A 57,110-nucleotide genomic window follows, 5' to 3' on the forward strand; every position below is an offset into this window, starting at 1 on the left:
GCAAGACTCTGTCTAAAAAACAAAACAAAACAAAGGAAACAATTTAAGCCACTCCTAATCCAGGCATTGAGGCCCCCCCCCCAGGGTCTGAGTCTCTGTGTCAGTCACCCCTAACTAGGTATCTGGGTGATTAGCCTCAGACACTCCCACACTAAGGAACAACACCTGGGACCGGCACAGTGGCTCACGCCTGTAATCCCAGCACTTTGGGAGGCCAGGCGGGCGGATCACCTGAGGTCAGGAGTTCAAGGCCAGCCTGGCCAACATGGTAAAACCTTGTCTCTAGTAAAAATACAAAAATTAGTTGGGCATTGTGGCGGCCGCCTGTAATCCCAGCGACTCGGGAGGCTGAGGCATGAGAATGGCTTGAACCAGGAGGCGGAGGTTGCAGTGAGCCAAGATCTTGCCACTGCTTTCCAGCGTGGGCGACAGAGCAAGACTCTGTCTCAAAAAAAAAAAAAAAAAAAAAGGAACAACACCCCAAACTAGGTACAAAGAACCACAAACCCTGGCAACTAGGTCTTGAGGCCCAGTGAGCCCCAAATTGTATATAAATGTTAGAAATTCATAACTAGTAGCCCTCAAACCAGACATCTAGTTGCCTTCTCTTAACCCCCCAAAGATGGGCTTCTCATACACGAGAGTCACACCCTCTGGAGGCATCTGGCGACACAACATAGCTTGGCACTGGATCTGCCGAGGGACATCTGGGCCCCAGCTGTCACCCCATATTGGTGTTTGGGGTCTCAGATGGTCATCCCAACCTCAACATCTGGGCAGGCAGCATTACACACCCCTAAACTAGACATCTGAATGTTTTGCCACAGCTGCCCACAAACTAAGGCATTTTGGATTTGAGCCCCAAACTTGGGCTCTGAACCACGCCCCCAGGTTCAGAACCCCCTAACTGAACATCATGGTAAGTCACCTCTATTTTGGATTTAGGGCCCCAGCCTTAATCTGTCCCCAAATTAGAATACAGGCCCACAGGCCGGGCGTGGTGGCTCACGCCTGTAATCCTAGCACTTTGGGAGGCCAAGGCAGGTGGATTGCCTGAGCTCAAGAGTTTGAGACCAGCCTGGGCAACACGGTGAAACCCCGTCTGTACTAAAATACAAAATATTAACTGGGTGTAGTGGCGTGCACCTGTAGTCCCAGCTACTCAGGAGGCTGAGGCAGAATTGTTTGAACCAGGGAGGCAGAGGTTGCAGTGAGCCGAGATTGCACCACTGCACTCCAGCCTGGGCGACAGAGCGAGACTCCATCTCCAAAAAAAAAAAAAAAAAAAAAAAGAATACCCACAGTTTCCCTTACACCTAAATTAACCTTCAGGGGCTCAAGGTCAGCAAAACCACAGCGAGTCACTCTCAAAATAGGCATCTGAGCTCCACAGCCAGCCACCCACATACTTTGCATATAGCCTCCCAGTATCAGATGTCCCCAAAACGAGGGCCTGGGGCACCCAGGCTCAGTGACCCCCAAACTAGGCAAGTGAGCTCCAAACCTCAGGCAGCCCTAAGGTAATCAGTAGGACCCCCAAATCAACATGTGGGCTGCCAACCTCGGTCACCGCTAAACCTCAAAACCAGTCACCCTAGACTTAACACCTGAGTCTCTGAACTGACTCGCCCCAAACATGACAGGTGAAATGCCACAGGAAGTCACTTCTAATCCAGACAGTAGGCCCCCACTGTCGTCACTAACGTGGGTGTCAGTAGCCCCTGTCCCCACCCTCAGTAACGAAGCCACACAACTGCGGACGTCTAGAGCCGGGTGTTAGGTGTCCCAAAACAGTAACAAGGGCTCACACACACCCAGAACTGGGCAAGAAAAACTCCAGGTGCCTCAAATTCAGGATCTTGAGCCCTAGCATCCATCTTGTCAAAGTGAGAATCTGAGTCCTCAGTGTTAGTCACCCATAAACAATGCATCTTGACTACCACAACCAACCATTTGCCCCCAAACTAGGTTTTTGTTTTGTTTTGTTTTTTGTTTTTTAAGACAGGGTCTTGCTCTGTCACCCAGGTTGGAGTGCAGTGGTGTAATCATGGCTCGCTGCAACCTCAAATTCTTGGGCTCAAGAGGTCCTCCCTTAACCTCTTGAATAGCTAGGACTGCAGGCAGTTGCCACCGTGCCCAGCTAATTTTTTTGTTTTTTGTTGTAGAGATGGGGTCTCACTATGTTGCCCAGGCTGGTCTTGAACTCCTGCCCTCAAGGGATCCTCCTACCTTGGTGGGACTAGCTGGGACTACAGGTATGTGCCACCATGCCCAGCTAGTTTATTTTTATTTAGTTTATTTATTTATTTATTTATTTATTTGGAGATGGAGTCTCACTCTGTTGCCCAGGCTAGAGTGCAGTGGCGCAATGTTGGTTCACTGCAACCTCCACCTCCTGGGTTCAAGCGATTCTCCTGCCTCAGCCTCCCAAGTAGCTGGGATTACAGGCGCACACCACCACCCCAGCTAATTTTTGTATTTTTAGTAGAGATGGGGTCTCACCATGTTGGCCAGGCTGGTCTCAAACTCCTAACCTCAGGCGATCTACCTGCCTCAGCCTCCCAAAGTGCTGGGATCACAGGCGTGAGCCACTGCACCCGGCCCAGACTAGGCTTTAGACCCACAGGATCCTCTTGTGTCCAGTAAAGGGCAGCTGGGTCTCCAGGGCCAGAAATCCCAAGGTTACGTGTACCCTGGCCATAGCGACCCCTAGGTCAGACATTAGAGCCTCAGTCTCCATCTTCCCCCAGGGGTCTCTATCACTGCCACCCACAGTTGTGGAGGTACCTTGAAAACACTGGCCCTCCATGTCATAGACATGAAGCACCCTTCAAGTGGGTCCTGAGTCCTGGGGCCCTGACCTCTTGACACCTCCATTCCAAATGCCCAGACTCCCAGCTTCAGTGACCTGCACATGAAGCTCCACACCTCTGGCCACACTCACTCAGAGAGCCTACACCTGAGTGCAGGAAACCCTTGACTCAGTTGTCCCAGGAACATTCAGGCATCAGCACTCTCAGGGTCAGCCATGTTTAGAAGGGACCAGCACCCTGGACTCTGCGCCCCAGGCTAGAGGACTGAAATGACAGCTCCTGCCGCCCCAAACCAAAACAGGCACCTCTCAGTCTCATCCCTCCAGCTGCACAACTATGCCCTGAGTCTCAGTTCCCCAAACCAGGCAGTCTCTGCCACCCAGAACCGGGAAACTGTATCCCCATCTCTGTTACCCCAAGGCAGGCCTTGACTTCTGGTCTCATCACCCAAAACTAGATGACTGATCTGAGTCTCTGCCTCCCCCAGATGTACAACTGAACCCCAATCACTGTCAGTCCAAACTGGACAAAAGGACCCCAGTCACTGTCACCCCAAACTAGAAAGCAAGACCAGTAGTCTCTGTCACCCCAAACATGACATGGATAAGTAACGTCTGGCACATCAAAATAGACAACGAGATCTAAACTATCACCACAAATTGGCAAGTGGATGAGCCCAGGAGTTCGAGATCAGTTTAGGCAACATAGTGGGACCCTGTCTCTATCAAAACAAAACAAAACAAATTAGCTGGGCATGGCGGCACGTGCCTGTAGTCCCAGGAGGCCTAGGTGGGATCTGAGCCCAGGGAGGTCAAGGCCACAGTGAGCCATGATCATGCCACCTCACTCCAGCTTGGGCAACAGAGTACGACCCTGCCTCAAAAATAAAATAAAAATAAAATAAAACTAAATAAAATAGGATGGGTGTGGTGGTTCGGGCCTGTAATTCCCGCACTTTGGGAAACCAAGGCAGGCAGGTCACTTGAGGTTAGGATTTTGAGACCAGCCTGATCAACATGGTGAAACCTTTTCTCTGCTAAAAGTACAAAATTAGCCAGGTGTTATGGCGGGTGCCTGTAATCCCAGCTACTTGAGAAGTTGAGGCAGGAGAATCGCTTGAACCCAGAAGGTGGAGGTTGCAGTGAGCTGAGATCGCACCACTGCACTCCAGCCTGGGTGACACAGTTAGACTCTGTCTAAAAAAATAAAATAAGGCCGAACACGGTGGCTCACACCTGTAATCCCAGCACTTTGGGAGGCCGAGGCAGGCGGATCACGAGGTCAGAAGATTGACTCCATTCTGGCCAACATGGTGAAACCCCGTCTCTACTAAAAATACAAAAAATTAGCCGGGCATGGTGGCGGGCGCCTGTAGTCCCAGCTACTTGGGAGGCTGAGGCAGGAGAATCGCTTGAACCCGGGAGGCGGCGGTTGCAATGAGCAGAGATTGCGCCACTGCACTGCAGCCTGAGTGACGGAGCGAGAGTCTGTTTCAAAAAAAATTTATTTTTTTGAGAACTGACCTCATTTTCTTTTTTAAAGACAGGGTCTCCAAGGCTGGAGTGAAGTGTCATGATCCTAGCTCACTGCAGCATCAAACTCTTGGACTCAAGTGATCCTCCCGTCTCAGCCTCCCAAGTATCTGGGACGACAGGCATGCACCACCATGCCCAGCTATTTTTTTTGTAGAGATGGGACCTCATTTACTTTACCCAAGCTGCTTTCAAACTCCTGGCTTCAAGCAATCCTCTCACCTCAGCCTCCCAAACAGATCTCCAATTACTGTTACCCAAAATCAGAAACTGGACCCCAGGCTATGCCACCAAACAAGACAACCAGATTCCCAATCTGTCACTTCCAACCAGCCAGCTGGATCCCAGACTGTCACCAAAATAGACAAGACCTTTGGTCTCTGTCCCCTTGATGAAACACCAAGCCCTCCAATTTCTCCTACCCCAAACCAAACCTCGAATCTCAAGGTTGTTCAGGAGAGACAGAGAAATGGTACCCTAGTGTTTTGGTTTTTATTTTTATTAATTAATTAATGTATTTTTTCTCGAGACAGAGTCTTGCTCTGTCAGGATCTTGAGCCCCAGCATCCATCTTGTCAAAGTGAGAATCTGAGTCCTCAGTGTTAGTCACCCATAAACAATGCATCTTGACTACCACAACCAACCATTTGCCCCCAAACTAGGTTTTATTTTTTGGAGACAGGGTCTTGCTCTGTCACCTAGGCTGGAGTGCAGTGGTGAGATCATGGCTCGCTTCAGCCTCAAACTCCTGGGCTCAAGAGGTCCTCCCTCAGCCTTTTGAATAGCTGGGACTGCAGGCAGTTGCCACCGTGCCCAGCTAATTTTTTTGTTTTTTGTTGTAGAGATGGGGTCTCACTATGTTGCCCAGGCTAGTTTTGAACCCCTGCCCTCAAGGGATCCTCCTGCCTTGGCGGGACTAGCTGGGACTAGAGGTATATGCCACCATGCTAGTTTATTTTTATTTAGTTTATTTATTATTTTTTCTGGAGATGGAGTCTCGCTCTTTCGCCTAGGCTGGAGTGCAATGGCACAATCTCAGATCACTGCAACCTCCACCTCCTGGGTTCAAGTGATTCTCCTGCCTCAGTCTCCCGAGTAGCTGGGATTACAAGCGTGCGCCACCATGCCCGGATATATATATATTTTTTTTCATTTTGAGTAGAGACAGGTTTTACCATGTTGGCCAGGCTGGGATTACAGGCGTGAGCCACCGCGTCTGGCAGGTTTTCATTTTTTTGATGGAGTCTCACTATGTCGCCCAGGCTGATCTTGAACTCCTGGGTTCAAGTGTCTTGGACTTCCAAAGTGCTGGAATTACAGGCATGAACCACCACGTCCTGCCCCAGGACCCTAGTCTTGATCCCCCCAGATGGAAGCTTCTGGTCTTGGCCTTCCAAAATGTTGGAATTACATGAACAACATTGCATGAACCACCACGTCTCACCCTGGGACCCTAATCCTGATCACCCCAGATGGAAGCTTCTGGTCTCAGCATCTCAATAACTCAACACCAGAATTTGAGACCTGTAGCCAGTTGCCTTCAGAATAAGCCTTTGACCTGAGTATCAACCTCCCCCTGACCCGCAGCTCTAGCCTGCTGCCTCCGTGATCTCAGAGCTGGGTCCTTGGGTCCTTGGCATCAGTAGCCTCCAAGCAAAGCATCTCGACCATATTCACTGCAAACCCAGCGATGTAGACTGGACCTAGCATCCACCCACCAACATTGGCACGGACACGCAGTCTCCCCCAGGGAATACTGGCATTGAGGTCAACAAACACCCTCTGCTGCTCCAAAATTGGGATTGGAACCCTGGCCACCTACCCAGGTGACCTGACTTGGCTGGGGGCACTCCAGGTCCCCACCCTGCCTGGTCCCCCAGGAGTCCATCTCTAGCTCCCTCCCTGACAGAAGCACTTGACCGCCCTCTGGTGGCAGATTCTGGAAGTGCACTCCTGTGTGGAGTCAAGACACCTGGGCTCCCCCTGGTCTTTCCATTGTGGGAAGTCTGAAGCCTGGGGGTCTTCCTGCTTCCTTCCACTCACCTCCCACGCAGGTCTGCCACCAAGGCCTGTCCTTCAACCTCCCGAATCACTCTTCCCTGTCCCGCCTCTCCACCCCATTCCCTGCCCCATCTTCCCCAGTTAGGATCACCCTCCCTGGTCTCCCTCCCTCCAGCCCATCCGCCACACAACCTCAGAGGGATAACCCTCTCCTCCCCACCCTTCCCTTCCCCTTCCCTTCCCCTCTCCTCCCTTCTCCGCCCCTCCCCTCCCCTCCTTTCCTCTCCCTTCCCCTCTTTTCCTTTTCTTTTTCCCTTCCCTTTTCCCCTCTCCTTTCCTCTCCTCCTCCTCCTCCTCCTCCTCCTTTTCGCTCTCTCTTTCTTTCTTTTTTCTTTTTTTTTTTTTTTTTGAGACGGAGTCTTGCTGTGTCCCCCAGGCTGGAGTGCAGTGGCGCGCTCTCGGCTCACTGCAAGCTCCGCCTCCCGGGTTCACGCCATTCTCCTGCCTCAGCCTCCCGAGTAGCTGGGACTACAGGCGCCCGCCACGCCCTGCTAATTTTTTGTATTTTTAGTAGAGACGGGGTTTCACCGTGGTCTCAATCTCCTGACCTTGTGATCCGCCCGCCTCGGCCTCCCAAAGTGCTGGGATTACAGGCATGAGCCACCGCGCCCGGCCTCTTTTTTTTCTTTTTGAGACAAGATCTCACTCTGGTTGCCCAGGCTGGAGTGCAGTGGCGTGATCTCTGCTCAATGCAGCCTCTGCCTTCTGTGCTTAGGCGATTCTCCCACCTCAGCCTCCTCAGTAGCTGGGACCACAGGTGTGTGCCACCACGCCCCACTAATTTTTGTATTTTTAGTAGAGACGGGGTTTCGCCATGTTACTCAGGCTCGTCTCAAACTCCTGGGCCAAAGCAATCCTCCAGCCTCAGCCTCCCAAAGTGCTGGGATTACCGGTGTGAGCCACCGCGCCCAGCCTCCAGAGGGATATTTCTAACATTCTCACCAGACCCTGCCTCTTCCCTATTCAATGTCCTTCTATAGTTTCACATTTTAAGGCAAAATCCAAAGACCTTACCATGGCCCACAGGTCCTATGTGATCTGGCCCCCAGTATCCTCCCCAGCATGGTCTCTGGGGCTGACCAGGGGCACCGCCCTGTTATTGAGCAGATCTGACCTCAGGGCCTCTGCACTTGCTGTTCCCTCTGGCTCCAACACTCTTCCCCAAGACAGACCTGCACCAGGGGGCAAGCGGCCCCTCAGTCCCCAGCAAGGCCCTGCACGCTGAGCAGCTCTCCAGTTTGTTTGGCTCTGGAGCGTTTACCCCTCTCTGAGTGTCCTGATTGTTGGTGGTTCTATTTGTGTTTCCTGCACGTCTCCCACTGAATGTGAGCTCCCAGATGGCAGGGCCTTGTCTGTTTCCGGCACTGCCATTTCCCCAGCATCTAAGCAAGCCAGTGTGTCCAATAAAACAGAATATAAGCCATAGAGGTGACTTACAATTTTTTTTTCTCTAGGGAGTCTCCCTCTGTCACCCAGATTGGAGTACAGTGGCACGACCTTGGCTCACTGCAACCTCTGCCCCCCAGGTTCAAGCGATTCTCCCGCCTCAGCCTCCCGAGTAGCTGGGATTATAGGTACACGCCACCATACCGGGCTAATTTTTGTATTTTTAGTAGAGACAGCATTTCTTTTTTTTTTTTTTTTTTTTTTTTTTTTTTTTTGAGACGGAGTCTCGCTCTGTCGCCCAGGCTGGAGTGCAGTGGCGTGATCTCGGCTCACTGCAAGCTCCGCCTCCCGGGTTCACGCCATTCTCCTGCCTCAGCCTCCCAAGTAGCTGGGACTACAGGCGCCCACAACCGCGCCCGGCTAATTTTTTGTATTTTTAGTAGAGACGGGGTTTCACCGTGGTCTCGATCTCCTGACCTTGTGATCCGCCCGCCTCGGCCTCCCAAAGTGCTGGGATTACAGGCGTGAGCCACCGCGCCCGGCTAGAGACAGCATTTCGCCATGTTGGCCAGGCTGGTTTCAAACTCCTGACCTCAGGTGATCCGCCCACCTCGGCCTCCCAGGTTGACGCCATTCTCCCACCGAGTAGCTGGGACTACAGGCGCCTGCCACTACACCTGGCTAATTTTTTGTATTTTTTAGTAGAGACAGGGTTTCACCATGTTAGCCAGGATAGTCTCGATCTCCTGACCTCGTGATCCACCTTGCAAAGTGCTAGGATTACAGGAGTGAGCCATCAAGCCCAGGCTAACTTGCAATTTTCTTTTTTTTTTTTTTTTTTGAGATGGAGTCTCGCTCTGTAGCCCAGGCTGGAGTGCAGTGGCGCGATCTCAGCTCACTGCAAGCTCCACCTCCTGGGTTCACGCCATTCTCCCGCCTCAGCCTCCCGAACAGCTGGGATTACAGGCGCCCACCACACGCCCAGCTAGTTTTTGCATTTTTAGTAGAGATGGGGTTTCACCGTGTTAGCCAGGATGGTCTCGATTTCCTGACCCCATGATCCACCCGTCTCGGCCTCCCAAAGTGCTGGGATTACAGGTGTAAGCCACGGCGCCCGGCCGCAATTTTCTATTTAATCTGCACCCCGCCCCGCCCCCGCCCCCGCCTTTTTTTTGAGATAGGGTCTCGCTCTGTCACCCAGGCTGGAGTGCAGTGGTGGTGCAGTCTCGGCCCACTGTAGCCTTGACCTTCTGGGCTCAAGCAATCCTCCCACCTCTGCCTCCCCAGTAGCTGGGACCACAGGCATGCGCCACCATGCCTGGCTAGTTTTTGTATTTTTTGTAGAGATAGGGTGTTGCCTGGGTGTTGCCATGTTGCCCAGGCTGGTCTTGAAGTTCTGAGCTCATGCAGTCCACCCACCTTGGCTTCCCAGAGTGCTGGGATTATAGGCATGAGCCACCACACCCAGCAACTCTTGTTTGTTTTTTTGAAGAGATGGGGTCTCTCTATGTTGCCCAGGCTGAGTGCAATGGCACAGTCATGGCTCACTGTAGGATTGAACTCCTGGGCTCAAGTGATCCTCCCACCTCAGCCTCCCAAGTAGTTGGGACTACAGGCCCACAGTACCATGCCCAAATAACTGTTCAACTTTTTGGCAGAGATGGAGGTCTCGTTGTGTTATCCAGGCTGGTCTCAAACTCTTGGGCTCATGCAATCCTCCCACCTACGCTTCCCAAGGTGTTAGGATTATACTGGCGTGAGCCATGGTGCCCAGGCTTAATAATGGTTTTTTTGTTTGTTTTGAGCCGGAGTCTTGCTCTGTCGCCCAGGCTGGAGTGCAGTGGCACGATCTCGGCTCACTGCAAGCTCCGCCTCCCGTGTTCACGCCATTCTCCCGCCGAGTAGCTGGGACTACAGGCGCCTGCCACCATGCCCGGCTAACTTTTTGTATTTTTTAGTAGAGACGGGGTTTCACCGTGTTACCCAGGATAGTCTCGATCTCCTGACCTCATGATCCACCTGCCTCAGCCTCCCAAAGTGCTGAGATTACAGGCGTGAGCCACTGTGCCCGGCTCCTTAATCATGTTTTTAAAAGTAAAAAACAAAAGGTGAAATGAATAATAACTTAATCCACTATATCAATAAATTATCCTTCCAACATAATCAACATAAAAATTATTATTATTGAGACAGAGTCTTTCTCTGTTACCCAGGCTGGAGTGCAGTGGCACAATCTTGGCTCACTGCAACCTCTGCCTCCCAGGTTGAAACAATTCTCCTTCCTTAACCTCCCAAGCAGCTGGGATTACAGGCGGGTGCCACCACGCCCGGTTAATTTTCGTCCTTTTTTTTGAGATGGAGTCCTGCTCTGTTGCTTAGGCTGGAGTGCAGTGGCGCAATCTCGGCTCACTGAAACCTCTGCCCCTGGGTTCAAGCAATTCTCTGCCTCAGCCTCCCAAGTAGCTGGGATTACAGTCGACCGCCACCATGCCCGGCCAATTTTTTTTGTATTTTTAGTAGAGACGGGGCTTCACCATCTTGGCCAGGCTGGTCTTAAACTCCTGACCTCATGATCCACCTGTCTCAGTCTCCCAAAGTGCTAGGATTACAGGTGTGAGCCACCGTGCCTGGTCAATTTTTGTACTTTTAGTAGACACAGGGTTTCACCATATTGGCCAGGCTGGTCTAAAACTCCTGGCCTCAAGTGATCTGCCTGCCTCAGCCTCCCAAAAGTGCTGGGATTATAGGTGTGAGCCCCCATGCCCAGCCTATAAAAATTATTAATGAGATATTTTACTCCATTTTCACACTAAATCTTTGAAGTCTGGTGCGCATTTCACACTCATGTGTCAGTTTGGATCAGCTGTGTTTGAGGCAGCCGCGTGTGGCTGGCCACCATATCTGACAGGAGAATTCCAGAACAACATTGGGCATCAGCGGGCCCTGGGTGAGCACCAATGTGCTGCATCAACGATGAGTAGGTGGGTTTCGCTGAGGAGACACGAGGTTGGAGAGGCTGGGGGGCTGCATCCCAGAGGCCTTGGCATTTGCTGGCCCTCTTCTTGGGAAACTCCACCCACAGCTCTTCTTGCGTTTCCTCAGAAAGCCCTCCCGGACCACCCCTATCTAAAGTCATTGGTCAGGCACGGTGGGTCAGGCCTATAATCCTAGCACTTTGGGAGGCCAAGGTGGGTGGATCACCTGAGGTCAGGAGTTCGAGACCAGCCTGGGCAACATAGTGAAACCCCATTTCTAGTAAAAATACAAAAAAATTAGCCAGTCGCGGTGGTGGGCGCCTGTAATCCCAGCTACTCGGGAGGCTGAGGCAGGAGAATCACTTGAACCCAGGAGGCGGAGGTTGCAGTGAGCCGAGATCGCACCATTGCACTCCAGCCTGGGCAACAAGAGCGAAACTCCATCTCAAAAAAATTAAAACATAAAAATGCAAAAATTAGCCAGGCCTGTTGGTGGGCACCTGTAATCCCAGCTACTCGGGAGACTGAGGCAGAACAGCTTGAATCTGGGAGGTGGAGGTTACAGTGAGCCGAGATTGTGCCATTGTACTCCAGCCTGGGAGACACAGACAGACTCCATCTCAAAAAAATAAATAAAAATAAAAAATAAAATCACTTCTCAGGCCCTCTCAGCCACCTCCCTTGTATTCATCTGCCTGGCACTTTCCCTCCCAAGTGTGTTTCTCTTTTGTTACTGCTACCACGTGGCAGTCTTCACCTCATGATGAAAGGCAAACTGGACCCAGCATGGTGGCTCATGCCTGTAATCCCAGCACTTTGAGAGGCTGAGGCAGGAGGATTGCTTCAGCCCAGGAGTTTGAAACCAGGCCAGGCAACTTAGTGACTCTTGTCTAACGAAAACTTTTTAAAAAATTAGCTGGGCGTGGTGGCGTGCACCTGTGGTCCCAGCTGCTCAGGAGGCTGAGGCAGGAGGATCACTTGAGCCCAAGAGGTAGATGTTGCAGTGAGTGGTGGTCACGCCACTGCACTCCATCCTGGGCCATAAAGTGAGACTCTGTCTCAAAAAAGAAAAGGCAAGAAGCAAACTGGGCTGAACATAGTGGCTCACACCAGTACTCCCAGAACTTTGGGAGGCTGCAGGGGGAGAATCACTTGAGCCCAGGAATTTGAGACCAGCCTGGGAAACAAAGCAAAACCCGTCTCACAAAAGCAAACTGTATGTCTTTCATCTTATGCAGAGTAAACCCAGAGCCCTCACCATGGCCCACAAGGCTCCCTGGCCTCCCCCTCTGTCCCTCTCGCTTATCTGCCCCAGCCACACCCACCTCCTGGCTGCCCTTGAGCCTCCCGGCTGCTGCCATCTCCTGGGCTATGCCCCTGTGGCTTCCTCTGCCCCAATTATTCTTCCTCCAAAGGATCTGGGCTGCTCCCTCTCTCAATTTAGGTCTTTGGTGAATGTCACATCAGGGAGGCCTTTTCTGGTCACCCTCTTTAACTTGCAACTCACTCCAGAACTTTCTCTGTGCAGAAAAGAGTTAACCTGGCAGGTTCTACCCCAGACTGCTGTCTTTAGACAGGCCTGGGTGCACAGCTGGTCCTTGGCTGGGAACTTGGGTGTCAGGAGGGGTCTTATCACTTCCTGATAGAGTGGCTCGCTGTGTCTATCTAGGCTGTTTGTGCAGGCCCAGGCCTTCCTTCTGGGAGCCTGGCATTTTGGTATGTGTTGGAGAAAAGGTGCTCTTGTAGCTGCCCCCATGAAACCGAGGGCGCCGAGGCTAGGATCAGAGTATCCCTGGCTGACATTTCACACATGTCACCATGATCCACTGCTGGAGGAATCAGGTGTGGCCTCTGGAAGTGCATGCCTGGTTTCCTGAGTTCACTCCATGTACCTTTTCTTTTGGCTGACTTGGCTCCATATCCTTTGATGAGAGTAAATCAGAGCTATCAGTGCAATTGCATACTGATTCCCAAGTCCTAGAGAACCATCAAACCTGGGGTGCTCTGATTCCCAAGTCCTAGAGAACCATCAAACCTGGGGTGCTCTCTGATTCCCAAGTCCTAGAGAACCATCAAACCTGGGGTGCTCTGATTCCCAAGTCCTAGAGAACCATCAAACCTGGGGTGCTCTGATTCCCAAGTCCTAGAGAACCATCAAACCTGGGGTGCTCTGATTCCCAAGTCCTAGAGAACCATCAAACCTGGGGTGCTCTGATTCCCAAGTCCTAGAGAACCATCAAACCTGGGGTGCTCTGATTCCCAAGTCCTAGAGAACCATCAAACCTGGGGTGCTCTCTGATTCCCGAGTCCTAGAGAACCATCAAACCTGGGGTGCTCTGATTCCCGAGTCCTAGAGAACCATCAAACCTGGGGTGCTCTGATTCCCGAGTCCTAGAGAACCATCAAACCTGGGGTGCTCTCTGATTCCCGAGTCCTAGAAAACCATCAAACCTGGGGTGCTCTGATTCCCAAGTCCTAGAGAACCATCAAACCTGGGGTGCTCTCTGATTCCCAAGTCCTAGAGAACCATCAAACCTGGGGTGCTCTCTGATTCCCGAGTCCTAGAGAACCATCAAACCCGGGGGTGGTCTCGGGGACCCCCGGCACACTGTCCTTCTCAACTCTTTTCTCCTCCTCAGCACTCACCACCATTGGGCATCCCATTAATATTTTACCTGTTTACCTTATCATCTTGCCCACACCCCAGGTTCCACCCCAACCCTGATCTGCACAGTATTCCCAGCTGCACCCATAGAGACCCACAGAAGATGCTAGGGGAGTATTTCCTGAATGACACCCGTAACAGCTTTATTTTCAAAGGCGGGATCCCTCCCCGGGCTTGTGATGGGACGGCGCTATGGGCCCGAGCAGCAGAGCTGTGCAGGAAGGAGTAGGCAGGGGCGGGGCAGCTGGCCCGGGAGGCTGGCAGGTCCCAGAAGACACCTCACACGGGTTCCATCTGCAGCTCCTCCCCGTCCACAGCCTCAATCTGGTGGAAGGCAGCATGGGAGCCGATGACCACCAGGGTGGCTCCTGCAGGAAAGCCGGCAGCTCAGGGCCATGCTCCTGTACCTGGCCCCCACCATCCACCCCAGCTGCTCAGACCCTGTACTCACCCAGCACCCAGAAGACGGCCGAGCCCGCACCAGCCAGCCAGAAGAAGGGGAAGGAGATGCCTCCAGCCAGAGCGTACTGATGCGCTGGGCTCACCTCTCGGCCTGAAAGCAGATGGCATTGGGGCGCTGTTCCGACCCTTCATGCCCTCTCCCAGAGTAACCCCTGCTGCCCCCCAACAATCTGTATAAGCTTCAGGTCCTCGGGATCAAATCCAAACTCCTCATGCCAAGGCCCTCCAGGTCCTGGGGTCACCCTGCTCCCCTGGTGTCCTCACTGCCCTCCAGAACACAGCACACCGTCCTCGCCTGCCTCAGCCCCACGCTCTGCCCTCTGCCCCACATCCTCCAGGAAGTTCCTGGGATCCCAGCTTCCTGCTCCCTAGACTAGGGCTCTCCTGCTGCAACCCTCACGCAGACCAGGGGTCTCAAACTGGTGGCCCAAAGGCCAAATCTGACCTGTGGATGTGTGTTTGTTTTGAGATGTTTTACAAGGATGTGATTTGTGGCTGGCAAAGTGAATGATTTCACATAAAAATACCAACTTCACGCTTCCCATAGAAGTCTCAGGGATGGGGTCTGCATGCTCTGGTGCCTGTGCTGCAGGCGCTCCCTCCCCCTAAGCCCGTCATGCACATAACTTGCAGGCCCCTGAAGAGCCTGGCCTTCAGGTCTACCTGACAGCCCAATCCCAACTCCCTGACCCCACTCCAAACCTTGATTTTCCCCTGGGGGGAATTTCCCCTGGCATTTTGTTCTCCCAGTGGTCCTTGGTACTAGTCTGGGAACCACATGAAACACACTCCTCAGCTTCCCCAAGTTCCAAGTTCTTTCTGGTCACATCCCAGAAAGCAGGAAAAGAAACGGGAACAGATCTAGGCCAGTGTAAGTTCGCCACCTGGTGTCCAGTGTGGGCACCTGCAGCTGATGCTTGCCGCAGAAAGCGGCAAGGGGAGGAGAGAGGGGAGGAGTCATGTGGTTTGAAGAGGAGTAGGTTTAAGGCACAGCAGCCAGGTGGAGCCTAGGTTTGAGGAATAGCAATTTGAGGGGGCTGAGACTCGATGGGAGCATCGGTTGTGTCTGAGATTTTTAAAGGATCAGGTTTGGGAGATCTAGTGTACATCTAGGCTTCGGCGGACTTGGGTTTTGAAGGACTTGGATTTGGGGTCTGAGGTTTGCATTCCAAAAGACCAAGATTCGAGGGACCAAGGATTCATCTGGGCAGGGGGTTTCTCACCAAAAAGCACAAGCTTGGACTGCAAGGTGCGCAGATAGAGAATGTAACAGGCGCCGAAAAAGACAGCCAGAGCCACCAGCAACATAGGGGACGTCACCCTGGAGGAGGAGTGCAGGGAGGCAGCGGTTAGGCAGCTGGGGCTGGTCAGCCAGGGAGCCCTGGCCTTCTCCACCGGCGGGAGGCAAGCTACATTCTGGAGACCAGGGAGGGCCAGGTGACATTCAGTCACACTGCATCCTGGCCAGGGTGATGGTGGGGTAGGGACCTGGCCCTTTGGTGACAAAGTAGGTCTAGCAGAGCCAATCCTTGGGGGCGGGGCCGGCCTGGGCGGTGAGAGGAGGGGCCTGGGCGGTGAGGGGAGGGGCCTGGGCGGTAGGAGGGGGGCCTGGGTGGTGAGAGGAGGGCCCGGGCGCTGAAGGGCGGGGCCTGAGCTGTGAGAGGAGGGGTCCACCCGGTCGGGGCTAGTGCGGGTGCAGGGCCCGGGATGCACTCACACGCAGTACAGGATGAGGCCCAAGAACACGAACACATAGTTGCTCTGGTAGTACTCCACGTTGCGTACGAGGCGCTGGCACAGCTCGCCCAGGTTGCGGGGCCGTGAGAAACGCTGCTGGTCCACGAAGGTGCCCCACGGCCGGATAGTCGCGCGGCGCCGCTCCAGCCACTCCCGGCCTGCACCGGAGGGAATCAGCTTCGGCAGCAGGGTCCTGCGAGGGGTGGGGCCGGGTCAGTGGTGGACCGGGATGGAGCCTCAGACCCCCGCAAAAGAAGGGGTTTAAGGGGGCTTGGACTCCCTCCCGGGACCCCAGATTACTGAATCGCAGGCGGGGAGGGGGGTAGGGGCCCAGACGCCAGGGTCCCATTAGAGGAGACCGGGGCCAGCGCTTGTGCGTCTCGGGGCTGGGACTCCGGGCACTCGAGGGAGGAGGGGGCCAGGGTCCCGGACTCCCGGGCCTCGGGTCCGAGGGCCTAGAGCCGGCTCGCTCACGTGGCGCTCAGCCCTTCCGCCTCGACATCTTTCTGCTGGTCCTTCTGGGCTGCCATGTCTGCGTCGTGAGGGGTAGAGCTGCTGTAACCAGCCCGGTACCCTGCAGACCCCGCCGGCCCCGCCCGAGGCCGGCCCCACCCAGCGGAGTCGACGTGGCGCCGCTCGGGAGCAGCTGGGGACTGTAGTTCTGCCGCCGATCATTGTGGGAGTTGTAGTCCTGACGGTGGCTGGGAGGGTGGGCGCCATGATGGCGGTCTGACTCGCAAGACACCTTGGGAGATATAATCCCAGAAAGTGACGGCGCGCACCTCTGGGCATTGTGGGACCTGTAGTTTCAGGAGGGTGCAGGTGCGCTGTCAGGAAAGAGGGCGTTATGGGAGCTCTAATGGCAGAAGAGGGTGTTGTGTACTCTCCCAGGCAGGGCACAATGGGGACCGTGCAGAGCTGTCGTTCTGACTCTAGAGGGCATAAAAAAACAACTAGAGGGCTTGCTAAAACAGACTCCTGGGCCCCACCCCAGATGTTCTCATTCAGCAAGTCTGGGGTGGAGCCCATAATTCGCATTTCTGAGTTCCCAGGTGATGCTGATGCCGCTGGTCCATGGACCACATTTTGAGTAGAAAGATTTAGAGAGTTTGTGGGAATTGATTCCTTCCTCAAGAGATTGAGGCTAGTGAGTGGGTCATGGTTGCTGGAGGGGTATCTGAGGTTGCCCCCTGCCCCACTTTGTGGAGTCCCAAAGATGAATGAGTTGGGACTAGGGACACCTCCGCACCGCCACCACCCCCCCCCCACCTGCAAACACACACACCTTTGGACAGGAGGGAGTGAAATTGGGAAAGAGAAAAGGTTGGGAAGTTTTGTGGGTTTTTCTGGGATGGAGTCTCACTCTTGTTGCCCAGGCTGGAGTACAATGGCACAATCTCAGCTCACTGCAACCTCTGCCTCCTGAGTTCAAGCGATTTTCCTGCCTCAGCCTCCCAACTAGCTGGGATTACAGGCGTGCACCACTATGCCCAGCTAATTTTTTGTATTTTTAGTAAAGACGGGGTTTCACCATGTTGGCTAGGTTGGTCTCGAACTCCTGACCTTGGGATTCGTCCACCTCAGCCTCCCAATGTGCTGGGATTACAGGCATGAGCCACTGTGCCTGGCCCCAAGTGACTCTTTTAGGCCCAGGTCTTGTCTTCCAAGATCTACGGCACTTCAGGGTTTGTGCTTGGAAGCCTGCTGGAAGGCGTTCCCAGGAGGTGGGGGGAAGATGGCCCTGTCCAAGGGGCTGGTGGTGCAATAGGCAGGGAAGCCCTTTGCAAGGGCCCCACACTGAAGATGGAAGAGTTACACTTTGAAGATCAGATTGGCTAGTTACTATTTATTTCCTCTTTGTCACCCCCAGGCTTTTAGTGGAATCGGGTTTTCTTTTTCATTTTTGAGATGGAGTTTCGCTCTGTTGTTCCAGCTGGAGTGCAGTGGCACAATGTCTGCTCATTGCAACCTCCGCCTCCTGGGTTCAAGCGATTCTCCTGCCTCGGCCTCCTAAGTAGCTGGGATTACAGGTGCGTGCCACCATGCCTGGCTAATTTTTGTATTTTCAGTAGAGACAGGGTTTCATCACGTTGGTCAGGCTGGTCTTGAACTCCGACCTCGTGATTCGCCCACCTAAGCCTCAGCCTCCCAAAGTGCTGGGATTACACGCGTGAGCCATCGCACCTGGCCTGGAATCAGGTTTTCTAACTAGGATTCAAACTTGAAAATCCTACTCCTTTGACTGCGGGGCCGGGTGTGGTGTCTCACACCTGTAATCCCAGCACTTATGGGAGGCCCAGGCGGGCGGATCACTTGAGGTCAGGAGTTCAAGACCAGCCTGGCCAACATGGCGAAAGCCCATCTCCACTAAAAAAAATACACATGCCTGTAATCCCAGCTACTTGGGAGGCTGAGGCAGGAGAATCATTTGAACCCAGGAGGCGGAGGTTGCAGTGAGCCAAGAGCGTGCCACTGCACTTCAACCTGGGCGACAGAGTGAGACCCTATCTCAAAACAAAACGCCAAATGAGGAGTGCACGATTACCCCCGAGCAGGAATAGGGGAGCAGCATCTGAATTCAAAGGGCCAGAGCAGCAGAGGTAGCCCTTGGAAGAACCTCCATGGAAAGACAGAGCTTGGAGAATAGAATTGGGACAGAGCTCCAGCTGCCTCTTCCATGGCCGGCTGTGGGAGATCCAGGATTAACTTTTGATATGAGAGCTATTGGGTTTCCTTATAGGAACTGAATGAAAGCAATTTCATTCCAAAACCCACTGGTCTTTGTTCTGAGCGGAGAACATAGCGGCAGAGGCCTGGAGGTATCGAACAGCATGGGCCATGGTGGGAGATGGGGTGGGGGACAGTGGAGTCTGAGGGGCAAGGACATTGCAGGAGGGGCCCTAGGAGTGGGAGGGTCGGGGGGGGACTTTGAATAAGGGAATTTCAGGAGATGGGGCCTGGACACAGGGGCAATGTGGGAGAGGAGGGCCTGAGGCAGATACATCATGAGAGATGGTGAGAGATGGGGTCCCTGAGAGAAGGGGCCTTTGGCAGATGGGCCCTGAATTAGGGGAGTAGGCGGGTGGTGTGCTGGGAGATGAGGGAACACCCAAGAAGATTGTGAGTTCCAGGCAGGGTGTGGTGGCTCACGCCTGTAATCCCAGCACTTTGGGAGGCCAAGGTGCGCGGATCACTTAAGGCCAGGAGTTCGAGAGCAGCCTGCCCGACATGGTGAAACCCCATCTTTACTAAACATACAAAAAAAAAAAAAATTAGCTGCGCGTGATGGTGCGCGCCTGTAATCCCAGCTACTGGGAAGGCTGAGTCAGGAGAGTCACTTGAACCCAGGAGGCAGAGGTTGCAGTGAGCTGTGACTGTGCCACTGTACTCCAGCCTGGGCGACAGAATGAGACCCTGTCTCAAAAAAAAAAAAAAAAAAAAATGGATCCCTCCAGCCTGAGGCCTCCTCCCTGCCTCCTGGGATCCCCAAGGAAGTGGTGCTGGGAGAGCAGGAAGACCTTAGTGCATTCAGCCAGAAACCTGGGGTCACTGTCCCTGCTGTGTGACCTCAAGGAAGGCCCTCCCCTCTCTGGGCCTCAGTCTCCCCACCTGTCTATGGGAGCGTCTCTTCCCTTGCACCAGATAGATAAAGCAGTATTTGTGGGTTTCCTAGGAGAGGTCTGGGCTCATGTAGCCCCTACCGGGATCAGACTGTACCTTGGGGTCACGAGGGGTGTCCAGCGCACGTGGCCGCTGCCCTCCAACTGCCTTTCCCCCTCAGATTTGGAAGCTTCTCCCTCAGCCATTGTCTTGTGCGGTGGGTGTGTACATGCACTTGCACACTCACCCACTCACACTTGCGCTCAGCATCCCGGCCACCCAGACACTGGCATTGGAAGGCAGGTAGGCCCAGGCCTGGCCCCAGCCCCTCCTCTGACTTGCCTCCCTGGGCTGTGTTAGGAAGACTGCCTCGAGAGAAATGGATTCACTGCCCCACCAAGGTGGCGAAAATGAAGATGAAAAGGACTGACAATTCCCAGTGGAGAGGGGATGTGGAGCAGCTGCTGCTTCCTTACGCTGTTGGACGCAGAATGGCACTCGAACTTTGGAAAAGGTCTGGCAGCGTCCATGAAAGCTAAACATAGTCTATCCCATGAACCAGCGATTCCACTTCCAGGCACGTGCGTACCCAACAGAATGCACATCTGTCATTAAAAGACACAACTAGAGGGCCGGGCGCGGTGGCTCACGCCTGTAATCCCAGCACTTTGGGAGGCCAAGGCGGGCAGATCACAAGGTCAGGAGTTCGAAACCAGCCTGACCAACGTGGTGAAACCCCATCTCTATTAAAAACACAAAAATTAGCTGGGCGTGGTGGTGCGTGCCTATAGTCCCAGCTACTCAGGAGGCTGAGGCAGGGAAATCACTTGAACCCAGGAGGCAGAGATTTCAGTGAGCCGAGATCGTGCCACTGCACTCCAGCCTGGCGACAGAGCAAGATTCTGTCTCAAAAAAAAAAAAAAAAAAAAAAGGCCGGGCGCGGTGGCTCAAGCCTGTAATCCCAGCACTTTGGGAGGCCGAGACGGGCAGATCACGAGGTCAGGAGATCGAGACCATCCTGGCCAACACGGTGAAACCCCGTCTCTACTAAAAAATACAAAAAAAACTAGCCGGGGGCCGGGCGCGGTGGCTCAAGCCTGTAATCCCAGCACTTTGGGAGGCCGAGACGGGCGGATCACGAGGTCAGGAGATCGAGACCGTCCTGGCTAACACGGTGAAACCCCGTCTCTACTAAAAAATACAAAAAACTAGCCAGGCGAGGTGGTGGGCGCCTGTAGTCCCAGCTACTCGGGAGGCTGAGGCAGGAGAATGGCGTGAACCCGGGAGGCGGAGCTTGCAGTGAGCTGAGATCCGGCCACTGCACTCCACCCTGGGCGACAGAGCCAGACTCCATCTCAAAAAAAAAAAAAAAAAAAAAAAAAGACACAACTAGAGGGCTGGATGCGGTGGCTCGTGCCTGTGATCTCAGCACTTTAGGAGGCTGAGGTGGGTGGATCACTTTTTTTTTTTGTTTGTTTGTTTGTTTTGTTTTGTTTTTTGAGACGGAGTCTCACGCTGTTGCCCAGGCTGGAGTGCAGTGGCGCGATCTCGGCTCACTGCAAGCTCCGCCTCCCGGGTTCCCGCCATTCTCCTGCCTCAGCCTCCTGAGTAGCTGGGACTACAGGCGCCCGCCACCGCGCCCGGCTAATTTTTTGTATTCTTAGTAGAGACGGGGTTTCACTGTGGTCTCGATCTCCTGATCTTGTGATCCGCCCGCCTCGGCCTCCCAAAGTGCTGGGATTACAGGCTTGAGCCACCGCGCCCGGCCACTTTTGTTTTTTTTTTGAGACAGAGTTTCATTCTTGCCCAGGCTGGAGTGCAATGGCGCGATCTCAGCTTGCTGGAACCTCCGCTTCCCAGGTTCAAGCAATTCTTCTGCCCCAGCCTCCCAAGTAGCTGGGATTACAGGCATGTGCCACCATGCTCAGCTAATTTTGTATTTTTAGTAGAGACAGGGTTTCTCTATATTGGTCAGGCTGGTCTCGAACTCCCAACCTGAGGTGATCTACCTGCCTCAGCCTCCCAAAGTGCTGTGATTACAGGCATGAACCACCGCACCCAGTCTGTTTTGTTTTTTTCTTTTTAGATGGGGTCTCACTCTGTCACCCAGGCTGAAGTGCAGGGGCGTGACCTCGGCTCACTGCAACCTCCACCTCCCAGGTTCCAGTGATTCTCCTGCCTCAGCCTCCTGAGTAGCTGGGATTACAGGTGCCTGCCACCACACCCGGCTAGTTTTTGCATTTTTAGTAGAGACGGTTTCACCGTGTTGGTGGGTGGATCACTTGAGGTCAGGAGTTCGAGACCAGCCTGGCCAACATGGCAAAACCCAGTCTCTACTAAAAATGCAAAAACTAGCCAGGCGTGGTGGCAGGCACCTGTAGTCCCAGCTACTTGGGAGGCTGAGGCAGGAGAATCGCTTGAACCCAGGAGGTGAAGGCTGCAGTGAGCTGAGATGGTGCTACTGCACTCCAGCCTGGGCGACAAAGCAAGACTCCGTTTCAAAAAAAACAAAAAACAAAAAACGACATGACTAGAATGTTCCTGTCCCTAGCAGCACCAATTGTAATAGCCCCGAACTGGAAACCCCAAAGTCCATCAACAGGAGAATAGACAAGTTGTGTTATGGAATGATAAGGAAGGGGCCACAGATACAGGTGACAATATGGGTGACTCCTATAGACATAATGCTGAGAACAAGGAGCCAGACACAGAGATGACATGCTGTAAGGTTTCGTTTGTATGAAGCTCAAGAACAGGCACAACTGACGTGTGGTGACAGAAACCAGATCAGCTCTTGCCTCTGGAGGGGAGGCGACTGGAGGGCTCCAGTGAACTTTCTGGGTGGAGGGAAAGGTTCTATGCCTTGATCTGGGTGGTAGCTTTGCATATGCAACTTTTTTTTTTTCTTTTTTTTTCCTGAGACGGAGTCTCACTCAACCTCTGCCTCCCGGGTTCAAGCAATTCACCTGCCTCTGCCTCCCGAGTAGCTGGGATTACAGGCATGCACCACCATGCCCAGCAATTTTTTTTTTTTTTTTTTTTTTTTTTTGAGATTGAGTCTGGCTCTGTCGCCCAGGCTGGAGTGCGGTGGCCGGATCTCAGCTCACTGCAAGCTCCGCCTCCCGGGTTCACGCCATTCTCCTGCCTCAGCCTCCCGAGTAGCTGGGACCACAGGCGCCCGCCACTTCGCCCGGCTAGTTTTTTGTATTTTTTTTTTAGTAGAGACGGAGTTTCACCGTGTTAGCCAGGATGGTCTCGATCTCCTGACCTCGTGATCCGCCCGTCTCGGCCTCCCAAAGTGCTGGGATTACAGGCTTGAGCCACCGCGCCCGGCCTATTTTTTATTTTTTTTGAGACAGAGTCTCGCTTTGTCGCCCAGGCTGGAGTGCAGTAGCGTGATCTCGGCTCACTGCAAACTCCGCCTCTCAGGTTCACACCATTCTCCTGCCTCAGCCTCCCAAGTAGCTGGGATTATAGGTGAGTGCCACCATGCCCGGCTATATTTTGTATTTGTAGTAGAGACGGGGTTTCACCATGTTGGCCAGGCTGGTCTCGTACTCCTGACCTCAATTGACCTGCCCTCCTGGGCCTCCCAAAGGGCTGGGATTACAGGCGGGAGCCACGGCACCTGGCCTGCAGATGCAACTTTAAAATCATTGAGCTGTAGCCTTAAGATGTGTGCACTGCACTGTATGAAAGTTTATCTCAATAAAATGAGAGAATAGCGTAGCGACCTAGAACTTTGGACAGCCTTGGTTCAAATCCCAGATGTGTCTCTTCTTAGCTGTGTGCAAATCACTTCTCCTCTCTGTGCATATTTATTTATTTATTTATTTTTATTATTTTTTTTGAGACGGAGTCTGGCTCTGTCGCCCAGGCTGGAGTGCAGTGGCCGGATCTCAGCTCACTGCAAGCTCCGCCTCCCGGGTTCACACCATTCTCCTGCCTCAGCCTCCGGAGTAGCTGGGACTACAGGCCCCCACCACCTCGCCCGGCTAGTTTTTTGTATTTTTTAGTAGAGACGGGGTTTCACCGTGTTAGCCAGGATGGTCTTGATCTCCTGACCTCGTGATCCACCCGTCTCGGCCTCCCAAAGTGCTGGGATTACAGGCTTGAGCCACCGCGCCCGACCTCTCTGTGCATATTTAATGTGCACCTTGTGCAGAGTGCTTAGAAGTGGGCAGAGCACATAGCGGGCACTCAGTGAATCACTGTCATCACCATCATCAGCAGCATTGTGTCCCCTGGGTCCTACTCCTATAGGAGAGGCTCCCAGTCACCATCCCACATCTGCTTCCCCTCCCTTTCCCCTGTTCTGATTCCACAATCCCATCGCCGGGCGAATTCAAGCTGCTCTGAGTTTTGTGGAGTTGAAAACTCGGTGATTAGATGGCTCTGAGATTCGGTGACTTTCAAGCCAGTGCCAGGCTAATTTCCTGAGGTTTTGAGAATCGCCTGGCAACGCGCCCCAGCAGAGGGGATGCCATCCCGGCCACAGTCCCTGTCCAGAAAGCAGGCACGACACACACACTGCTTCTCTCTCCCCACTGATATATTTGATAATTGTCCAGAACCAGAGACAGCATCAGCCGAGGGGCTGAAAGGGAGTAAAAAAGAGCCCAGGGAGGTGGCTGGGGCCGGAGAAATGGATAGAGGGGTGAGGAAAGGGAGAGAAACTGACACAGAAAAGAGAGAGGAGAGAGGCAGGGGGCAGGGGAGAGATGCCAGCCAGAGTAGGGGTGTCAGGAGATAGTGGAGGGGGTGGGGGCCAAGGTGGGGCCATGGGGAGAGAGGGCTCCTCCCCGCAGAATACAAAATGGGGGGGACTGGCAGGGGTGGTCCTGGGCTTGGGGGACAGGGAAGAGACGGGCGATGTGGTGGGGCTGAGGTCAGTAGTAGGTTTCCTTCTCCACCCAACCTGGAGAGACAAAGAAGGAAAGAAAGAGACAGAGTAAGAGATGGAGAGAGATAGGCAAGGTGAGCCACCCAACAGAGAGAGGGACAGAGAGGGAGAGAGACAAGGAAACCACACAGACAGAGACCCGTGAGAAGACAGAGCGGAGGCCTGGAGAGATGGGAAGAGAGAGAAGAGTGGGAACTGGGCGGCAGAGCCATCCAGCAGGGCGAGGGGAGCCTGGGACCAGCCGCCTGAGACCCTGCTGTCCCCCGCCCCCCTTGGCCGCTTTGCCGAGCCCCCTCACCCCCTGGGTTCCTGCGCAGGATGAGTTTGCGGATTTCGTCGTAGACGAAGATGAGGAAACTGTAGGGGAAGGCACAGAACCACCAGCTGGGCCTGTGGAGGGGAGAGCAGGAGGGCTTGAGTGCGGGGCTCTAACGAGAGGCAGAGCTTCAGGGGACAGGAGGGGACGTGGCGGGGACGCGGTGGGGCAGTCTCCCAGGACCCTTCGTGCTCACAGGTGGAGGGTGCCCTGGGTAGGGCTGGGGCCTGGGGTCTGCGGAGTAACCCGTGGTAGGAGCAGCCCATGGGGGAGACTTGGGGGCATCAGAACGGGGACTGCAGTGGGGACACCAGGGGAGGTGGGGCCTGAGGTTCAGACTGAGTCTAAGGGAAGGCTCCGTGGCAGGTGCTGGTGTGGGCAGGGCTGGGGGCAGCGGGGCACTCACTTGAGAGGGTACATGCGCAGGGCCACATCCATGCCAGGGCAGTAGGACAGGAAGGCAGCCAGGGCCGTCTCCTCAAACAGTCCGAAGATCAGGATCTTGTTCCTGGAGGCACAGAAGGGCAGGGCTGGGCCCAGAGAGCACCCACCCTGCACACGCCACCCCGCAGAGACAGGGAGAGGCACAGTGCAGACACCCAGAGACAGCGGGACAGACACACAGACAGAGGCAGAAACACAGGAAGAGAGACGGAGATGGGGAGACATGCCCCGACAGAGAGAGACAAAGAGGCAGAGCAATGGGGACACAGAAAGAGACAGAAAGACAAGGACACAGAGACAGACACAGAGGTGGACAGACACAGAGACAGACACAGACAGGGACAGACACAAAGACAGGGACAGACACAGACACAGAGACAGACACAGAGATCAGGACAGACACAGAGATCAGGACAGACACAGAGATAGGGACAGACAGAGACAGGGACAGACACAAAGACAGGGACAGATACAGACAGACAGGGACAGACAGAGAGAAGCACTGGTATAAAAAGAAAAGGACAGGAGCACCTCCACCACACACAGAGGCTGAGAGAGAATCAAGGACACACAGGATCCCTTGAGAGAAAATCAGTGCAGTGGCAAAACCCAAAATGGGCTGGGCATGGTGGCTCACATTTGTAATCCTAACACTCTGGGAGGCTGGGGCGGGTGGATTGAGACCAGCCTGGGCAACATGGCAAAACTCTACTAAACATACAAAAAATTAGCCGAGCCTGGTGGTGCACACCTGTAATCCCAGTTACTTGGGAGGCTGAGGCACGAGAATCGCTTGAACCCGGGAGGTGGAGGTTGCAGTGAGCCGAGATCGTGCCACTGCACTCCAGCCTGGGCAACAGAGCAAGACTCTGTCTCTAAATAAATAAGCAAACAAATAAATAAATAAATAAATAAATAAAAATTAGCCATATATGATGGTGCACGCCTGTAGTCTCAGCTACTCAGAAGTCTGAGGTGGGAGGCTCACTTGAGCCCAGGAGGTCGAGGCTGCAGTGACCTATGTATGATTGCACCACTGAACTCCAGTCTGGGTGACAGAATGAGACCCTGCCTCAACAAAACAACAAAAATCCAAAGCAAGGACACAAGAGGAAGTACACAGACAGACAGACAGACACTTGGACAGGACGGATGGCTGTACAGCCGCCGTGTGCCCCCAGCCCTCACTTCATGCCCTGCTGGAAGACCGAGTTCCTCCGGGTCTTGCAGATGATCAGATCTGCCCACTGGACGACTACGATGCTCACAAAGAAGGCTGTGTGGCAGGTGAACTCCACCACCTTCCTCTGCTCGTATGTCTGCAGGAGCGGTGACCGGGGCATGGGACATCAGTCAGTGGCACTGCAGCCCTAGCCGCCACCCCGACGTTCTGGTGCTCTTTGACCCACCCCATCCTGCATGGGGTCCCCAGGGCCTCCGGTGTGTCTTCCTTCTGCGGGCTCATGGTCCCAAGGGAGGAGGCAGGAGATGTACAAGAAAGGAGAAAGGTTAATGGTGACCTCACCGTCCACCAGGGGCCAGGAGGATGAGGACCCTGTGGTCCTCCCAAGGATAGACAGCAGCTGGACTTTGAAGGGACAGACAGAGGCAGGGAAGAAGGCCCGGCAGGGCAGACAGCTCAGGCAGTGGGAGACAAGGCTCCAGATGGGCTGGGCAGGGGCATCCAGGAAGCCCCAAGTGCCCAGCAAAGGCCTTGACACTGCCATGGGGGACTGAGGAGCCATCGTAGGAAGTGGCCATGCATGGCTGGGACAGCTCGCCCCGGGCAGGAACACAGCACCCTGCCCCACTCACCCACTGCTGCCCGTAACTGTCCTCCAGGTCGTTGACAGTGCGGTCATCCCAGTTTAGCCGGATGCCCACTAGGTTGCCAGGCAAGAAGCCATTTTCTGCCAGGATCACAAAGTAAGAGAAGAAACCACCGAGAGCCTGGATCATTCCTGGAAGGAGGAGAGAGGAAGCAGAGGAGAGGCTCAGGTCGGGGCCAGCAGCCAGCCCAGGGCACCTCGGAGGGCCCAGCAGCCCCCTTGGAGAGGGAAGTGTGCCCCTCTGGCCCTGTTATCTGGACACCGGTTCCCAGAGGGCGACCTGAGGTCTCACTTGGTGGTGAGGCCCTGAGATGGGTGGGCCACCTGGGACAGGGGCTTTGGAGAGGGGACTCTCCCAGAGGGATAACCCGGAGCCCCTCTCCCACCCGACCCAGGCCACCTAAACATCATGAATTCTTGGGGGATCCCCAGCTTGAGCTCCCAACACAGGAATGACCTCCCTGGGCCTAGGACCACCGCCATGAAGCCACTGCTTGCTGGGACAGCCCCCAAGTGTGGCTGCTTCACACCTCTGGGGCTCTGCACACATCGGCAGCAGAGAGGAGGAGGTGGAGAAGGATGGGGTGCAGACCCCGCCCTCAGATAGCTCACTGGCTGGTCCTGTCCACGTCTGCTCCCCTGAGTCAACGCCAGGGTCCCAAGCACCCACGGTGGGCCAGGCACTGCTCTAGGCCTGGCATTGGGCCGTAAGGAGATGGAGTCCCCAGTGCCTCACCGATCTGCCCATAGGCCATGCTGATGAGTCTCTCATTGACCAACTTGTCCGTCCGTGGGTTCCTGGGCTGTCTCTTCATGATGTCACTTTCAGCGGCCTCGTATGCCAGTGAGATGGCAGGGACCTGGGTGGAAGAGGCCAGGTGAGCCGGGAAGGGGAGGACTCCACCCTTCTGGGCCCCAAGGGTGGCCGCCAGGACTCACCATGTCAGTGCCCAGGTCAATGCAGAGGATGGTGATGGTGCCCAGGGGCAGCGGGATGTTGGCCATGATGAACAGCAGGAAGGGCGTGATCTCTGGGATGTTGCTGGTCAGGGTGTAGGCGATGGACTTCTTCAGGTTGTCGAAGATCAGGCGGCCTGTGGCACGGGCGGGCTCAGAGCAGGCACCCATGCCAGGGAGCTCCACTCCCTCTGCTCCTCCTCCGCCCCCGTCTAGCGTCCTTTTCTACCTCCTAGCCTACCCACCATTTTTTTCTTTTTGGGACAGGGTCTTACTCTGTTGCCCAGGCTGCAGGGCAGTGGCACGATCAGGGCTCACTACAACCTCGACTCCCAGGCTCAAGTGATCCTCCCACCTCAGCCTCCCGTGTAGCTGAAACTACAGGCACGCGCCACCACGTCCAGCTAATTTTTGTATTTTTAGTAGAGACAGGGTCTCTCCACTTTGCCCAGGCTTGTCTCTAATTTCTGGGCCGTGATTCCACCTCAGCCTCCCAAAGTGCTGGGATTACAGGTGCGAATCTCCACACCAGGCCTCTCACCCACCCACCTTTCCACGTAAACATCCAACCACATCACCTTTGTCGAAACATTCTGGAAATAACCACTCTGGAAGATGGTTTGGGAGTTTCTATCAAACAACCCCCACCCCACCGACCCAGTAATCTGACTCTTAGGTTTTATACCCGAGAGACAGGAGGACTGTTTATGCCCAGCAAAAAGCAAGTACAAGAATGTTCATCATAGCACCACTCATCACAGCCAAAACCCAGAGTCAATCTCACGTCCATCAACAGGTGAGGGATGAATAAACCACTGTTGCACTCCAGCCTGGGCAACAGAGTGAGACCTTGTCTCTAAATAAATGAACAAGTAAAAAGATTAGCCCATAACTAAAGAGGTCAATCATTAAGAAAGAACAGGCCAGGCAGGCCGGGCGCGGTGGCTCAAGCCTGTAATCCCAGCACTTTGGGAGGCCGAGACGGGCGGATCACGAGGTCAGGAGATCGAGACCATCCTGGCTAACACGGTGAAACCCCGTCTCTACTAAAAAAAATACAAAAAACTAGCCGGGCGCGGTGGCGGGCGCCTGTAGTCCCAACTGCTCGGGAGGCTGAGGCAGGAGAATGGCGTGAACCCGGGAGGCGGAGCTTGCAATGAGCTGAGATCCGGCCACTGCACTCCAGCCTGGGCGGCAGAGCGAGACTCCGTCTCAAAAAAAAAAAAAAAAAAAAAAAAAAAAAAAAAAAAAACAGGCCAGGCGAGGTGGCTCACGCCTATAATCCCAGCACTTTGGGAGGCTGAGGCGGGTGGATCATGAGGTCAGGAGATCGAGACCATCCTGGCCAACATGGTGAAACCCCATCTCTACCAAAACACAAAATATTAGCTGGGCGTGGTGGCGTGCGCCTGTAGTTCCAGCTATGTGGGAGGCTGAGGCAGAAGAATTGCTTGAAGCTGGGAGGCGGAGGTTGCAGTGAGCTGAGATCATGCCATTGCACTCCAGCCTGGCAACAGAGCAAGACTTTGTCAAAAAAAAAAAAGAAAGGAAGGAAAGGAGGAAGGAAGGAAGGAAGGGAGGGAGGGAAGAAGGAAGGAAGGAAGGAAGGAAGGAAGGAAGGAAGGAAGGAAGGAAGGAAGGAAGGAAGGGAGGGAGGGAGGGAGGGAGGGAGGGAGGGGTAGGCTGCCTGCGGTGTGGCTGCTTTGATTGCTTTGATGGCTCTTGCGTAGCAATAAGAGCCTGAGCCACTCCCACCTGATATTCTCGTTCCCTGCATTGTGCTCTTCTCCACAAACTAGTGGTTTCTCGTCCTAAAATATTTATGGATGAAATGATGACTTAAATGTGCATCAGCATAATCCAGTGTGTGTTCCAGGGGGTGGGGAAGAAACAAGGTGTGCCGTGCGCTGATGGCCGCTGCAGCTGGGAGGGAGGCGCAGGGGCCCACTGTGCCTTTGCTCTACTTTTGGGTATATCTGGAATGCCCTCTGATGGAAGTTATTTTGTTTGTTTGTTTGTTTGTTTGAGACAGGGTCTCGGATCTCTATCTCCCAGGCTGGAGGGCAGTGGCACTATCATGGCTCATGGCAGCCTTGACCACCCAGGCTCAAGCGATCCTCCTGCTTCAGCCCCCCGAGTTGCTGAGACCACAGGTGTGTGCCACCATGCCCTGCTAATTTTTTAAATTTTCTGTAGAGACCAGGTCTTAATTTGTTGTACAGGCAGGTCTTGAACTCTTGGGCTCAAGCAATCCTCCCGCCTTGGTCTCCCAAAATGCTGGGATTACAGGCGTGAGCCCCCGTGCCTGGCCCCTGACGGAAGTTAGACATTTCTTCCCTCCCTTCAGAGAGGCCTTCCATGTCCACCCCATCTGGGCAGGACTCTCATTATTATCTATTGCAGCGACCTGCTTTCTTCTGGGCATATATCACAATTTGTAATTACGTATCTGTTAACTTGTTTAAGGCTGTCTCTACAGCCCCATGAGAACAGGGATGGTGCCTGCTCTGCTCACAGCTGCCTCCCAGCTTCCAGCATGATGCACAAGATTCGGAAGGAGCGGATGGCTGTATCTGAGACAGTGTGTGTATTGTGTATGCATAAGATGCCTTGGGGAGGCCAGGCATGGTGGCTTACACCTGTAATCCCAGCAAATTGGGAGGCCAAGGTGGGAGGAGTGCCTAAGCCCAGGAGTTGAAGTCCTGGCTGGGCAAGGTGGCTTATGCCTGCAATCCCAGCACTTTGGGAGGCCGAGGTGTCGGGATCACTTCAGGTCAGCAGATCAAGACCAGCCTGGCTAATATGGTGAAACCCCATCTCTACTAAAAATACAAAAATTAGCTTGGTGTGGTGGCATGCACCTGTAATTCTAGCTACTCGGGAGGCTGAAGCAGGAGAATCGCTTGAACCCAGGAAGTGGAGGTTACAGTGAGCCTAGATTGTGCGCCTGTACTCCAGCCTGGGTAACAGAGCAAGACTCTGTCTCAAAAAATAAAACACTAGCCTGGGCAACATGGCGAAACCCCATCTCTACAAAACCTTAAAAATCAGCCAGGTGTGGTGGTGCATACCTGTAGTCTCAGCTACTTAGGGGCCTGAGGCAGGAGGATCGATTAAGTCCAGGAGGTGGAGCCTGCAGTGAGCCGTGATTGTGCCACTGCACTTCATCCTGGGCGACAGATTGAGACCCTATCCCTGCCCCCACTCCCCGCAAAAAGATGTCTCTTGGGGGGATAAGAAGATGTTAACCATGGTTTCCTCTGGGACATAGGAAACAAGGGCTAAGGACATTTAACCTGTTACTCTGGGCTCAGCTTTGCTGTTTGAATTCTCTTTTACCATGAACTGCTTTTTACACTAGAGACATTTCAAATAGGAGAGAGAAATTGCAAGAAAATCCACCAAGGCATGAATCGTGATTATTTCTGGATGGCGAGGTTATGGGTAATTTGATTCCAATTTTTTCCTGAATGCCCTTTTGCATTTGTTTATAATTATCATGAATTAATTTGATGATCAGAATAAATCTGAATGTGAACCAGCCCTTCTGTGGCCTCGTCCGGGCCTGTCAGGAGGTGGTGCCTGTGGGCTCTGTGGCCTGGGCTCCCAGTGCCCCCACCTCAGCAGCAACACCAGCCTCAGACCCAGCCCCTCACACCGCCTTGCCTGTGTACAGGTTCCTCTGCCTATGACTCCCTGGCAGTAGTCTATGTGGACGCCACAGCATGGCCCCTGACTTGGCTCAGCCATCCCTGTACACTCTGGGAAGCTCCCTTGACCTGCAGCCCAGGCTGGCAGAGGGGCCCCCTGAGGCCTCCCCCAGGGTCCCTGACTTCCCTCTGGTTTGGCTTGAGAATTTTTTTTTCTTTTTTTTTTTTTTTTTTTTGAGATGGAGTCTTGCTCTGTTGCCCAGGCTGGAGTTCAGTGGCGCAATCTTGGCTCACTGCAAGTTCTGCCTCCTGGGTTCACACCATTCTCTCCTGCCTCAGCCTCCCGAGTAACTGGGATTACAGGCACACGCCACCACGCCTGGCTAATTTTTTGTATTTTTAGTAGAGACGGGGTTTCACCAGGGGTGTTAGCCAGGATGTTCTCGATCTCCTGACCTTGTGATTCACCTGCCTCAGCCTCCCAAAGTGTTGGGATTACAGGTGTGAGCCACTGCGCCCAGCCGATAATATTTTTTAAAAGTCTCCAAGTCAGCTTCACCCACCAGATGGGACCTGGGCTGGATGATGTGGGGACCCTGAAATATGTCAGCTCAGTCCTGCCCAGGGGAGCTTCTGACCCCACAGGGAAGGAAGACAGATAAGGACAGTCTCAAGCTCCTCCAGGGCCAAGGGGGCTGTGGTCTCTGCCACACATCCCCCTGCAGCCCTGGCCAGTTCCCCTTGCTGGTCTCAGGCCTCTGGCAGTGACCCTGGTCTCCAGGGCCAGCCCTGGCCAACTCACCCTCCTCTACCCCCGTGACGATGGAGGCAAAGTTGTCGTCCAACAGGATCATGTCGGCTGCCTGCTTGGAGACATCAGAGCCAGCGATGCCCATGGCCACCCCAATGTCGGCCTTCTTCAGAGCGGGGGAGTCGTTCACACCATCCCCAGTCACAGCCACAATTGCACCCTGGAGGGAGAGAGGGTAAGGATGACACCCAGAGGCCAGGCCCCAGAGTCTCCTCCCTCAGATCCAGAAGCCCAAGACCCCAGCCCCGTCCTCCTTCAGACCCAGGAGTTCAGGTCCCCAACCTCCTCTTCCCCTCAGACCTAGGAGTTCAGGCCCCCAGACCTTCCTCCCTCAGACCTGGTCATCCAGACCCCCAGACCCTCTTCCCTCAGACCCAGGGGTCTAGGCCCCCAGCCTCCTTCTCCCTCAGACCCAGGAGTCCAGGCCCCCAGCCTGTCCTCCCTCAGACCCAAGGGTCCAGACCCCCAGTCCCTCCTCCCTCAGACCCAGGAGTCCAGGCCCCCAACCTGTCCTCCCTCAGACCCAGGGGTCCAAGCCCCCAGCCCCTCCTTCCTCAGACCCAGGAATCCTGGCCCCCAGCCTCTCCTCCCTCAGACCCAAGGGTCCAAGCCCTCAGCCCCTCCTCCCTCAGACCCAGGAGTCCAGGCCCCCAGTCCCTCCTCCCTCAGACCCAAGGGTCCAGACCCCCAGTCCCTGCTCCCTCAGACCCAGGAGTCCAGGCCCCCAGTCCCTCCTCCCTCAGACCCAGGAGTCCAGGCCCCCAGTCCCTCCTCCCTCAGACCCAAGGGTCCAAGCTCCCAGGCCCTCCTCCCTCAGATGGAAGGGTCCAGGCCCCCACCCCCTTCTCCCTCAGACCCAGGAATCCAGGCCCCAAGCCCTCCTCTTTCAGACCCAAGGGTCCAGGTCCCCAGCCACCGCCTCCCTGATACCCAGGAGTCCGGGCCCCCAGCCCCTCCTCCCTGAGACCCAGGAGTCCGGGCCCCCAGCCCCTCCTCCCTCAGACCCAGGAGTCCAGGCCCCAAGCCCCACCTCTTTCAGACCCAGGAGTCCAGGGCCCCAGCTCTCCTCCCTCAGACCCAAGGGTCCAGGCCCCCAGCCCCTCCTCCCTCAGACCCAGGAATCCAGGCCCCGGCCTCAGTGAGGACCCAGGAGTCAAGGCCCCGTCCCTCTCTCTGCGGGAGCGCAGCACACCTGTCTCTGACAGCCCTCCACAATGATGAGCTTCTGCTGGGGGGATGTGCGGGCGAAGACGATCTCGGTGTGATTCTGCAGGATCTCGTCAATTTGCTCGGAGGTGAAGTCCTTGAGGTCAGTGCCGTGGATCACACAGGCCTTGGCATCCCTGGGAAGAGCAGAGAGGGTGATGGCTGAGGTCAGGGTGTGTGAGGAGTGGCACAGTGAGCCCTGAAGCACAGAGAAACAGAGGGGCCAGCTCCACAAATAGGAGAGCCAGAGGACCAGGGGCTGCGGGAAGGGGCCTCTGGGGGAAGCAGGGGAGAAGGGGGCTACTGCAGCAGGGCATGCAGGCAGACCTGAAGAGGGACTTCCAGGCAGTGCATTTATGTATGTATGTATGTATGTATTATTATTATTATTATTATTATTATTTTGTTTTGTTTTGTTTTTGTTTTTTTTGTTTTTTGAGACGGAGTCTTGCTCTGTTGCCCAGGCTGGAGTGCAGTGGCGCGATCTCGGCTCACTGCAAGCTCCGCCTCCTGGGTTTACGCCATTCTCCTGCCTCAGCCTCCTGAGTAGCTGGGACTACAGGCGCCCGCCACCGCGCCCGGCTAGTTTTTTTTTTGTATTTTTAGTAGAGATGGGGTTTCACCGTGGTCTCGATCTCCTGACCTTGTGATCCGCCCGCCTCGGCCTCCCAAAGTGCTGGGATTACAGGCGTGAGCCACCGCGCCCGGCCGTATGTATTATTTTTGAGATGGAGTCTTGCTCTGTCACACAGGCTGAAGCACAGTGGTGCAATCTCAGCTCACTGCAACCTCTGCTTCCTGGGTTCAAGCAATTCTCCCATCTCAGCCTCCCTAGTAGCTGGGATTACAGGTGCCCACCACCATGCCTGGCTAATTTTTTAATTTTTTAGTGGAGTTGGGGTTTTGCCATGTTGGCCAGGCTGCTCTCGAACTCCTGACCTCAAGTGATCCACCTGACTCGGCCTCCGGGGTGCTGGGATTACAGGCATGAACCACTGCGCCCAGACAAGGGGCAGCAGATTCAGAGGAATGGAGATATATGGACAAACGGAAGGGAGGCAGAGTCAGAGATAGGCATGAGGATGGAAAAATTGAAGAAGTCAGAAAAACAGAACAGAAAAGAGAGAGACAAAGAGAGACAGACAGGAAAAAAGAGAGACAGACACAGAAGTACTGGATTCTACTGAATCCTCTGAGATAGGAATTATTAGTAGCCCATTTTAGAGATGGGCCAACTGAAGTTCATGGATGCTAAAGGACTTGCCCAATGTCACACAGTTTGTGAGCAGTAAAAGCTGGGATGCAGGCGGGGCACGGTGGTTCACGCCTGTAATCCCAGCATTTTGGGAGGCCGAGGCAGGTGGATCACCTGAGGTCAGGAGTTCGAGACCAGCCTGGCCAACATAGTGAAACCCCATCTCTACTAAAAGTACAAAAAAAATTAGCCAGGTGTGGTGGAGGGCCCCTGTAATCCCAGTTACTTGGGAGGCTGAGGCTGAGGCACAGAATTGCTTGAACCTGGGAGGCAGAGGTTGCAGTGAGACATGATTGCGCCACTGCACTCCAGTCTGGATGACAGAGTGAGCCTCTGTCTCAGAAAAAAAAAAAAGACTGGGAAGCAAACCTATGCCTGGCTACCTCTGTGGCTGCAATGTCCCCACACCGGACGGAGGGCCGGACCCAGGGCCTGGTCCATGGAGAAGTCCCAGAAAGAACAGGACGGGCAGTGCAGAGGGAAGTTGCGGGGAGGCAGTGCCCCTGTGTCAACACCCTAGAGGGATGTCCAGGGTCCTGGTTGGGATGGGTGGCTCACCGGGGGTTAACCTGGCTGACGGGAATGTTGAGACGGGCGGCGATGTCCTCCACAGTCTCGTTGCCCTCAGAGATGATGCCCACGCCCTTGGCAATGGCCTTGGCCGTGATGGGGTGATCGCCGGTGACCATGATGACCTGCAGGCATTGATTTTTAGGGATGGCCTCCCCCGCCCCATGTCTGGCTTCGCCTTCCCCAGCCACCCCAAGCCACACCTTGATGCCTGCGCTGCGACACTTGCCCACCGCGTCAGGGACGGCTGCCCGGGGCGGGTCGATCATGGACATGAGGCCCACAAAGCAGAGGTTGTCTGTGGTGAAGTTCACGTCATCACAGTCGAAGGCAAAGCCCTTGGGGAACTGCTCCTCAGGCAGGTAATAATGGCAGAAACCTGGCGGCAGGGAAGGGTTGGGGTGTGAGGGTTCCAGCCTCGGGGCCCCTGCCCCATGCCCCTAGATGTCTGCATCGCCCGCATTCCATCTCCCCATCGGCAAGACGGCCGGTCAGCATTCATTTCCTAGGATGCCTTCCCCTCTCATTCATTCATTCATTCATTCACACTACATTCTGGGAGGCCCTGGACTGAGCCAGGCTTTGGGCAGCATCACAACCCTCCTTGCCCTCTAGGGACCCCAGAGCCCGCCCGGCATCCTCGCACCAAGCACGCGCTCGCCCAGGCCGCCGAGCTCGAGGTAGGCGTTCTGGAAGGCCTCTTTCATCTCCTCATCCAGAGGCTGCTCCTTGCCCTGCAGCAGGATGGTGGAGCAGCGGTCCAGGATGCGCTCGGGGGCACCCTTCATCACCAGGAGGTATCTGTTGTCATTGGGGTCCTCGGTCTCATGGATGGAGAGCTGGGGACCGAGCAGAGGGTGGCGTGCCTGAGCCACGCAGACACCAGGAACCTCCCTGCCCCATCCTGTCCCTGGTCCAGAGCCAAGGGTGCCAGGACAGACCCACACAGGGGCTCCCCCAGAGGGGACACTCTCACAGAGACCTCTGCTCATTCCTGTCCGCTTCTGTCTATCTCATGGATATTTCTTTCTCTTTTTTTTTTTTTGGAGATGGAGTCTCACTCTGTTGCCCAGGTTGGAGTGCAGTGGTGCGATCTCAGCTCACTGCAACCTCCGCCTCCTGGGTTCAAGCGATTCTCCTGCCTCAGCCTCCCGAGTAGCTGGGATTACAGGCACCACCACCACACCCAGCTAACTTTTGCATTTTTAGTACAGACGGGATTTTGCCATGTTGGCCAGACTGGTCTTGAACTCCTGGCCTCAAGTGATCTGCCCTCCTCAGCCCCTCAAAGTGGTGGGACAACAGGCATGATCCACCACACCCGTGCTCCTCTCCCCCCACCGTTTTTTGTTTTGTTTTGTTTTGTTTTTTAAAGACAGGGTCTTATTCTGTCACCCAGGCTGGAGAACAGTGGCGAGATCACAGCTCACTGCAGCCTTGACCTCCCGGGCTCATGCGATCCTCCCACTTCAGTCTCCCACGTAGCTGGGACCACAGGTCTGCACCACCATGCCTGGCTAATTTTTTGTAGAGATGTGCTGTCCCTATGTTGCCCACGCTGGTCTCAATTTCCTGAGTTCAAGCAATCCTCCTGCCTCGGTCTCCCAAAGTGCTGGAATTACAGGCGTGAGCCACCACGCCCGGCCATATGCTTCCATTTTTATGAAATGTCCAGAATAGGCAAATCCATACAGACAGAAAGTAGGTTAGTGGTTGCTTAGGGCTGGGAGTGTGGGGGAGGAGGGGGCGGGTGACAGCTGAGCGATGCGGGGTTTCTTTTTGGAGGTGATGAAAATGCTCTAAAATTGACTATGTGGATGACTGCCTATATCTGCAAATATACTAAAACTATTATACATTTAGAGGGACGAGCTACGGTATGTTAATTATATCTTAATAAAGTTATTTTAAAAGCTCTGAGTCAACTCCTGTGTCTCTTTGGCTCAGAAGCCCCTGGAGGCTTGTGTGCTCCTCAGAGTCACAGCCAAGTCCTCTCCATGCCCGTGAGGTCTGACAGGATCTAGCCAGCACCCACCACTCCCACCAAGCTCCCTGGCTCCCAGCCCCTCTGCACTGGCTGGCTGGCTGGCCGGCTGGCGTTCAGATGCGCCAGCACACTCCCGCCTCTGTGCCTTTGCACAGGCTGTGCCTGCTACCCAAGTGCTCTTCCCCCAGACACCTGAAGGGCTCCCTCCCTCAGCACCACAACCGCTATGATTACCTCCTCATGCCTTTGTTATTGCCTGTCTTCTGGAGCCAGAGCGTAAGTCCCAGAGAGTGGGGGACTTCACCGTTTCACTCACTACTGTGTGTACACCCAGCACCCAAAACAGCGCCTAACGTGGTGGCTGCTCAAAAAATGTATACTGAATGGGCCAGGCATGGTGGCTCATGCCTGTAATCCCAGCACTTTGGGAGGCCGAGGTGGGTGGATCACTTGAGGTCTGGGGTTCAAGACCAGCCTGGCCAACATGGTGAAACCCCATCAATACTAAAAATACAAAAATTAGCTGGGCATGGTGGTGCACGCCTCTAATTCCAGCTACTTGGGAGGCTGAGATACGAGAATCACTTGAACCCAGAGGCGGAGGTTGCAGTGAGCTGAGATCACACCACTGCATTCCAGCCTGGGCGACAGAGCGAGACTCCGTCTCAAAAAAAAGTTTGCTGAGGCCGGGCACAGTGGCTGACGCCTGTAATCCCAGCACTTTGGGAGGCTGAGGCGGGCAGATCACGAGGTCAGGAGATCGACACCATCCTGGCTAACACGGTGAAACCTTGTCTCCACTAAAAATACAAAAAATTAGCCGGGCGTTGTGGCGGGCGCCTGTAGTCCCAGCTACTTGGGAGGCTGAGGCAGGAGAATGGTGTGAACCCGGGGGGTGGAGCTTGCAGTGAACCGAGATGGCGCCACTGCACTCCAGCCTGAGCGACAGAGTGAGACTCTGTCTCAAAAAAAAAAAGTTTGCTGAATAATTGAAAGTTGCTGTTCGGCCCCAAGAGGTCTCCTGCTTGTTCCCACTCTCTGCTGTAGGAAAACTTTTTTTCTTTTTTTTTTTTTTTTTGAGTCAGGGTCTTGCTCTGTCACCCAGGCTGGAGTGCAGTGCGTGATGTAGGCTCTCTGCAGCCCCAACCTCCCTGGCTCAGGCAATCCTCCTGCCTCAGACTCCCAAATCACTGAGATCACGGGCACATACCACCACACCTGGCTAACTAAAAAAAAAAAAAAAAGATTCATACAGATGGGGTTTTGCCATCTTGCCCAGGCTGGTCTCAAACTCCTGGCCTCAAGTGATCCTCCTGCCTCAGCCTCCTAAAGTGCTGGTGTTACAGGTGTGAGCCACCACGCTCGGCCTGCAGGAAGATCTTTACTCCTCAGCGTCTCACTCCAACAGAGATCTGGCTCCTACTCCCAGGTTCTCCCCGTTCCTCTCCCCACCAGGTGGGTATTATCATTCCCATTTTACAGATGGGAAAATCAAGGTTCTGTGACACCCCTTTACGGGCATCATAGGGAGCCTGAGGTCCAGGCTGGCTCTCCCGGAAAGCCCAGAGTACCTGGTATTTGTTGGTGGAATTGAAGGGAATCTCAGCCACTTTCTTGTTGCGTTCACGCATCAGCTTCACGGAGCCAGAGGACAGCTCGATGCACTTGAGCAGGGCAGACTCAGAGGCATCCCCGGCCACATCCCTCTGCAGGGAGAGAGAGTCGTCAGAGCAGGGGCAGCGGAGGGCAGGACACAGGCGGGGCTGAGGTGAGGCCAGCAGCTGAGCCCACCTTGAGCACAGGGATGTTGTCCTGACCACCCTTGAAGACGGCGCGATTGCAGAGCCCGGCGATGTGAGACAGGGCCACCCAGGTGTGTGAGCTCTTGTCGAATGAGGTTCCTGGGGGAGGCACGTGTGAGGGCCAGGGGCTCCTGGAGCCAGGCGCCCATGGTCCTCACCCGGGGCCTGCGCTCACCTGACTGGTCCTCAGTGGTGTCAGCCTCGTGGATCTGGTTGTCAAACCACATGTGGGCGACCGTCATGCGGTTCTGAGTGAGGGTCCCTGTCTTGTCCGAGCAGATGGTGGACGTGGAGCCCAGGGTTTCTACAGCCTCCAAGTTCTTCACCAGGCAGTTCTTCCGGGCCATGCGCTTGGCAGTCAGCGTCAGACACACCTGGAGGACGAGCAAGGGCAGGCAAGTTACAGGGACAAGCCCGGCAGGCAGGGTTGGATGAATGACACCAGGGCCATAGCCCAGCAGCCCGGCCCCCGGAGAATCCTGAAGGCCTGGAAAAGAACGAGGCAGCAACGCCACCCTCAAGTTCAGACCAACAGAAACAGGGCAGAGATACCCAAAGACAGGGACAAGAATGCTCATAGCAGCCACATGCATAATAGTGCAAAATGGCCAGGCGCAGTGGCTCACGCCTGTAATCCCAGCACTTTGGGAGGCCGAGGTGCAAGGATTGTGTGAGCCCAGGAGTTTAAGACTAGCCTGGGCAACACAGTGAGACCTCAACTCTAGAGATTTTTTTGTTTTTTCAGTTAGCCAGGCATGGCGGCACGCACCAGTAGTCTTAGCTACTTGGGAAGCTGAGGCAGGAGGATCGCTTGAGCCCAGGAGTTCAAGGCTGCAGTAAGCTACGATGGCATCACTGCACTCCAGCCTTGGCGACAGAGTGAGACTCTGTCTTAAAATATTGTCCAGGCCAGACGGGGTGGCTCAGCCCTGTAATCCCAGCACTTTGGGAGACCGAGGTGGGCACATCACTTTAGATCAGGAGTTTGAGACCAGCCTGGCTAACATGGTGAAACCCTGTCCCTACTAAAAATACAGAAGTTAGCCGGGCATGGTGGTGAACACCTGTAATCCCAGCTACTTGGGAAGCTGAGGCACAAGAATCCCTTGAATCCAGGAGGCGGAGGTTGCAGTGATCCGAGATCGTGACGCTACACACCAGCCTGGGCAATAGAGTGAGACTCTGACTCAAAAAAAAAAAAAAAAAATATTGGCCAGGCACAGTGGCTCACGCTTGTAATCCCAGCACTCTGGGAGGCCGAGGCGGGTGGATCATGAGGTCAGGAGATCGAGACCATCCTGGCTAACAAGGTGAAACCCCGTCTCTACTAAAAAATACAAAAAATTAACCAGGCGTGGTGGTGGGTGCCTGTAGTCCCAGCTACTTGGGAGGCTGAGGCAGGAGAATGGCGTGAACCCGGGAAGCGAAGCTTGCAGTGAGCCGAGATCGTGCCACTGCACTCCAGCCTAGGTGACAGAGCAAAAAAGAAAAGAAAAGAAAAGAAAAATTGTCCAAAACTGCAAACAACTCAGATGTCCACTAACAGCAGAAAAGATAAATTGTGGACAATGGAATGCTATACATTCATACAAACAAATACATTACCGCTGCCTGCACCCGCATGGGTGAAGGTCAAAAACATGTTCAGCCAAAAAGAGCCAGAAATGAGTTCATACTGGCCGGGCGCGGTGGCTCAAGCCTGTAATCCCAGCACTTTGGGAGGCCGAGATGGGCGGATCACGAGGTCAGGAGATCGAGACCATCCTGGCTAACACGGTGAAACCCCGTCTCTACTAAGAAATACAAAAAATAGCCGGGCGAGGTGGCAGCGCCTGTAGTCCCAGCTACTCGGGAGGCTGAGGCCGGAGAATGGCGTGAACCCGGGAGGCGGAGCTTGCAGTGAGCTGAGATCCGGCCACTGTACTCCAGCCTGGGCTACAGAGCGAGACTCCGTCTCAAAAAAAAAAAAAAAGAAAAGAAATGAGTTCATACTGAATTATTCCATTAATACAAAGTTTCAATACAGGCAAAGTTAATCTATGCTGTTAGCAGCCAGATTAGCGGTTACCCTTGGCTTGGGGGTGTAGTGGCTAAATAAGGTCTTGAGGGGGCTTCAGGGAGATGCAATCTCGATGCAGCTGACGTGATTGTGTTCAGTTTGCCCCAAATCATCAGACTATATGTTCACAATATGCTTAATCCTTTGCATATAAAAATCTCTTTGACATAAGGTAGCATTTAACATAGCTAATAAGGAAAACAGTAAACTTGTTTTTTTTGTTGTTTCGTTTTGTTTTTTTGTTTTTGTTTTTGGACACAGTCTCGCTCTGTCGGCCAGGCTGGAGTGCAGTGGCTCAGTCTCAGTTCACTGCAAACTCCGCCTCCCAGGTTCAAACGATTCTCGTGCCTCAGCCTCCTCAGTAGCTGGGATCACAGGCACCCACCACCATGCCTGGCTAATTTTTGTATTTTTAGTAGAGATGGGGTTTTGTCATGTTGGCCAGGCTGGTCTTGAACTCCTGATCTCAAGTGATCCACCCACCTCGGATTCCCAAAGTGCTGGGATTACAGGCGTGAGCCACCCTGTCCAGCCTTGATATGTAAAACTTTGCATAAAACATTAAGTCAAACAATGAAAGAGGAAAATGGTATTTCCAGGATAGTCCCTGGCATGCACCTTGAAGACAGCATTTAGTCAACATGCTCACAGCTGTCAGGGGGACCTCACAGAGAACGGACTTCTGGGGTGAAGCAGGCAGCAAAGAAGCCAGAGGAAAACTTTTAAATTATTATTAGTATTAGTATTAGTATTTTTTTCTTGAGATGGATTCTCCCTCTGATAAACAGGCTGGAGCGCAGTAGTGCAATCATGGCTCACTACAGCCTCAACCTCCTGGGTCAGCCTCCCGAGTAGCTGGGACTACAGGCATGTATCAACACGCCTGGCTAATTTTTAAATTTTATTTTATTTATTTTTTTGGGGGGACAGAGTCTGGCTCTTGTCATCCGGGCTGGAGTACAGTGGCGTGATCTTGGCTCACTGCAACCTCTGACTCCTGGATTCAAGCTATTCTCCTGCCTTAGTCTCCTGAGTAGCTGGGATTACAGGCACCTGCCACCAAGCCCGGCTAATTTTTTTTCTTTTTTTTCTTTTTTTGAGACGGAGCCTCGCTCTGTCACCCAGGCTGGAGTGCAGTGGCACGATCTCGGCCCACTGCAAGCTCCACCTCCTGTATTCACGCCATTCTCCTAACTCAGCCTCCCAAGTAGCTGGGACTACAGGTGCCCGCCACCACGCCCGGCTAATTTTTTTGTATTTTTAGTAGAGACGGAGTTTCACTGTGTTAGCCAGGATGGTCTCGATCTCCTGATCTTGTGATCTGCCCGCCTCAGCCTCCCAAAGTGCCGGGACTACAAGTGTGAGCCACCGGGGTTGGCCACGCCCAGCTAATTTTTGTATTTTTAGTAAAGATGGGGTTTTGCCATGTTGGCCAGGCTGGTCTCGAACTCCTGACCTCAGGTGATCCTCCCGCCTCAGCCTCCCAAAGTGCTGGGACTACAGGCATGAGCCACCGCACCAGCCTTTACATTTTTTTGTAGAGATGGGGTCTCACTCTGTTGTCCCGGCTGGTCTCAAACTCCTGACCTCAAGCAGTCCTCCTGCCTGGGCCTCCCAAACTGTTGGGATTACAGGCGTGAGCCACTGCACCAGGCTTATTATTTTATTTTATTTATTTACTTATTTATTTATTTTTTGAGATGGCATCTTGCTCTGTCACCCAGGCTGGAGTGCAATGGCACGATCTCGGCTCACTGCAACCTCCGCCTCCCGGGTTCAAGTAATTCTCCTGCCTCAGCCTCCCAAGTAGCTGGGACTACAGGTGTCAAGCACCACGCCCAGCTAATTTTTATATTTTTAATAGACACAGGGTTTCACCATGTTGGCCAGGATGGTCTTGATCTCTTGACCTCGTGATCCGCCTGCCTCGGCCTCCCAAAGTGCTGGGATTACAGGCGTGAGCCACCGTGCCCAGCCTATTTTATGTATTTTATATTTATTTATTTATTTATTTTTGAGATGGAGTTTCACTCTTGTTGCACAGGCTGGAGTGCAATGGCGCGATCTCAGCTCACTGCAACCTCCGCCTCCTGGGATCAAGTGATTCTCCTGCCTCAGCCTCCCAAGTAGCTGGGATTACAGGCAGGCACCACCACGCCCAGCTAATTTTGTATTTTCAGTAGAGACAGGGTTTCACCATGTTGGCCAGGCTGGTCTTGAACTCCTGACCTTAGGTGATCTGCCTGCCTCGGCCTCTCAAAGTGCTGGGATTACAGAGTGAGCCACTGTGCCCAGCCTCATTATTTTATTTTATTTATTTATTCATTTTTATTTATTTATTTTTTGGAGACGGAGTCTCGCTCTGTGGCCCAGGCTGGAGTGCAGTGGCGTGATCTCGGCTCACTGCGAGCTCCGCCTCCCGGGTTCACGCCATTCTTCTGCCTCAGCCTGCCGATAGCTGGAACTACAGGCCCCTGCCACCACACCCGGCTAATTTTTTGTATTTTTTGTAGAGATAAGGTTTCACCATGTTAGCCAGGATGGTCTTGATCTCCTGACCTCGCGATCCACCCGCCTCAGCCTCCCAGAGTGCTGGGATTACAGGCGTGAGCCACCGCACCCGGCCCTATTTTATTTTTTAACTTGATGTACTCTTCGAACTTTTCATCATGAGCGTGCACTTCTTTTTTTTTTTTTTTTTTTTTTTTTTTTTTTTTTTTTTTTTTTGAGACGGAGTCTCGCTGTGTCTCCCAGGCTGGAGTGCAGTGGCGCGATCTCGGCTCACTGCAAGCTCCGCCCCCTGGGTTCACGCCATTCTCCCGACTCAGCCTCCCAAGTAGCTGGGACTACAGGCGCCCGCTACCACGCCCGGCTAATTTTTTTGTATTTTTAGTAGAGACGGGGTTTCACCGTGTTAGCCAGGATAGTCTCGATCTCCTGACCTCGTGATCCACCCGCCTTGGCCTCCCAAAGTGCTGGGATTACAGGCTTGAGCCACCGCGCCCGGCCGAGCGTGCACTTCTTAATTTTGTAAGTAAACCTAACAAGCGATAGGATTGTTGGCTCTTTACGGCTTGCCAGTGTTTTTCCAGATTTTTGTTTGTTTCTTTGTTTGCTTTGTTAATGAGGCCCTCTGAGTCAGGCCCAGGTTGTCTTTCACAAGAACACTGTGATCCAGGTCCCCAGCCCCTTCTTTCCCAGCCCCACCTCCCCTAGACACATGGGTCCAGGCCTCCAGCCCCTCCTCCCTCAGACTCAGAGGCCGAGGCCCCCCCAGCCCCTTGTTTCCCAGCCCCAGGGGTCCAGACCCCAGTCCCACCTCCCCCAGACACATGGGTCCAGGCCTCCAGCCCCTCCTCCCTCAGACTCAGGGGCCCAGGCCCCCAGGCCCTCCCCGCGCAGACGCAGGAGCCCGGCCTTACAGTGACAGTGGCCAGCAGACCCTCTGGGACATTGGCCACGATGATGCCGATGAGGAAGATCACAGCCTCGAGCCAGGTGTATCCGAGAATGAGGGAGAGGATGAAGAAGGAAACGCCCAGGAAGACAGCCACGCCAGTGATGAGCTGGATGAAGTGCTCAATCTCGATGGCGATGGGCGTCTTGCCCACCTCCAGCCCTGAGGCCAGGGTGGCAATGCGGCCCATGACAGTACGGTCGCCCGTGGCCACCACCACGCCCCGAGCCGTGCCTGCAGGCCAGAGGGGTTAGGCTGAGGTGGGGTGGCTCAGGGAGGTTCCAGAGGTCCTGACCCCTTGGGACACGTCCCTGTGTCTGCCCCAGCTGTGTGTCTTCTCTGCACCCGCCTCACCTTCCACACAGTTGGTGGAGAAGAAGGTGATGTTCCGAGTCTCCAAGGGATTGTCGTGTGTGCAGTCGGGAGAGCGAGTCTGGGGCTCGGATTCGCCAGTCAGGGAGGAGTTGTCCACCTGGGGGTAGGTGCAACAGAGACAGGGTTCAGTCCAGGGCCTGGGACAGGAGGGTGTTTGTGCAGAGGGCTTGGGGCTAAAGGCTGTGTGCCTGGAGATCAAAGCTAGAAGCCTGGGTGCCCAGTGGGCGAGTGGTGTGTGGGAGGCCAGAGGCTGGAATCTTGAAGGTAGGGAGGACACAGGGCTGCTGGCCAAGGTCTAGGGTCCCTAAGGATCTCCGAAGGGTGAGGGCTAGGCCTGGACTCCTGACTGTTGGGTAAGGAGGGGTCCCAGGGTCTAAACTCCTAGGTCTGAAGGAGGAGGGCCTAGGGGCCTGGACTCCTGGGTCTGAGGGAGGAGGGGCTGGGGGCCTGGACTCTTGGGTCTGAGGGAGGAGGGGTTGGGGCCTGGACTCCTGGGTCTGAGTGAGGAGGGGTTGGGGCCTGGACTCCTGGGTCTGAGGGAGGAGGGGTTGGGGCCTGGACCCCTGGGCCTGAGGGAGGAGGGCTTAGGGGCCTGGACTCCTGGGTCTGAGGGAGGAGGGGCTGGGGGCCTGGACTCTTGGGTCTGAGGGAGGAGGGTTTGGGGCCTGGGCTCCTGGGTCTGAGGGAGGAGGGGGTTGGGGCCTGGACTCCTGAGACTGAGGGAGAAGGGGCTAGGTCTGGACCCCTGGGTCTGAGGGAGGAGGGACTGGGCCTGGGCTCCTGGGTCTGAGGGAGGAGGGACTGGGCCTGGGCTCCTGGGTCTGAGGGAGGAGGGGCTGGGCCTGGGCTCCTGGGTCTGAGGGAGGAGGGGCTGGGCATGGACTTCTGAGTCTGAGGGAGAAGGGGCTAGGTCTAGACCCCTGGGTCTGAGGGAGGAGGAGTTGGGGCCTGGGCTCCTGGGTCTGAGGGAGGAGGGGCTGGGCATGGACTCTGGGGCAGCCTGAGGGAGGGTAAAGCCCAGTCCCAGGCCCAGGCCCACCTTGCAGCCGTGGGCTGAGATGATCCGCAGGTCAGCTGGCACTCGGTCTCCGCCCTTGATCTCCACCAGGTCCCCGACCACCACCTCCTCAGCGTTCACCTGCATCTTCTCACCTTCCCGGATCACCAGGGCTTGCTGGGGTGGGATGGAGTAATGTGACCTCCAAGACTCCCTCTGCCTGGGGGTCACTGGGCCCAGCCCCCAGCCCATACACTAACACCCCTCTCTGGCCCCTTGCCGGGCACCCTTCACCTGCGGCACCATGTTCTTGAAGGACTCCATGATCTTGGAGCTCTTGGCCTCCTGGTAGTACGAGAAGCAGCCAGTGATGATCACCACGGCCGCCAGCACGATGCCCAGGTACAGCTGTGGGGAGATGTGGGGATGTTGATCAGGGGCCGCCCACGCCGCTCCCCACCAGTCCCTGCATGCCTGGGAAGGGAGCTTTGTGTCAATGGGGGTCTGTATTTGTGTGTCTGACCCCAGACTGGTTATGAGGGTTGGTGTGTCTGAGTCTCCCCTGTCTGTGCTTGAGTCCCTCTTTCTGTAACAGTTGTGTTTGAATCTAAGGGTCTGTCGATTTTTTTGTTTTTTTTTTTTGAGACAGAGTCTTGCTCTGTCGCCCAGGCTGGAGTGCAGTGGCAGGATCTCGGCTCACTATAAGCTCCTCTTCCTAGTTCAAGCGATCCTCCTGCCTCAGCCTCCTGAGTAAGCTGGGACTACAGGCGTGTACCACCACATCCGGCTAATTTTTTGTATTTTTAGTAGAGATGGGGTTTCACCACATTGGCTAGGATGGTCTTGATCTCCTGACCTTGTGATCCGCCGCCTTGGCCTCCAAAAGTGCTGGGATTACAGGCGTGAGCCACCATTCCTGGCCTTTTTTTTTTTTTTTTTTTTTTTTTTTTTTTTTGAGACAGGTCTCGCTCTGCTACCCAGCCTGGAGTACAGTGGCGCAGTCTCAGCTCATTGTAGCCTCAACCTCCCCAGGTTCAAGCAATCCTCCCACCTCAGCCTCCAGAATAGCTAGCACTACAGGTGTGCGCCACCAGGCCTGGCTGTTTTTTGTATTTTTTTGTACTTTTTTAGAGACTGGGTCTGTCTGGGAAACTCAGGTTTCTGGAACTCCTGGCCTCAAGTAAGCCTCCTGCCTTGGCCTCCCAAGGAGCTGGGGTGACAGGCATGAGCCACCATGCCCGACTTGTCCATCTATTTTGTGTGTGTGTCTGTCCTCCTGCACATGTTAAAGAGTCTAGGATGCGGCTATCTGTCCGTGTGTCTGTATGACTGGCTGCATGCCTGACTTTACATTCTACAAGGCAGCTTCTTCGGTTCTCTGTGTGTGGCTCTCTGTCTCTGTGTCTCCAGCTTTGCCTCTCTGTGAGAGCTTATGTCTGAGACTGTTTAGATTTGAATATCTGAGGACACTGTCTGTGCCTGACTCTCACATCTCTCCGTCATGAGGTTATGCCTGCATTACTGTGTGTGTGTGTGTGAGCTTCTCCGTCAATGTATGTCTGAGTCTGTGTCTGTGTTTCTGAATTAGGTGGCCGTGTTTGAATCCATATCCTGGTGTGGTGTCTGTGTTGACCCTCCACGTGCATGCATGTGTGTGCACCTACGCAGGTGAGCATCTCTGTGTGGCTGGTGTGTGGGTCTGTGTTACGTGCATGGGATCTGAGGCTGCATCTCGAATGTGTCCCTGTGTTATGGGGATGGGCCCTGATGTATCAGCAGCTGGGTGTGCCTGGGTCTCTATGTGATACTCACTCTGGGTATCTGTCAGGCCATGACCACCTGCTGGTGTCTGTTCTCAAGGCCACTGAGGTCACACAGCCTTGGGACATAGCCCCGGGTCACACATTCTGCTGCGGGGCCTTGGACAAGTTACCTGGCTTTTCTGAGCCTCAGTTTGCCTTGTATTTGATTTGGTTCTCCTGCTGGGTGATTGTGAGTTAGATGGGAAAAAGGGAGAGGGTGGGCTGTGAAAAGCCTGGAGGGATGGGAAGAAGTTGGGGGGTGGTATCCATAAATAAATGTGTAGGGCCTTGCGCAGGGCAGGGTCCAGGCACTCACGTTGTCACCAGAGGGGTCGTCCTCGGTGCCTGCCTGGATACCGTAGGCCAGGAAGCAGAGGATAGCCCCAATCCACAGCAGGATGGAGAAGCCCCCAAAGAGCTGCCGGCAAAACTTGACCCACTCTGGGGTGGTAGGCGGTGGCGTGAGTGCGTTCGGCCCGTCCCGGGCCAGGATCTCCTGGGCTTTGCTGTGGGTCAAACCCTGAGGGACAGAGGACTCACACAGAACCCTCCCTGGGCAACCCTGGCACCCCAGGCCTTCACCAGACCCCCAGAATTTAAGACACCAGCCCCAGCCCCTCCTCCCTCAGACCCAGGGGTCCAGGCCCCAGCCCCTTCTCCCTCAGACCCAGGGGTCCAGGCCCCAGCCCCTCCTCCCTCAGACCCAGGGGTCCAGGCCCCCACCCTGCCTCCCTCAGACCCAGGGGTCCAGGCCCCAGCCCCTCCTCCCTCAGACCCAGGGGGCCAGGCCCCCACCCTGCCTCCCTCAGACCCAGGGGTCCAGGTCCCCAGCCCCTCTTCCCTCAGACCCAGGAATCCAGGCCCCCAGCCCCTCCTCCCTCAGTTCCAGGGGTCCAGCCCCCAGCCCCTTCTCCCTCAGACCCAGGGGTCCAGGCCCCCAGCCCCTTCTCCCTCAGACCCAGGGGTCCAGGTCCCCAGCCCCTCTTCCCTCAGACCCAGGAGTCCAGGCCCCCAGCCCCTCCTCCCTCAGACCCAGGGGTCCAGGCCCCAGTCCCTCCTCCCTCAGTTCCAGGGGTCCAGGCCCCAGTCCCTCCTCCCTCAGTTCCAGGAGTCCAGGTCCCAGCTCCTCCTCCCTCAGACCCAGGGATCCTGGCCCCCAGCCCCTCCTCCCTCAGATCCAGTGGTCCAGGCCCCCAGCCCCTCCTCCCTCAGATCCAGTGGTCCAGGCCCGCAGCCCCTCCTCCCTCAGATCCAGCGGTCACGGCCCCCAGCCCCTCCTCCCTCAGATCCAGTGGTCCAGACCCCAGCCCCTCCTCCCTCAGACCCAGGAGTCCCAGCCCCCAGCTCCTCCTCCCTAATTCCCATGGTCCCAGCCCGCAGCCTGGCCGCACCTGCACACAGTCTGTGTTGTACTTCCGGCAGACCTCTTCCACTGACATCTTGTGCTCTGTCTGAGGAACAGGAGTTTGGGGAAGACGATGAGTGCCTAGGCCAGCCAGGAACTGGTGAGGCTCTCTGGGAGGGTGTGCGGGCAGAGGGCAAGGCTTACCATAGCCACCTCCTTCTTGAGGTCATCCAGGTCCCGGCGCTCCTTGCCCTTGTTCTTCTTGGGCGAGTCCTTGTCATCTTTCTTGTCCTGCGAGGTGGCGATACGATAGCTGTCAGAGTCACCAGACTGCGGGCGAGAAGGGGTTCCAGGGGGACACCGGCCCTCCGTGCCCCGGCTATCCTCCTGGCCGGTGCCCCTGCATCTCTGGGTGGGGGTCTCTGCCTCTCGGAGTCTCCCTGTGTCTCCTGGCACCTCTGGATGACTTCACTTCCTTTCTGCCTCTGGTGACTCTCAGGCCTCGGTGAGTCTCGTCTGCTCCGATCGGCTTCCCTGTCTCTGGTTCTGTGTGTCTCTGAGTCTCTGTCCCCGAAGGTCCCTGTCTGGCTTCTGCCTATGTTTCTGTCTCTCTCTGTTTCTGTGCCCATCTTTGCAGGTCTCTCCCCTTATGTGTTCTGTGTCTATGTGACTTTGTTTTTGTTTTTTGAAACAGTGTCTCACTCTGATGCCCAGGCATCACAGCTCATTGCAGCCTCAACTTCTGAGGCTCAGTGATCCTCCCACCTCGGCCTCCTGTGTAGTTGGGACTACAGGTGTGTGCTAATTTTTAATTTTTTTCTAGAGATAGGGTCTCACTATGCTGCCCAGGCTGGTCTCTAACTCCTGGACTCAAGCGATCCTCCTGCTTTAGCCTCCCAAAGTATTGGAATTACAGGCGTGAGCCACTGTGCCCCGCCTCTATGTGACATTTTAACTCTGCTTCTCTCTCTTCTTCCCTCTCCCTGGCCCTGTCCAATCTTCCTACATATCTGTCTTTTCTATGTCTCCATCTGTATCTCTCTCTATCTCTTTCTCCTCTGTCTGTCTCCCTTGATGTGTCTCTCCAGGTCTGTTTGTGGCTCTTGGTCTTATTGTTTTGTTTCATCATCTCTCTGTCTCCTGTCTCTTTATCTCTCCATCTCTGTATCTCTATCTCTGCAAGGCTGTTTCTCTCCCTCGATAGCTCTCTCTCTCTCTATCACTCTGATCTCTTTATGTTGTCTCTGTCATTCTCTATCCTGATCCCAGTCTCTGGGTCTCTCTGCATATGTCTTTCTATGATTTTGTCTCTCTCTGATCTCTGGTTCTTTCTGTCTCTCTGTCTTGCATGATGTCTGTCTCCATCTCTTGGCTGTCTCTCCCCAGGTCTGGCTGAGTTTCTGTCTCTCTGGGTTCTTATTTCCCTCTGAGTTGGCGTTTCAAGGATCAGTACTTTCTGTCTGTCTTTTTCCACCTTTCGGTCTGTCTCCCTCTGTCATTGTGTCTCTATCTTCCTCTCTCAAGCTGTCTCCTCTGGGACGCTCACATCTCTCCCTACCTGTCTCTTCTCCTGTTTCAACCTCTCTGTCTCTCTGATCTCTCTCTCTGGGATCTGCCTATCTCTGTCTCTCTCCCACTCTCTCTGGGATCTCCTCTCTATCTCTGAATCTCTCCTCTCTCACTATCACTAAGATCTCTTCTCTCTCTCTCTCTCTCTCTCTGTGTGTCTCTCTTTGGAATTTTCCTTTCTGTCTCTCTCGAATCTTCTGTTCCCCTCCTTCCCCATATATCTCTCATTCTTTTTCTCTCTCTCACTGTCTCATCCTGGGATTTTCCTCTCTATCTCTGTCTCTTTCTCCCACTGTCTGTCTCTGGGATCTCCTCAATACCTCTCTCTCTTAATGTCTCTCTCTGAGACCTTCCCCTCTCTCTCTCCCCATATATATATATATATATATGGGATCTTTCTCTCTCTCTCTCTTTCTCTCACTTTCTCTCTGGGATCTTATTCTCTATTTCTGCCTCTCTGAGATCTCCTCTCTGTCTCTGGGATCTGCCTCTCTCTCTCTGTCTGTCTGTATCTCTGTCTCTGTCTCTCTCACTGTCTCCCTCGGGACCTTCCTCTATCTCTGTCTCTGTCTCCCTGTCTCTGTCTCTCTCTGGGATCTCTGTTAAGGACGCCCATGGAGCGTCCTTAACAGAGGCTGGGCATGGCCAGGTCCCTGGAGGACACAGCAGGAGAGCGAGAGGCAGAAGCCCTAGTCCTGGCTTGAACTGCGCATGGTGTGAGTGCCTGAAGTTCCAGTTTGGGAGCCTGGGCGGATGGGGAGGGCAGTGTCCGAGGCTGGTGGGAGGGGTGGGGCGAGGCTGGGTGCTGCGAGGGCTGCTGACAGGTCCTGCAGGCCCAGGGCCAAGCTGGGATCCGAGGCTCAGCGCGGCTCAGCACTAATCTCCTCGTGACCTTGCAGAGGGCCTGAGCTGCCTGCTGTCTGCCCCCAGACCCAGACGCTGAGTCGGAGGGTGGGGGTGTGCAGGGAGGGGCAGCAGGCTGGAGATCTGGGAGCCTCAAGAAGGGGTGCAGGGGGTGGGAGGGAGGCTTGGCCCCCTGCCAGCCCTGCAGCAGCACTGCGTCTCAGATGCGGAGGCACAGAGGCTTGGGGGACGGGGAGACCATCTTTCATACTCCCCTGCAGTGCCAGGGGTGGTCTCAGCTTTGCCGGACAGGGTAGACCCAGGGATGGAGAGACATGGAGAGATGGAGAGTTGTGGAGCTACAAAGGCCTGGGGTCAAGTCCTGTGCAGGAGGCCAGGAGAGGGGTGAGATGGGGGTCAGGAGAGAGAGAGAGGGAGAAAATCAGCTGCCTACCCAGAAACCTTAGTGAAGGCTGGGAGCTGATGCTTGGGGCCCCATAAAAGCTAAGGCCAGGGCCGGACTTTCAGATCCTGAGAGAGGCTGGGGTCCTGGACCCCTGGGTCTGAGGGAGGAGGGGCTGGGGGCCTGGACCCCTGGGTCTGAGGGAGGAGGGGCAGGGGCCTGGACTCCTGGATTGAGGGAGGAGGGGATGGGCCTGGACTCCTGGTCGGAGGGAGGAGGGGTCTGGGGGGCTGGACTCCTAGTCTGAGGGAGGAGGGGCTGGGGGCCTGGACCCCTGGGTCTGAGGGAGGAGGGAGGGCTGGGGGCCAGGACTCCTGGGTCTGAGGGAGGAGGGAGGGCTGGGGGCCAGGACCCCTGGGTCTGAGGGAGGAGGGAGGGCTGGGGGCCTGGACCCCTGGGTCTGAGGGAGGAGGGAGGGCTGGGGGCCTGGACCCCTGGGTCTGAGGGAGGAGGGAGGGCTGGGGGCCAGGACCCCTGGGTCTGAGGGAGGAGGGAGGGCTGGGGGCAAGGACCCCTGGGTCTGAGGGAGGAGGGAGGGCTGGGGGCCAGGACCCCTGGGTCTGAGGGAGGAGGGAGGGCTGGGGGCCTGGACCCCTAGGTCTGAGGGAGGAGGGAGGGCTGGGGGCCAGGACTCCTGGGTAAGAGGGAGGAAGGGCTGGGGGCCTGGACTCCTGGTCTGAGGGAGGAGGGGCTGGGGGCCTGGACTCCTGGGTCTGAGGGAGGGGATGGGCCTGGACTCCTGGTTGGAGGGAGGAGAGGTCTGGGGGGCTGGACTCCTGGTCTGAGGGAGGAGGGGCTGGGGGCCTGGACTCCTGGGTCTGAGGGAGGAGGAGCTGGGGACCTGGACTCCTGGGTCTGGGAGAGGAAGGTCTGGGGGCCTGGACTCCTGGTCTGAGGGAGGAGGGGCTCGGGGCCTAGACTCCTGGGTCTGAGGGAGGGAGGTCTGGGGGCCTGGACTCCTGGATCTGAGGGAGGAGGGGCTGCGGGCCTGGACTCCTGGGTCTGAGGGAGGAGGGACTGGGGCCTGGAATCCTGAGTCTGAGGGAGGAGGGGATGGGCCTGGACTCCTGGTTGGAGGGAGGAGGGGTCTGGGGGCCTGGACTCCTGGTCGGAGGGAGGAGGGACTGGGGGCCTGGACTCCTGGGTCTGAGGGAGGAGGGGCCGGGGGCCTGGACTCCTGGGTCTGAGGGAGGAGGGGCCGGGGGCCTGGACTCCTGGGTCTGAGGGAGGAGGGGCTGGGGCCTGGACTCCTGGATCTGGGGGAGGAGGGGCTGGGGCCTGGACTCCTGGGTCTGAGGGAAGAGGGGCTGGGGCCTGGACTCCTGGATCTGGGGGAGGAGGGGCTGGGGCCTGGACTCCTGGGTCTGAGGGAGGAGGGGCTGGGGCCTGGACTCCTGGTCTGAGGGAAGAGGGGCTGGGGCCTGGACTCCTGGATCTGGGGGAGGAGGGACTGGGAGCCTGGACTCCTGGCTCACCCTGGCCCTGGCCTTGGCTCCTGCTCGCCCTTGCCATGATCAGACCCCAGCAGGCTCCCATCTGTTGGAGTGCAGAGCTGAGGCTTTCCCAGTCAAGGCAGGAGGCCCAGATGGGCGCACTGTGGGGCGGGAGCACCTCCAAGGGTGGGGGCCACGCCTGTCTCGCTGTGGCCGCCTCTGCAGCTCCTTGCCATTTTCCGTGCTGTCCGCCTCTCCCTGATCTGGCGCCAGCTCCCGCAGCCTCTCTGCGCCTGGGCCAGCCTCCCCTCCCCCTCGCAGGGGACCTGGCCCACATCTCTGGCTGTCTCTCCCTTGACCTCCCCCTTTGCCCTCTGCCTCTTCTTCCTTTCCCTCAGACTGACTGTGGTTGCCGCTAGATAGGAAATATCTGTCCTTGTGTCTCTTTCTCTGAGCCTCAGTTTCTCATTTTCTCTCTCAATGTCTCTCCATGTGTCTCAGACATGTCTCTCTGCTTCTCTGTCTCTTTCTATGTCCATGTCTCTTTCTCTGTCTCTTTCAGAGCATCTCTGTCTTTCCATGTGTCTCTGTCTTTCCTTCCCATGTCTAAGCTGCCTTCATTTCTCCTCTCGTCCCCACTCCTTTTCCTAAGACCACCCTCCCACCACTTCCTTCTCTAGGGCTTTTAGCATCAGTCTTCTCCCAATCCATCCAGTTTCCCTCACTCCATCCCACTTACCTGACAGCCATCACTGACTACCCCTTTCTGCCTTCTCTCCCCTAGTCCTGGCCCAACCCAATCCTCCTTCCCAGCCCCCCTGGCCCACTCTGCCCCACCCCACAGAGCTGCACCCCCATCCCCCGCCTCCATCTCTGGGCCCATCAGCCTTTTATCCGCCATCTTTCTCCCTAGTCCTCATATTCTCCCTCCACTGGCCTCTCCCGCCCTCTTCATCCCACCTACCTCCACCCACCCCCTCCTCTCCTGATTCCCCCTCCCTTCAGCCCCGCCCCAGACACACAGGGAGGAATCCAGGGCTGCAGCAAGGGTCAGGTGGTCAGCCAGGGAGGGAGGCGGCATCTGCTGGAGAGACTCACAGACAGACAAGGACACACGGACACAGAAGCAAGGACACAGCCAGGCATGCACGCTCCCCACTACACAGCTGCACACGCACACCCTCATCTGTGCACTCAGTCTCCCCACCTTGGCTCTCCTGTTCCTCTCCTCCTCCCAGCCTCCCATGCCTGCTCCTCTACATGAGGGGCTGTACACACACACACACTGCAGCCCCACGCTGCGACACTGCGGAGCCTGCACGCACGCACACACACACACACACACACACACACACACACACACACACACTGCAGAGCTCCCCCATACAGGCCTGGAAGGAGAAAGAGAGGTCATCTGGTGTCCATCCCAAAGCCTGGACCTATCTGCACCCTGCCAGGGAAGCAGGAGGGCCTCAATAACCCCAGACGCACTAACATGAGCTCTCACAGACACACCCAGATGCGACTGCAGACTTTCAGACACTACGGGCCCCACACACTCGCTGCCAGGGCCTGACCGAGCCAGCAGCTCTCATACACACATGCAACCGTGCACATGCAACCGCACAAGGTCAGGCGGAGATGCTGAGGGCTGGCCCACGACCTCGCTGATCCCCGCACACAAAGCCATGTCAACGTGCGCCACAGACCCCCCGCCGCTCCCTGCGGCCCCGCGCACACATTCGCAGCAGCCCCACGACCACATGCATTGGCCGGGTCAGCCGGCTTCCCGGGTCTCGCAGGCCTGGCCCCGGAGGGCAGGGGTTCCGGCGCCCCCGCCCCCCGCGCACACCCAATGTCACCGGCCCCACAATGTCACACGGAAGCGGCGCCCAGCCGGCCCAGCACCTACCCCCATCTTGGCGGCTCCGCTGGGAGAGAGCCGGGCGGGCGGGGCGGGGGCCTCTGGGAGGGCTCAGGCGCAGGCTTGGGCTGGGGGCCTCTGCAGCGCCCGCGCCTCGGTCGGTGCGCGCGTCCGTCCGTCCGTCCGTTGGTCCCACCGCACAGAGGCTGCGGCGGCCGCCGCCTCCGCCTCCTCATATGCCCGCGTCCACGGGAGGGGGGCGGCGCTGGCCAATCAGGGGCGCCGCCGTGCAGACGGACGGACGGCGGCCCCACCCCCGGTACTGCAGCTGTCCTCCCCCTGGGCTCCGCAAAGTGGCGGCGCGGCCGCGAAAGAGGAGCGCTGCGGGGGTGGGGGGATTCCCGGAGACCCCCGCAATAGGGGACCTGGAGACCCCCTCAATACGGGGTAGGGCCTCCAAGGAGGGGCGCTCAGGGAAAGAGAACCCCGGAAATCCTCTCATTGTGGGGGTGTGCCACCACCGAGAAGGGTACGCTGTGGAGGGGCGGGTGGTGACACGGGGTGGGAGGAAAACCCGGTGAATCACTGCAGTGTGGCACCAGGGCCCCTGGAGACGGTGGGGGGTGGTGCTGTTCAGGGAGCGGGCCCTGCAGGAGGTGAAGTTGGAGGGGAACACAAGAGAGCAAGAAAGGCAATTGAGGAGGGGAGATGGGGGGAGGAGCCCGGAGATTCCTTCACTGTGGGTGCCCCCCCACTACGCCTGAGCTATCCAATGAGCCACAACCACACAGGGTATACGGGAGACACAACACGGTGGAGGATGGCCCCAGGAGACCCAGAAAATGCCCAGTGTCACAGTTACACAGGACCATCACACTCATAGCCCAGACGCTAGGGACATGCACACACCACAGGGTTGCACTCACATTCCATCACATGCCAGCATGTGCCCTCACACACATACCACCCCATCACACACAGAGTCTCAAACATATAGGAGTGAAACACACACAAGGCACACACCTTACACACCCATCATACCACAAGATAATCACAATCACAGTCACAAAGTGCTGTGCAGACTAACATGGACACTCCGAAAATCACAGACTCACACATCACACACTCTACCACACCTGACCTCCCACCATTTCACATAGAGACCCACACCGTGCAACCCAGAAACCAAAACACACCTGCACTCAGCACCATCACACACACACAGGCCTCACACTGCCTCCAGACACATTACATCAGCCTTTGTGGACATCGTTGCATGATCCCACAATGTTGTACACATCCTCACACACACTGCTCCCTAGTGTGTCTGGGCATGAGCAACAGCCCACAGTGCAAAATTGCCAATGCTAACTGTGAATGACAGACAAAAAGGTGCACACACTTACACACAGCACAATAATTCAAACACAAGTCACACGACACCCACACATCTCCCACACATACACACATCACGTTATTGCAGCACTATCGCAGACATCTTTGTTGCACCTCCAAACACACCCCAACGCCCTCACCCACATGACACACAGCCCTCATCACAGTATATGTACACACACAGACGCACAGCCGGCACCCACACCCCAGGCCTGCCGCCGACACACAACACCCCATCAGTCACCCCACTGGATCCCAAGAAGTTGAGGCCTCCCCACTCACTCCAACACCACTTTGTTCTAGGAGGAACACCCCAGACTCTCCCTGGGGATGGTAGAAGAGGAAGAGAGAGAGACACAGAGAGCATTTGACCTTGTAGCTTTCTCAGAATGTGGGTATCCTCTCCACCTATGGGAAAGGAGATGTAGGAGACACAGGCAAGGGATGGGGAGTGAGCTTGGTGTGTGAGGGTGGGTGGGTGAAGGTTGAGGACCTGGTGCAAGGAAATGTGTGAAAGGCTGAAGGCCAGAGAGAGGTACAAAAACAG

The 57,110-nt window shown here is 55.4% G+C and overlaps 2 protein-coding genes and 1 long non-coding RNA gene across 5 annotated transcripts; 1 reads left to right on the top strand and 2 right to left on the bottom strand.

Annotated features, from left to right (window-relative positions):
• Positions 1–13,549: 13,549 nt before the first annotated feature.
• RABAC1 (Rab acceptor 1) lies at positions 13,550–16,245 on the bottom strand. Of its 2 annotated transcripts, XM_005589418.4 has the most exons (5): positions 16,106–16,245; positions 15,612–15,824; positions 15,118–15,215; positions 13,884–13,985; positions 13,550–13,800 (listed from the first exon to the last, which is right to left on the bottom strand). In XM_005589418.4, the coding sequence occupies exons 1-5, from the start codon at positions 16,159–16,161 to the stop codon at positions 13,712–13,714; spliced, it is 558 nt and encodes a 185-aa protein (XP_005589475.1). In that variant the 5' UTR covers positions 16,162–16,245; the 3' UTR covers positions 13,550–13,711. The 2 variants fall into 2 exon arrangements, with proteins under 2 accessions (XP_005589475.1, XP_073879870.1); XM_074023769.1 differs by lacking the exon at positions 15,118–15,215.
• Positions 16,246–23,765: 7,520 nt separating this feature from the next.
• On the bottom strand, positions 23,766–55,376 carry ATP1A3 (ATPase Na+/K+ transporting subunit alpha 3). 2 transcript variants are annotated; one of them, XM_005589417.4, is made up of 23 exons: positions 55,217–55,376; positions 49,201–49,287; positions 49,043–49,102; positions 47,968–48,171; positions 46,144–46,257; positions 45,892–46,026; positions 44,832–44,949; positions 44,443–44,711; positions 39,137–39,335; positions 38,951–39,060; positions 38,731–38,865; positions 35,819–36,011; positions 35,376–35,551; positions 35,161–35,297; positions 33,334–33,484; positions 32,133–32,301; positions 27,663–27,817; positions 27,460–27,583; positions 26,710–26,855; positions 26,083–26,213; positions 24,857–24,958; positions 24,433–24,524; positions 23,766–24,149 (listed from the first exon to the last, which is right to left on the bottom strand). In XM_005589417.4, exons 1-23 carry the CDS (start codon positions 55,220–55,222, stop codon positions 24,121–24,123), a joined length of 3,042 nt encoding a protein of 1,013 aa, XP_005589474.1. In that variant the 5' UTR covers positions 55,223–55,376; the 3' UTR covers positions 23,766–24,120. The 2 variants fall into 2 exon arrangements, with proteins under 2 accessions (XP_005589474.1, XP_045235430.1); XM_045379495.2 differs by lacking the exon at positions 55,217–55,376 and adding an exon at positions 54,512–54,588.
• On the top strand, positions 24,965–25,985 carry LOC135968511 (uncharacterized). Its single transcript, XR_010583373.1, has 2 exons — positions 24,965–25,203; positions 25,272–25,985. It is a non-coding gene; the product is annotated as an uncharacterized lncRNA (long non-coding RNA).
• Positions 55,377–57,110: the final 1,734 nt, after the last annotated feature.

This window comes from Macaca fascicularis, chromosome 19, assembly GCF_037993035.2.
Source record: "Macaca fascicularis isolate 582-1 chromosome 19, T2T-MFA8v1.1".
Classification (NCBI taxonomy): domain Eukaryota; kingdom Metazoa; phylum Chordata; class Mammalia; order Primates; family Cercopithecidae; genus Macaca; species Macaca fascicularis.

Coding starts and splice junctions, on each gene's coding strand:
- RABAC1 (XM_005589418.4), bottom strand. CDS start 16,161: ATGGCAGCCCAGAAGGACCAGCAGAAAGATGTCGAGGCGGAAGGGCTG. Junction 15,825..16,105: donor GCGGAAGGGCTGAGCGCCAC/GTGAGCGAGCCG, acceptor CACCCCTCGCAG/GACCCTGCTGCCGAAGCTGA. Junction 15,216..15,611: donor GGCCTCATCCTGTACTGCGT/GTGAGTGCATCC, acceptor CTCCTCCTCCAG/GGTGACGTCCCCTATGTTGC.
- ATP1A3 (XM_045379495.2), bottom strand. CDS start 54,550: ATGGGAGGCTGGGAGGAGGAGAGGAACAGGAGAGCCAAG. Junction 36,012..38,730: donor ATTCCACCAACAAATACCAG/GTACTCTGGGCT, acceptor CTCGGTCCCCAG/CTCTCCATCCATGAGACCGA. Junction 35,552..35,818: donor CCTGGGCGAGCGCGTGCTTG/GTGCGAGGATGC, acceptor CCCTGCCGCCAG/GTTTCTGCCATTATTACCTG.